This window comes from Lissotriton vulgaris, chromosome 1_2 (genome assembly GCF_964263255.1).
Source record: "Lissotriton vulgaris chromosome 1_2, aLisVul1.2, whole genome shotgun sequence".
NCBI lineage: Eukaryota > Metazoa > Chordata > Amphibia > Caudata > Salamandridae > Lissotriton > Lissotriton vulgaris.
The window spans coordinates 172,552,785-172,624,873 of record NC_141686.1 but is presented as its reverse complement, the minus strand read 5'-3'; the positions used below and the strand labels follow the sequence as shown (position 1 = coordinate 172,624,873).

Sequence of the window (72,089 nt, the reverse complement as noted above, 5' to 3'; positions counted from 1 at the left end):
AATCACAACACCGTGCGTTGCCTGTCATGTTGTGCTTTGAAATGCACAATGTGCCTTTTTACCATTGCGGCAGGCGGTGCATTCTGCACCGCCCGCCGCAATGGTAAAAATACAGGATGCACCTACCAGTGTGGCGGGCGCATCCTAATTGTCAAGGCGGGACCGCCGCTCCTATGGCGGGTGGTCCCGTTTTGCACTGGCATGGCGGGCGGACTAAGTCAGCCCGCCATCCTAATGGACCCCATAGATTGTGCAAGGCTTGATAATTGTGCGTAAGGAGCTTAAAGAGAGTGTGTTTTGGAATGGGGAGCCAGTGGAGGTCTTTGAGGTATGAGGTGATGTGTGTGAAGGGTGAGAGCCTAAGTGTGGGTCTAGCTTGTGTATTTTGCATGGGTTTCATGGGTTATAAATATATTAGAACCACCACCAGTGCAAGGGCTATATTAAACACTATATTGTACCAAAGCATCCCATATTAATTCAATTGTGATACATACAACGCAGAATTTGTCAGAGTTAATCCATGAACTGCAGGCAGCTCAGCTTGGAAACAGTGGGAAGCAATTACTGCATATTTCATCCGACTTGCGCTGTGAATCATGAAGGTGTCAGTTTTGAGGTATTAGCACAGCCTGAGTCTGCAGGAACGATAAGCTTTCCTTATTAGGCTGATTGCTCCTGGAGTAGTGCAGCATGAGTGATACCAGTGTTTGGCTTTACCAAGAACATTAATGCACACCGCAGAGAGTTCAGCTGACATTCACAATATGTGCTGTGTACAATGGACCGCCCATGAGGAAAATCTTTGTTATATGGATAGTTTTGAGCTCAGGCTGCCCTGGAATTTATCAGGTGACAGTGATGGAAGCCTCCATATTTCAAGAAGGCGGATGTTTAAAATACCTCCTTTGCCTTTTTCCCTTTTTATTGGATCCCTGATGCCAGTGTGGACTGCCTGCTCAGATGTTGCTGGGTTTTCTTGTTACCCACTATTTCCGTTGTTGTTTTGGAGTCTTAAATCTCGCAGGGCCGATTGGTGTTAATGGGCGTTGCCCTTCCAACTTAAGGGGAGAGACTCGAAAAGAAGAAAACACACAAGGAGCTTAAAATAATTTACTACTTGCTGCTGTCCTAGTTGTAATGGGCATCTCTGATGAACTTTGCAGACGTCCTGCTGCGCATGTGCCTGCCGGGCGACAAGCTACAGCAGTGACATCATGGCAGAGGATGTTCCCAGTTAGAATGCCATGGGTAAGGTTGCTTTGCGGGTGCTTATACACTAGCCCTGGGAAGAAATCACTGGCAGGGGGCACAGCAGGCTCATTGTGAGAATGGAGTTGTGGGTGGTAACAATTTAATAGCCATCAGAAGAGGGGGCAGGCTTTTCATTCCTCTCATGTTGTGTGCTTTTAGTTTTTTTTACCGTCATGTAGTTGAAGCTAAGCCCTTTCTCAAAGGTATTGGTACATATTATGTGAGCACCCCGGCTACATTCCACAAGGGCAAGTATTTTTAGGGCCCAGAAAGTTAAGCGATTTTTCAAGAATCACAACATATAGGTGCACATGCATCAGGCCTTTTCCTGTTTGTAAACGGGACGATTCGCATGGAATGCGAATGGAAAAAAGGCCTTTTCCTATGCATGTAGGTTTTGGCATCCACAATTTAGATAATCGCAATTTGCGATTCCCTAATGCCGATGCATGTAGCCTTTGAAAAATGTGACCTATGCACTCAGGGCATCTGTCTGCTTTCAATGTGCACACTTACCTTTTTTTGTGGGGTGCTTCAGGGGTGCCTTAGGCCCCCGGGCACCCTTGGATTTGGATTTGCATTCGCTATTTGTGAACACCAATTTAGTAATGGCAATTAGCGAATGCAATACCATTAGTTACATTACCTAATAGCGATTCGCAAGTTCTGAATTGTTATTAGGTAATGTTAAGGAATCACAATTTGTTGTGTGATTCCTACATGCATGACATTTTGCAATTCCCAAATAGCAATTCAGTAAAATTCGCTATTTTGAATCGCAAAATGCAGGCTTCGAATTTCAAATTAAATTTTAGGAGCAGGATGTTGGGTTTATAGGGGATAACGGAGGGTAGTGTTTTAAAATAGTTAAATTAAATTTATATACATTTTAAAATTACATTTGAAATTCATTTATAACAGTTCCAATTTCAAATTACATTTTAGGAGCTGGATGTTGCGTTTATAGGGGATAAAGGTGGGAGTGTTTTAAAAAAGTTACGTTAAACTTAATCTTTTTTAAATGAAACATGAAATTCATTTATTACATTTCTAATTTCAAGTTAAATTTTAGGAATGGGGTGTTGGGTTTATAGGGGATAAGGGTGGGGAGTGTTTTAAAAAAGTTAAAGTATATTTTTTTAATAATTACATAAGTATGAAATTCATTTTGTAAATTTCGAATTTCAAATAGAATTTTATGAATGGGATTTGGGGTTTCTAGGGGATAAGGGTGTGGAGTGTATTACACAATATTTAGATATTTTCTTTCTCATTCATTATACATTTTAATTAATTACTTTCAGGGTCCAGCACATACTCCAATTAAAGTTAGACTGGAGTTGGAATAGTAAATTAATTAGGCTCAGTGTCCAGCACCTACCCCAATTTAATTTAGTCTGGAGTTGGAATAGTACATTAATTAGGTACAGTGTCCAGAACCTACCCCAATTTAATTTAGACTGCAGTCGAAATAGTACATTAATTAGGCTCAGTGTCCAGCACCTACCTCTATTGAATTTAGATTGGAGTGTGAATAGTAAATTAATTAGGCTCAGTGTCCAGGACCTACCGCTGTTTAGTTTAGACTGGAGTGTGAATAGTAAACATATTAGGTTCAGTGTCCAGCACTTACCACAATTTAATTTAGACTGGAGTGGGAATAATAAATAAATTAGGCTCAGTGTCCAGCACCTATACCAATTACATTTAGAATGGAGTGGGGATAGTACATTAATTAGGCTCAGTGTCCAGCACCTACCCCAATTAATCTTAGAATGTAATGGTTATAGTAATTTAATTAGGTTTAGTGTCCAGCACCTACCCCAATTTTATTTAGATTGGAGTGGTAATAATACATTAATTAGGTTCAGTGTCCAGCACATACCACCGTTTGATTTAGACTTGAGTAAGAATAGTAAAATAATGAGGTTCAGTGTCCAGCACCTACCATAATTTAATTTAGACTGGAGAGGGAATAGTAAATTAAGTAGGGTCAGTGTCCAGCACCTCCCCAATTAAATGTAGAATGGAGTGGGAATAGTACATTAATTAGGCTCACTGTCCAGTACCTACCCCAATTTAATTTAGACTGGAGTGGGAATAGTAAATTAAATTGGTTCAGTGTCCAGCACCTAGCACAATTTAATTTAGACCGGAGTGGGAATAGTAAATTGATTAGGGTTGGTGTCCAGCATCTATTATAATAAAAAATAGTATTTTGTGTCTATGTTGAGTTGAGTTTTAAGTACAATTGAGATGAGTAATTTTTAAATATAGTGTAATAATATTTGTATGGTAAATATATTTGAAATCCATTTCTTTATATGTGATATAAGAAAATATTTGTTATATATATTTTATGAAATAGAAATTATATATTTTAAATATATTAATCATAAGAAAAAAAATTAAGTACATTTAAAGTGATAGCAATGACAAGGGGGGGGCCGATTCCGATCTCGGTCGGTAGGGCACCAAATCAGCTTCGGCATTAGCGGATCCGATTCAGAGGCTGAATTTCCGTCCGAGTCGTACACTGGTCCGGACGTCGAAGTACGATGTGAACAAATGCGAAATCTCCGAACGAATCGTTTCCGGCTCTGAACCCCTCTGTACGACTCAGTCACAAGCAAACCGTGGCGCACAATGGAGACACTTCACGACCTAGTAAGATGCTCGATTCGGACAGCTGGATCGAGTCGGAGCGCCCGGCTTGCAATAGCTCCCAGAGCTGGACTTCAGGGGTCAACACAGGCATGTATGGTGCGATGGCACCGATGCGTACCCACTGTAGGGGGCGCACTTGTCCGCAACAGACCCATTCAGTCAATGGGAGCCCATTTACACATCATACGAATGGCTCCCATTGACATCTATAGGAGTCTGACTAAACCGAGTCTGACAGCATACGGCCGCATTGTACTCGCCCGGTCAGACTGCAGGAGTCCGGATCGGTCAGAAAACACCCCGGATCCGGCTCGATCGGTGTGCTTTCCGACCCAGATTGGAATAGGCTCAAGGTAGTTAAAAAAATAGATATATTTTGTAAATAACACATTTTATTATATAAAACACAGAGGTGATAAGTAAATTCAAAATGTTATTTTTATTAAACAGTAGGAACATATTCACAAAATATAAGTATCAGTATGTATTTTGCAACAAGTCCATTATTGAAAAAAAAATTATATAATGAACAAACATATATTTTATAATTGTCTATATTTTGAAAATAGAGTATGATGCATTTTTATTTTTTTAATTGACATTTTGTAAATTGGTACATATTTTTTAATACCTACAACATATTGTTTTTCAATGTTAATGTTGTTCATTTATTTTTACAAAAAATGGTATTTATTCACATAATATACTGTAAATATTTTACAAAAAAGTTCAGAAAACAATAACATAGTTCAATTTTATTATACAAAGCAAATGTATTTGTAGTATTATTAATAATAAAATATTAATATTAATAATCATTACACATAACATTTTTATATTTTATTTACATTTTAATTTTTTTAAACAAATTACAAATATTAATAGAATGATTTAGTAATTGTTATTTAACATATATATATTTATAATCATAATATTAAATATTATTATGTCATAATATGTGTCATTATAATTTTACAATAGATAAAAAATATAAAATAGTTTTTAAAATATAAGTTACATTTCTGAATATTTTATTACAATGCAATCGTGTTTTTGAAATCATTATTTAACATTAAATAAATTGTTTTGTCATTTATTTTACATTTTTATAGTTGATATCTTTATTTGGGCCTTTAATTTAGTAACCGTTCGTTGTCTATTTGGGTTACTTGTGAAGAAAGAAGCTCACAGTTGGGAGCTGTTTCACGTCTGAGAAGGTAAGAGTAATTTTCTTTTATATTTAACTGTTTAAGTGTGTTTTGAAGGTAGTGTTGTTGGTATTAGGGTGTGTGGAGTTATGTTTTGGAATTTATTGTATTTGTAGTTGTTTATTTCGGTATTAATTGTTAACGCTATGTATTGAATTTGCGGCCTAGTTAGAATATTTGTTTTTGTGTTTACTGTACTTTAATATTTTGTTAATGATGATTGCAGTGGTGTTTTAAATAAACATTTTTGTACACTTTTGTAGGTGGGAATGTTTGTTTTTCATTTTTAGGTTTTTTGACGAAGTATTTTGGTATCATGGAGCCTTGCGTTTTTTTTTCAAATGAAGATTGCATTAGTTATATTAACTAACATTTATTTTACACTTCCTTCATTATTCAGGTTTCCTGGGGCAGTTTTTATAACTTTTTCGACTTTTTCTGGTTTTTTATGGGTATTGCATTGTCGATTTTTACCTGGAGGATCGAATTTAGGCACAATTGTATTTTTGCATTTTTTTGGGATCTATTTTTAAATATTATGGTTTTTGAACTAACAGGATTATTTAGGATGATGTAGATTTTTGTATTACAGAAGGTAAGTTTTTTAAATCTATTTTATTGTGGGAAGGGAACTATGCTATTTTAAATACTGTTGTTGTTTTGTTGTTTAATTATTTTGTATATATATGTTTTTATACAATAAAAATATATTAGATAAAATATTTATTCAGTTGATTTAAAAAAAAAAATTATTTCAATTATTGTTTATTGAGATTGGTTAATTTAAATAGTTTCAGTGTACGTTGCATTTTGTTTGTTTGGCAACAAAGCATATATAAATGGAATGCAAGTGTTATGAGATTGCCCATGAATACTGTACGGTTGGTAGAATGGTTTAGGGCATATGCTAAAAGTGCCATCCATCATCCATGTTTGGCTTGGTTGAAGTTAATAATCCTTTTGTCTTTATTTTTGTTATCAAAGAAAATAAAAGGTTCATCATTATGTGTTATACTAAGTTCTGGGAAAATTGTTATATCCTGAAAAGTTTTAGGTGTAGGTATTGCTAGTCTTGTAGGTGTTTTGGTTCTAGCTATTGTTCTTTAATAGAAGCTTTTGTTGGTAATTGACCTCTTGCTTCTCTAGGTACTTTACGTAACAGTTCCTTAAGTATAACACTTGTTGGAAGTTCAGAGGTGCTACTTAATTCTTAATTATTTTCAAGGGTTGATCTCACTTCAATTTCAGAGATGTTTGGCGGATGGTTATGATCACTTGTATGCAATACAGTTGTTTCCCTGGTGGAAGCACAACCATAATGTTTGTTTGAGTAATAATTTGAACATTTCCAGTTCACTTTAAGGTCTGTTTGCTTTTCTCGGGTGTAGACGTACCCCATATAACACAATAAAAATTTCCCTTTCTGAGATGTTATACATTGGGCATCTTCAGTCATTGTGAGGTTGCAAAATGTATAAAAAAATGTACATGAAAGTATATGTAAAAGAATAATATACATTTTGTATGAAATTACCCAATGCATTTTCATTATATACTTACCAACTGTTATTTAGTTGTAGTTGAATGGAGATGTTTTCTTGTTCAATAAATGCTGTTTTGTAAGCCCTCTGTGAAAGGAAAGGAAAGCATATGTTATTTTATGTTTGTAATTTATATGTGGTGGTGTTGATTTTTAGGATAGAGTATAGTTTTATTAATGTTTTACTTTTATTTTATAAGCGTTTAAAAAAAAATGAAAAGTCTATATGGGGTCGTTTTAGTGCTTAGGACATTTTAGGTGTTGAGCACTCTTTTATTGAGATTTAATACATTATTATTTAAGTGTACTTACTTTTTTAGTTAGCTGTTTTCGCAAGGGGAACATTTTGTTCACGTTTTTGGAGTAATATCTGTTGTGGAAATATAAGGAGATAAAATATATGTTAGTATTTTAGTTAGGAATTGAAATCTGGGTTACATTTTAAGTTAACAGTTTATTTAGAAATGCTAATTTTACTTACTTTTTCTTAGGTGTAATAGGCTTGATTTTAGAGAAGTCTTTGAGAGAGGTGAAAATCCAGCAGAGTTTCTCCTTCCTGAATTATTTTTGTTGAAGGTGTAATAGAAACCAGTTTTTTTGTTTATATAGTTGTTTCTAATTGGTTGTTGAAATACATTGGTCTATTTCATTTTTCTGTGTTTCTATTGGTTTATTTAATTATTTTTTTCTTCGGTAATTGTTTTACTTGTATGGAAATTGTTTTACTTGTATTGCTTTGCAGAATCCCGAGATCCGCTAGGATCACTAAACATCTTAGGGACCTGCATTGGCTCAGGGTTGAAAACCGGATTCGTTTTAAAACCCTGAACTATCTATTTAAAATCAAAGCTGGCACTGCCCCCAAATACCTACAGGACCTTGCTAAGCCCTACCTCCCCAATCGCAGCCTTCGTTCGTGCACAGCTGCAAACTTTGTGGTTCCGAGGTTTAAACGGGCCAGAATGGGCGGGAGATCTTTTTCCTATCTGGGCCCAACTTTGTGGAACACATTGCCCATTCATATACGCAAGGAGGAAAGCTATATGAAATTTAGAAAAAGCGTAAAAACCTGGTTGTTCGACAAATAAGTGCTTGGACTGTTCTCTCTCCAGATGTGTTTTGTGTTTTGCTGATCCGGCACCGGGAAACCCTTTGTGGGTAGCTGTGCGCCTTACAAGTGCTATAAAATAAATAAAATAATAATAATAATGGAAAATGCAAATCGAGAGGGAGGTTTTTTTTAGGTGAGGAAGGAGATGTTGAATTGATTATATAAAAAGACGTGTATAATATATGTTTAAAGTCTTCAATATGTTGATAATATTTGTTTGTAAATAATATTATTTGTGTAGTTATGTTATAATAAATGTATGTTGCTTTTATTTTGATAGCTATGTTTTTATATATAACTTTCATGTGATGTGTGTATTTTTGTCATTTATTATACTTGTAGTGTTGAAAGTAGTAATTTTAATGTATATTAGATTTGTCGATATTTTGTTAAAAACAGTAATATTGATGTCCATATTTTAGTTTAGGATATTTTGGACATGGTCTACATTTATTTATAATCATCGATATTTTGTATTACAATTTTTATGTGTGTGATCTTTGTGTAGTCGTAATACTTTCATTACGATAATGTTGTTTCGATATTAGTGTAATTTTGAAAATAAGTATACAATATCTATATTTTAGATGTCGATATATTTGCATCACAATATCTGCATTTAAATTTTGTGACTTTCGATATTTTGTCAGTGATTCGTGTTTAGTGCTGTATTTGCGTCATAGTAATGGTGGCTCTAATGCTCCACCCGTTCATGGACTCCTTGTTCTTGTTCAAATCATTTGTAAGATTATTAGCAGAGATGATGAAGGATTAATTCTGAGAATAAGTGAATATTAACACACACTGTGTTTATGTACATTTTTGTATTCGAAAAAGCAGGCACTGATTGCTTATGTTTTCTTTGTGAGTAAGCAGCGGCCTTTTATCGAAGGACGATGTATCTCCTGTGACCTGTTTATATGTGTTTGCTAGATGTAAGAAATGGCTGGGTCTCCACCTCTTAGTCTAAAGTTGACACTTGCATAACATTGTCTCCAGTGGAGTGGAAATCACACAGTGATGTTTCCTAACAAAGTGCAAGGTTTCTAGTCCTGGGAAGCTGAAAGTTAGCACAAGGTTTGTATTCCTTGGAAACTGAAATTGAGCACAAGGTTTCTATTCATGGGAAACTGAAAATTAGAACCACATGAAACCAAGAACCCTTGTCTGCCGCAGGGCAGAGTGAAGCGCTTATTTTTATGTACCTGCATTGTTAAAGTGAATTCATTCCTGAGCTGTCCTGGCTGCAAATAAAGCAATAACTAAAAGATATATCTGAATATCTAAATTCAGTTTGAACACTGTGTGGGATTAGCAGTGGCAGCTGTCATATACAGAGGGTGGTAGGGTGGATGGCACAGTAAAAAAAGTAATAAATAAAATAAACTACACTTACTTTCCTGCACAAGCGTGACATCCTCCTCTATTGGTATTCTTTCCTCATCTGTATTTCACCCTCTGAGGCGGAAAGCCGGAGGTTCTTACGCTCTTCTCCTGTCTTGACTGCCAGCAGCGCTACGCTTGAAGTAATAAGCATTTTTATGTTCGTTTTAAAGTAGTGGGTTAATAACCTTGTCGCTTGATTTTAATAAGCGCTTGTATTGGAAATTGTCTCCTCACCTCCCTTTGCCGCCTGGGCCACTCTCAGCTGAGTGTTGACGCTGAGAGTTGGTCCCGGGGAGGCGAGGGCAGGACAGCGGCCATATTGGGTCGGGCTGCGCCGTGACGCGCTCTAGACTTCCTTTAAAAAGGGCTCACTTCCTGGGCACAGATCTGTATTTCACGCTCTGAGGCGGAAAGCCGGAGGTTCTTACGCTCTTCTCCTGTCTTGACTGCCAGCAGCGCTACGCTTGAAGTAATAAGCATTTTTATGTTTGTTTTAAAGTAGTGGGTTAATAACCTTGTCGCTTGATTTTAATAAGCGCTTGTATTGGAAATTGTCTCCTCACCTCCCTTTGCCGCCTGGGCCACTCTCAGCTGAGTGTTGACGCTGAGAGTTGGTCCCGGGGAGGCGAGGGTAGGACAGCGGCCATATTGGGTCGGGCTGCGCCGTGACGCGCTCTAGACTTCCTTTAAAAAGGGCTCACTTCCTGGGCACAGATCTGTATTTCACCCTCTGAGGCGGAAAGCCGGAGGTTCTTACGCTCTTCTCCTGTCTTGACTGCCAGCAGCGCTACGCTTGAAGTAATAAGCATTTTTATGTTCGTTTTAAAGTAGTGGGTTAATAACCTTGTCGCTTGATTTTAATAAGCGCTTGTATTGGAAATTGTCTCCTCACCTCCCTTTGCCGCCTGGGCCACTCTCAGCTGAGTGTTGACGCTGAGAGTTGGTCCCGGGGAGGCGAGGGCAGGACAGCGGCCATATTAGGTCGGGCTGCGCCGTGACGCGCTCTAGACTTCCTTTAAAAAAGGGAAGGGCCTCTCCGCGTAGCGGACGTGTTTGAGGACGCGCCGGATGCCCGCCGAAGTCACGCCAGAGTCCAGCCCGTCTGCGTTGGGCCGGGCTCTGGGCTCTGGCATACTCTTCTTCTGGTGAGTAAATCGACCATATCCATCATGATTCTCACATATTCTTTCGAAGAGTTATATGCGCTACGTGGTGCTCCCAATAATAACTGCTCTACCTACCCTCTCCCGCCTCATAAGTTCAGCTGTACTCGGTGCAGCTTCTCATTAAAAACTCCTACCAAATGCAGATCCCTCCAACATCAAGGTAGACGAAAGAGACAGGTATGCTCCAGGACAGCTTCCACTCGCCCCCCTTTGAGATTTTGGAGCATAAATTGCAGATCTTTGCCACAACATAGATACAACATCCATGACTTTCTTGTTGAAAATCAACCTGATGCGATATTCCTGACCAAGACGTGGCTCCGGGACTGCTCAGGTCCGGATATTGCAGATGCTATTCCCTCCAATTATGCCATTCTTCGTCAGGATAGAGTTTCTGGCAGGGGTGGCGGAATTGCAATTATTTACAAGAATGCATACACTTGTAAATTGGTAGATGCCACTCAAAAAGATTGTGAATCAGCCCTATTTAAACTGTCCATTACCCCCCAATTCACGCTGTCAGGATTATTGGTATACCGTCCCCCTGGGACAGCGAGCTCATGGATAACATCATTACCGGATTTTTTAGCTCCAGTAATGCTTAAAGCGGCGAATTTTACGATCTTAGGGGACCTAAATATACACCTAGACGACCACGAGTGCCCTTATAGGAATCAGCTTCTTTCGTTCCTGGAAGCTTTTAATCTTCAACTTCAAAACACAGGTCCCACACATTGTGCTGGTCATTTATTGGACCCGATTCTGTCCAATCTGCCTTTGGACTGTTCTCGTGAAGCCCTACAAATTGCCTGGTCCGACCACTTAGCTGTCCCCTTCTCCTTAGATATATCTGAAACAGCAATAAGACCTGAGGTGGAAACTGCGAGGCCAGCTCGGAATTGGGGGAAGATCAACATGCCAGAACTCAATAAGCTGTTGATCAAAACACTCCCGTGCACTGAACTACCAGTTGCTGCACTCAATTGCGCCACTGAACTTTGGCTAACTAATGCTGTCAATTCGGCGCTACCGTTGACATCGAAGCCCGCACCTTCACACCCTCCCCCGGCTCTATGGTACTCGGAACAACTTAAAAGCCTCCGCTCACAATGTAAGACCTTGGAGCGTAAATGGAGACAAGGCTACTCCCCTTCACGCAAAGTCATATATAAAGAAGCCTTGAAAAAGTACCACAATAGCTGTAAAACAGCTAAAGCAGATTACACCAAAAAAACTGTGACTGATGCACAAAATTGCCCAAAGGTGCTATTCTCCGTTGTTAAAAAATTGACTGGTGCAAATTCTACTCCCCCCCCCCCCGGCACTTGATGCCACCCAGTGTCAGTCCTTAGCAGATTACTTTATAAATAAAGTTGACCTTATCTACGACCATTTTACTACACTCCCAGGGACCACTTCCACTGCCCCTGATATGGTCCAGGAACCGGTGAATACCGCCATTGATGCAGTAATCACTACCTGGCAGCCTTTAGATGCCACTTCCTTTGTCTCCTGCCTAAATAGTGTGCGATCAGGCTCCCTACGGGACGCTCTCCCGGCCAAAATACTAAAACAATTAGATCCCCTCACTCACCCCATCATTATCAAATTACTAAACGCTTCTCTGAGTGAGGCCCATGTCCCCCAACCATGGAAACACGCCATGGTTGTACCTTTACTGAAAAAACTGGGTGCAGATTCTCCGTTAATTTTCGCCCTATATCTTTGTTGCCTATCTTTTCGAAGATACTGGAAAGACATATGAATTCCCAGCTTTCTAAACTGGTCGAAAACACTGCTTTTCTCCATCCTTCTCAGTCGGGCTTTCGGCCTATGCACTCCACTGAGACAGCCCTCCTGGGGGTAACAGAGAGTCTTAGGCACGGTGTCGATCAGGGAAACACCATGGCGCTCATCCTGCTGGATTTGAGCGCAGCCTTCGACACCGTGTCGCATTCCATCCTCATTGACTCTCTGAAATCTCTTGGTGTGGCAGGCCAGGCCCTGGCCTGGGTGGTGTCCTTCCTTAACGACCGAACCTTTCAAGTGTTTTCTTCTAAAGCAGCTTCCACCATCTGCCCATCTACCCGCGGCGTTCCCCAAGGTTCAATCCTTAGCCCTTTATTATTTAATATATATGTTAAACCCTTGGCGACCATAGTTGAACAGGCTGGGCTAACCCTGTTCTCCTACGCAGATGACACCCAGATTGTCTTCTCCCTATCAGGGAGAGACGAGAACAATATCTCCGCACTCAAGTCAGGCCTCATTCTTGTGGCCGACTGGATGCGGAGAAAATGTCTCAAGCTGAATGGGGAGAAGACCGAGGTGGTCATTCTAGGTCGGAACAAACATCTCTGGGGTCCCCGCCATTGGCCCATCGAACTGGGAAATGCGCCAACACCATCAACTGCAGTTCGTAACCTGGGTGTCATTATTGACGACAGGCTAACTATGAGGCAACAGGCTACTAAGGTTGCAGCCATTTGCTTCTCAACGCTGCGGTGGCTTTATAAGATTCTGTGGATGCTCCCCCTCTCCTCCCGCAGAACCGTAGTCCAGGCACTTGTAACATCACGCCTGGACTATGGCAACATTCTCTACTTGGGCGCAGATAAAGCCACCATACATGTGCTTCAGGTTGTGCAAAATGCGGCCGCGCGCCTACTAAAGAACGTCCCTAGACGCACTTCAGCCACTGCCGCCTTGCGTGACCTTCACTGGCTGAGCGTCCCTGAACGTGTTAAATTCAAGGCACTCTGTTACATGTTCAAGGCCAAGCAGGGCAGCGCCCCAGCCTACATTCAAGGGCTGGTAAAACCCTACAGACCCCTGCGCTCACTAAGGTCATCGGACACTGGCAATTTCACAGTGCCAAGATGGAAGCTGACAAAAATGGGAGGCCGCTCCTTTTCTACTTTTGGCCCTAAATATTGGAACTCCCTCCCACTGGCACTAAAATCAGAGACCAACCTACTCTGCTTCCGTAAGGCTCTGAAGACTATGCTTTGTACTAAGCGTGGCCAATAGTCGGTTGTGGCCTCAAGTCAGGTGATGCACCCTCCTTTCTTCTACAGTCTATCCCTGGCGCCGGGAAACCCATTGTGGGTAGCTGTGCGCGATATAAGCTTAAATAAATAAATAAATAAATAAAGGCAGGCTCCCAAATCCCAAGTCAATTCTGGTGCTGCTCTCATGCTGTTAACCAGCATGAGAGCAGCACCAGTATTGGAGGGAGTGGCCTCTCTTGTCGCTCTTTAAAGCACAGGAGGCTGTGCTTTCTCTAACCCAGCTGTGGGTTAGAGAGGTTTAAAATAGTCATTTCCGGCTGGGTCTCTCAAGACGGCCTGCCAAAGAGACATGCACATTTTAAACTTAAGTACACAGCTCCCTGCTGCCAACCAACAGCAGTGGCCCTCCCCGTCCTGATGCTCAGTACGTGATGGGTTGGTTGCTGAAAAATAAAGGTATGTTCTTGATTATTCTCATTTGATGCATACCGTGTGAACCATTTATTTGTGTAGTAGATATATGAAATACTTTGTCTAAAGTACTAGAAAGGGGCATGCTTTTCTTCTGCTTGAGGTTCACCTTTCCCATTTCTTAGGAGGTGAATCTATGCTGCATTTTCAGTACAGCTTTACTGAGTTATTTCTGCAGCATATGATATTTGCTTGTTTAATATTGTATTGATAATCCAGCCTCTGTATTTCTGTATTAATATTTTTGAAGTAGAACTTAAGTCCTGGTCTGCCAAGCTTATTGAGAATGGTTACACCTTATCTAAATGCATACATTTTAGCAAGAAGAGACAGGTCCAATGTGATAACCTAAATCCATTAGGAACTATATCACTCCTGGAACAAGCTCTAGGTACAATTTGTAATTAAATGTTTGAACACCGACAGATATGATAGTGATACTGATTGGACCCAGCTTGACTTGGTAAATTGGATACAGAACATGCAGCATGTGATATGTAGCCACACGTTGTGAGTCCGTGTTGCTGGAGCGGACCTCTAAATTTTTCCTTGGTCTCTTCTTCTCTGGGTCTACATATGTGTCCCCAATAGCCTCCTCCAGTTAGTCAACCCCTTCCTCAGGCAGTATTGCAAACATTCACAAGTATTGTAGTTTTGAGCCCTTCTCTCATAACTCTTTTTGTTCATGTGCTGCCATAGCCAGATCTTCTCCTCTTTGTTCAAACAGTTTTCCCTCCATCAATTATATTTCAAGGCCACTTTCTTGACTCATCTATTCTCGTGGCCATCCATTCTTACCTTTTTTGCTTCTCTGTGAGCCCAAAGAACTTCCCTTAAACTGGTCCTCCAACCAGCCTAAGGCCCTTTCATACCCGATCGTCTGCCACAAATCCCCACCTGGCTGCACGTTGCCTCTCTCCCTCTCCTTTGTTCACTGAGCTCTCTGATGTCACTCACTCCACCACTTTTGTGCTTGGTGACTGTGCCTTTTTTGCCATTTATGCCAGTTTTCCTTCTCTTACTCTTATGCTCTTTTTTCACTTATGCCTAGTGCGCTTTCGTCTTTTGTGCTCACTTGTCTTCTGTGCCCATTTGTTTCTCTTTTCAGCTGTTGTGCTCTTTGTGCGATTTTGCTTTAGTGCCATTTTGTCTTTTGTACCTGCCTGACTTTTGAGGCTGCTTGTCTCTTCTGTCTGTTTCATTATTCAGTCTACTGTGTGCATTTGTATGCTCTTTTCCATTCTCTTGTGCCTGTATTGGTGCCCGTTTCTGTTCTCTTTCTGCTCCTTCTGGATTTGCTCCTCCAATCACCCTTGCTACTCCTCTTGCTTCAGAGACCCATCCTATCTTCCCAACCCCCCTCCCTCCTCTCTTTAACTTTTCTTCCAGATGCCTTTGTTGTGTAGCATTTTAGAATCCAAGCGTAATTTACCGATTCATGCCCTTATATAGGTATAATTCACGTTGCCCTTATATAGAAATAGAAATCATACCCATATTTAGACATAACCCATCTAGTCCAAATACAGGCATGGCTACTTCCACTAGTTCCAAAAAGCCACACCGATTTCTTGGAAATCTCGGCTTCAGCAGTCAGGGACATCCCCTTGTTTGAATATTTATTTGTCCTTGAAATCATGAAGTTTTCAAAGAACTACCATTCCCTTGGGGTTCATTAATGACGTTATTATGTCCGACATTACATCAAACTAGGTACCTTCAAGGTATACATATGCCTACACCTGCCCTAGCAAACACACGGTGGTTCGGAGCAGCTCGACTATCTACTTGCCCGACGCAACTCGCTACAGCAAGTCCCGAAGGAAGCCGACCCTCCAGCTGACGCACTGATCGAGAAGCTGTCCTTTCTCTTGCTGAGAATCCAGCTCCAGTGTTTCCAAGCTCCCCTCCCTGGGTGTTGGGAAATCGAGTCCCGAGACAGAGATAAAAGGCACGGAGCTGATTAGACTCTAAGAGAAATGCTGGATAGATTCTTGGCAAAGAAAACTAAACCTATACTACACACCTACTTACTCCCTCCCTCGTACTAGACTTAGGTAAAGGTACACTGGGGTAGGCGTATTTTAGAGAGCACCAGTTGAGTATTTTAGCCTTTGTATTTATATATGGCTTTCCTAAATGTTATTTCACGACTCGTTCAGATAAGCATTTTCCAATGTCACACTACATGCTTTGAATGAAAATATAGCTTTTTTAAATGTGTACAGCACAAATGGCCATTTTTTGTGTACAACAATTTCAAATGCTTGTCAAAGTGCCCAGGACGGGCTCCATTGGTCCTAGGCTGTCCTCCCCTGGGTGTCCGGACCCAAGAGCTCTGGCCAGGTGCTCCCACTCCGGGCTCTGTCAGGTTTAGAAACATAGGCCAGGGCCCTTGGTGGTCCGACGCAGGCTGGTGGAGGCCTCCCCCACACGTCCTGGCCTGGGACCGCCAGGCAGGCCCAGGGATGGGTTCAGCCCCGCCATGGGCTCGGGTCTGAGGTCTGCCGGGGACCTACATTCTCAGCCCCAGGCCTAAGGCCCAGCTGGGGTCACCAAGCCCCCCTTTGACTCAGAGCCCCCAAGCCCTGCATGGGCAGGTGGGAGTCCTCCGGCGAAGGCTCGGGGTGGGCAGATTGGCAACCTTCAGGCACCGGAGGTCTGGCACCCTGGGTCCCCTCTTTCACTCGGTGCGGCCTGCCAAGGGTCAGTCTGTCCAGGACAGGGGTCCCTGGTGCAGAGCCTCTGAGCCCTCTGAAGGGCAAGTTGGAGCCCTCCGGTGAAGGATGGAGCAGGCAGATTGGCGTCCTTCAGGCCCGGCCATCTGGTTGCGCTTTTCCCCTCGGCCCTCTGGTCGCATGCAATGCTTTACAATGGGGATGTCCCAATGATGGCTGGCCACCTCCCCTATACCAGCCAGGGCTCCAGGAGGCCAGGCCCCCTTCCCCTTGATCCCCTTTGTCACTCAGTGTGCACGGGTTACCAGAAAGAAGGGTAGCTTTCCTCTGGATTACTAGGGACAGGGTATGCCAGAACCATTGTGTGTTCTCAGCCGGAGAACAAGATGGGCAAGGCCCGGACAATACCTCCCAACTGTCTGGGGCTCCCTCCTCCGGCCCGCTGCGTGGCAAAGTGCCCAGGACGGGCTCCATCAGTTCTGGGCAGTACTCCCCCAGGCGTCCGGGCCCGAGAGCTCCTGCAAGCTTGCCGTGCCTGAGGCCCAGCTTGGGTCTCCGAGACCCGGGGACACGGGTCCCGAGCCCTGCAAGGTGGGACACCAACCCCTACCGCAAAGGCTAGGGCGGGCAGATGGGCAACCTTCGGTCCCGGCCATCTGGTGGTGCTTTACCCCTCGGCCATCTGGTTGCGCGCAATGCTATCCAATTGGGCAACCAGATAGCTGGATCTGGCTTGAAGTCTTGTCTGCCTCCCCAATCCCAGCCAGAGCTCCAGGAGGTCATGCGCCTCCGCGCCCTGGGTACCCTCCGTCACTCGGTGCCCACAGGTTACCAGAAAGAGGGGTAGCTTTCCTCCGGATTACTAGGGGCAGGATATGCTGGAACCCCTCACGGGCTGGCGATTCTCAGCTGGGGACTAGATGGGCTAGGCCCGGACAACACCTCCCCAGAGCCAGGGGCTCCATCCTCTGGCCTGCCGTGCGGCAAAGTGCCAAGGACGGGCTCCATCGGTCCTGGGCAGTCCTTCCCTGGGCATCCTGGCTTGAGAGATTTGGCCAGGTGCTTCCATCCTGAGCTCCGTCTCAAGCCCAGGGCGGGCCTTCCCCAGCTTGGCTAGGTTCAGGAGCATAGACTTGGGGCCCTTCGTGGCCTGACAAAGGCCTGCAGAGGCATTCCCGCACGGCCTGGACCGGGACCGCTGGGCGGGCCCAGGCATGGGTTAAGCCCTGCCCTGGGCCCGGGTCAGACGTCTGCCGGGGATCCACATTCTCATCCCTGGGCCTGAGGCCCAGCTGGGGTCTCCGATCCCCCTTGGATTCAGAGCCCCGGTCCCTGCATGGGGAACGGAAGCCCTCCGGCAAAGGCTTGGGCATGGAGATTGGCATACTTTAGGCCCGGCCATCTGTTCGCGCCTTCCCCCTCGGCCATCACCAAGATGGCCAGGCTGGCCAGGAAGTCCCGTTGAGGCCTCATCTACCTCCTAGATCCCAACCAGGGCTCCAGGAGGTCAGGTGCATATGCGCCCTGAGTCCCTTCCGTCACTTGGTGCTCACAGGATACCAGAAAGAGGGGTAGCTTTCCTTTGGATTACTAGGAGCAGGGTATGCCGGAACGCTGCTTGGCCTTGTGGTTCTCAGCCGGTGACCAGATGGGTTAGGCCCAGACAACACCTCCCCACCATCCGGGGCTCTGTCCTACAGCCTGCTGCTTGGCAAAGTGCCCGGGACGTTCTCCATCGGTCCTGGCCAGTCCTCCCCCAGGAATCTGGTCCCATGAGCTCTGGCTGGGTCCTCCAACACCAGGCTCCATCCCATGTGCCGGATGGGCCTTCCCTAGCTTGGCTGGGTTCAGGAGCATAGGCTTGGGGCCCTTTGTGGCCCAACGCAGGCCCGTGGAGGCTTCCACCTAGCGGTGTGGCCCAGGACAGCTGGGCGGACCCAGGGATGGGTTAAGCTCTGCCATGGGCCTTGGTTGGAGTTCTGCCGTGAACCCCCATTCTCAGCCCCGGGTTTGAGGTGCAGCTGGGGTATCTGATCCCTCTTGGGCGCAAAGCCCTTGAGCCCTGCATTGGCAAGTGGGAGCCCTCCGGCAAAGGTTCTGGGTGCACAGATTGGCGTCCTTCAGGCCCGGCCATCTGGTTGCACCTTTTCCCCTCAGCCATCTGGTCGCGCCAATGCTTTCCAATGGGGCAACCAGATGGCTGGGCCGGCCTGGAAGTCCCAATGAGGGCTCGCCCACTTCCCCGATACCAGCCAGAGCTCCAGGAGGTCGGGCCTCCGTGCCCTGGACCCCCGTCACTCAGTGCGCACGGGTTACCAGAAAGAGGGGTTGCTTTCCTCTGGATTACTAGGGGCAGGGTATGCTGGAACCCCTATTGGGCTGGTGGTTCTCAGCCGGGGACCAGATGGGCTAGGCCCGGACAACATTTTCCCACAGTCCGGGGCTCAGTCCTCCGGCCTGCTGCTCGGCAAAGTGCCAAGGACTGGCTCCATCGGTCCTGGACAGTCCTTCCCCGGACATTTGGGCCCGGTGTTCCCATCCAGGGCTCCGTCCCAAGTCCCGGGCATGGGCTTGACTTCCCCGGCTTGGCTGGGTTCAGGAGCATAGGCTTTGGTCCTTTGGTGGCCTGATGCAGGCCCATGGAGGCCTCCCCTAGCCCGAGGTCTAACCTTGATCCTGATCCGTGGGAAGGGGTCCAGCAGGCCCCGGGGAACCTTCCCCTGTGCCTCTGGGTCCAGGGGCCCTGCTGGGCCCCGGGTCAAGTGCTCCAGCCCTCGGCTCCATCCTCCAGCCTGCTGCTATGCCAAAGGCCTGAGACTGGGTACCGTTGTGCCAGGTAGCCCCCCTCGCTTGACTGGATTCGGGAGCTCCATCCGGGTGGCCGCCACAATCCAGGCTTGGCCCTCCACACCCCGGGCTCTGTCCTCCGGCCTGCCGCATGGCAGGGTACCTGGGATAGTGTTCCACAGGCCTGGGAGGCTTTCCCTGCGCCTCTGGTCCAGGATGGAGATTTGGATGAAAATTATATTGGGAATGTTTTAAATCTATCTGATAATATGACCATGAACAAACCTAAGTGTTTACTTAACATTGGTGGTGTTGAGATAAACATTTTTGCTGATTCCAGCTCGCCATACAGTATCATTAACGAAGAATTATGGAACAACAAATTGGTACACAAAGTTGGTGATAGCTTGCTTGAATCGGACAGTCATCCACAAGGGTACTATGGTGAAAAAATTGTTGTGCTAAGTTACAGTTGTTTCTCTTTTAAATTGTAAACATTTATAAATTGGTTATATGCTTTTTAGCATGTAAAGGTAAAGTTGTTTTATCAAAGGGTTGTGGGTTCAGGAGCTAACTCCACTACATAGCGGAGTCGGAATTATTGCATGAATTCCAATTTTTCAATGAAATGCAGAGTTTTCAAATCTCTGCAACCTCTGCTGGAGGAGCGGTGTTCATTGCCCACAGTTACTCTTGACTGAGTGTCCAGGGCGTCCGAAGTGTTTACCTTGAAAAAATTAGAGTGTTCAAAGCAGGCCGGACGCCTGAATACTACAGCTAGGAATAATGGCATAGGACTCTAGTTCTATTTTGATGGTTTTCGGGACTGGGGCCATGATTAAGAGGGGCATCTGGGGGCATTCATATTGTGTAAGTGTGGGCCAAAAATACGCTCCGCTCGTGGAATTTGCGGATTTTCGGCAATTTCCGCAAATCTCAAGAAATTGCCGAAAAATCCGCAAATCCGCTCGCGGGTGGAATTTTTTTTTTTTTGGGCCCACAGGAAGCACACTTAAGGCAGGTGCCCAAGTTGAATCTAACTTTGTAACCATTTTAGAATGGTGCCGGCAAAGCTGCCGTGTTGAAGTTGCTTACTTGTAAGTTGCAACTTCAATTCTGGCAGCTTGCCGGCGCCATTCTAAAATGGTTACAAAGTTAGCTTCGACTCGGGCACCTTCCTTTACTCTGTAAGTGCTTCCTTTGGGCCAAAAATTAAACCTCAAAGGAAGCACTTACAGATATAAATAAAGCAGGTGCCCGAGTTGAAGCTGAAATTCAGTAACGTTTTAGTCGACACAAAACATTAGTGAGCACGGTCGAGGCTGGGCAAGTGTGCTTGAACCTCATATCTGCCGAAAATTAGCTGTAATACTTGAGGGAGGTCTTTGAATCTCTGAGTTTTTGGAGCGCAACCCCTGTGTTGTTCCTGTGACCAGGAGGCTGCTTTCTCCTCACCTGCTGCCCTGCTCGCTCTCTGACCTTATACACAACAGGCATGCGAACACGCATAGAAGCCCTGCCCGTTTGGCCCCGCACAACACAATAGCGGTATCAAACGTCTTCCCGCCCTTTCCCATTCCCAACTATGATGGACAGCTCACTGAAGGGACCTCGGCGCCTTTTGGCGCGGTGGCAAGTTACAGACACACATGGTCAGTGGAGACAAAACTTCTGTCCCTTTACGCAGCTGCAGTGAAGGAAAAGCACTTTACATTTACCCAACGAGGTAGCACTTACTGATTAGCCAGTAGAAAGTACTCCAGTTGAATAGAGTGCAAATCGCAAAAAAATCCACGAGTTTGTGGTAAAATCCACAAATTTGTGGATTTTTTTGCCATTTCGCGCTAATTTGCGGACCGCAATCCGCAAAATGTGCCCATACTTAGTATTGTGCTGCTAGAGGTTACATTTTTGTATCGGTGCAGGATGAACCAATACCAAAGCATTTGCCAATAATGTTTTCATTAATCAAGAATGAAAGTTGGAGGTTCGATACCGTGGTAGTTCCGACCATAAACTATGCCGACTAGCGATCCGGTGGCGTTATTCCCCTGATCCGCCAAGCAGCTTCCGGGAAACCAAAGTCTTTGGGTTCCGGGGGAGTATGGTTACAAAGCTGAAACTTAAAGGAAATGACGGAAGGGCATCACCAGGAGTGGAGCCTGCAGCCTAATTTGACTCAACACAGGAAACCTCACCCTTCCACGGAAAAGATTGAAAGATTGAAAGCTCTTTCTCGATTCTGTGGGTGGTGGTGCATTGCCGTTCTTAGTTGATGTAGAGGTTTGTCTGGTTAATTCCGATAATGAAAGAGACTTCTCCATGCTAACAAGGGACATGTGGTGTTCAGGCACGCGAGATCAAGCAATAACACGTCTGTGATGCCCTTCGATTTCTGGGGCTCCACGAGCGCTACACTGAGCGGATCAGCGTGTGTCAACCCTTCGCTGACAGGTACGGGTCACCCAATGAACACTGTCCGTGATAGGGATTGGGGATTGCAATTTGTTCCGAAGAACGAGACATTCCCAGTAAGTGGGGGTCATAAGCTCGATTTGATTAAGTCCCTGCCCTTTGTACACACCGCCCATCGCTACTACCGATTGAATGGGTTAGTGAGGTCCTCGGATCATCCCCGCCGGGGTCGGCAACGGCCCTAGTGGACCGCCGAGAAGACGATCAAATTTTACTATCTAGAGGGAGTAAAAGTCATAGTAACATGGTCACGTAGGTGAGGGTGGGACTGCACCTCTGTTGGCCAGGGGGGTCTCTTCAGCAGTTCTGGACTCAGTGGATGATCAATGTCCCCAGACATCAAGGGCGACACATAATGGGTTGGTGAGAAGAATCATCGTCTCTGGAATCTAGGTTTTGACTAAGGCGGATGTGTTTTACAGTTTTCATATTTTTTATTTTTTATTGATGTGGATATGGGCTACGCATATATTGCCTAAAGATTTTTATATACATCTTATGATGGGCATGCATATTGGTTCTGAGGGGGGGGTGGAAACAAATAGGCCGCACGTTTTGTGCTGTTTAGGCTGTGTAGTGTTTCTCTTTATATAATCTGTTTTTTTGGGGGTATTCAGGCGCACTGCAAATTTGGGGGGTGGACAGTTCTGAGTCCATGTTGTAGGGAGGTAGGGTGGGGGGTGGTTCTCAGCAGTTATTTTTTTGTGTGTTTTTATTATGTTTTTTCAGCAGTCGATTTAATGTGGTCAACTTCATACTTGTGTGGGTTGCTAACGAAGAAGCCTATGATTATCCCTTGTACAATAGTATACAGTTTAGAGCATGGTCCTTATTGTGGAGAGTTTCTGATACTTCAATAGCATCACCCTGGTTTGCGGGGTTGAGGGGCCCCACCTTATCTCACTGGATGATAGCAGCCGATAATATAGACCCACCATTGGGGTGCCTTAAACCTCTCTCATGGAATGTTAATGGATTGGTTGATTGGATTAAGAGGAGAATAGTGCGGCAGTACCTTAACAGCAAGCCCCTGAACACATATCCAGGGTATATCCTACTGTGCACTTAATAGGTGGAGATATAAGCTTATTGTTCATGTAGGTTTCACACGTGGTTATAGGGGGGTCGACATCCAGGTGCACTACGCCATCCCCTTTTAAGTCCAGAAAATCATGCTGGACTGTTTGGCTAGATTTGTGATGGCCTCAGGAAGATGGCAGGGTAGATCTCTTAATATCGCATCCCTATAGATCCCCCCTAAGCTTCACTCCGTTACCTTTATGGACTTGGGTACGCATCTGTTGAGTTTGCCTGAGGGAGAAATGTTGTTGAGAGGTGACTGTAATGCGGCTCTGAATGAAGAATTGGATCGTATACCTCCTAGACTAGGCGAAACAACTGGAAAACTGCTGTTGGATTTCCTTGGGGCTATGGGCATTATAGATGTCTGGCATGTCTGCAACCCCACTACTAGGCAGTATACTTTTCACTCCAGTGTGCATGAAAGTATATCCCGCATTGAGTATTTTTTCTGTAAGGCTGTTCAGCTTCCCATGTTTGACAAGCTATCCTTCCTTCCCAGGGGCATCTCCGATTATTTACCGATCGTTGCTTTTTATGGTGGCATACCTCCAGATTATCGGGACATGGTTTTTAGTCCCTTGTACCTTAGAATCCCAGAAATAAGGACCAAGTTAAATGAGGCCACTCAAAATTACTTTGCAGAGAATGATGGTTCAGTCCAGTCAGACATGATACTTTGGGAAGCATTTAAGACCATTGTCCGTGGTTGTGGGGTGGCAGCGATAGCAGGTCACAATTAAGAAAAGTGTCAGCAACTTGAGACTGCTGAAAGAGAGATTACTACCCTTGAGCAGGAACTAGTTTCAGCGGTATGGTCGGAGGTTTCGCACAAATTGGCCATAAAGCAAAAAGAGTACAGAGATGTTGCGGAGGATTCGGCCAGGATCCAATATCGGGCCACTCAACATAGGATCTATGATATTGGCGATAAGGCCGGCAAATTCTTGGCCTGGCTCGACAAGAAAGATTTGGCCGATAGGTGGTTGGAAGAAATTATAGATGGCTGCAATGTACGCCATCACAACAGAACAGGTATCGCGGAAGCCTTTGCAACTGATTTTGTTCAAATCTATGCCCCCTTATCCTCTTTCACTCAGGAGGAGGCAGCTCAGTTGCTTTCTACTTTTCCTGTGCCACGCCTGGACTCCCAGGAAGTGGTGGAGCTGGATGAGCGCTGACCACTGAGGAGGTATCTAAGGTCATACGCTAATTTCAGTTCGGGAAAGTTATGGGTCCTAGTGGACTTCCAATTAAGCTTTATAAAACCACAATTCGGATTGTTGTCCCATATTTGGTGCATATGTATGAGGCAAGTGTGCGAGAAGGTGTTCTTACAGCAACACAACGGCTGGCCAATATAGTTGTCATCCATAAACAAGGAAAGCCTTCATATCAATGCTGTTCCTACAGGCCTATCTCTTTCCTCCACAAATTGATCCATCAGTCGGGCTTTATGCCTACCAAAAATACTGACCTTAATTGATACTTGTATAGTGCACTACTCACCCACAAGGGTCTCAAGGCGCTTGTACGAATACCGCTGTGGAACCCATCCTGGCTTTCCCTGTGAGGCGTCCACTCCTGGGCACCCCCAAGGTGGAGGCCAGGCATCCTTAGCGTTGTGGGGGCCGTTGTGGAGATTAAGCAAGCTATTGCCCAGAGTTGCAGAGTGGGACTCCATGATTGGAATAGGCACCAAGGCGAGAATTATCAGGTTCGTGGAATTTTTGAGCCCAAGACCCGCCGAGGCGGAGAATTGAACCCTGGTCCCGTGCTAGACCTCTGCATCAGGGTCTGCCGCTGCAATCATTGAGCCACACTTCTCCACCTTTTGCGCCGTTTGTTCGGGGATTCAGGGCGAGCTTCCACCATACAAGAAGATTTGGGTATTATGTCCTTGGATGCCAAAAAGGCTTTCAACATGAATAAATGGGCAGTTCTCTTTGTACGCCTAAGACATATGGTTTTGGAGAATGTTTTTTGGACTGAGTGTTCCTCCTATGTTCAAAGCCCTTGGCCAGAATTACGGTAAATGGAGGTAGGTCAGTAATTTTTTAGCTGGGGAGGGGCACAAGACAAGGTTGCCCATTATCTCCTTTGTTGTTTGCATTAGCGCTCAAGCCTTTGGCGATATGGCTCAGAGGAGATCCCTTGATTTGGGGATTGAATTGGTCAACGGAGTGGATGGACAAGGTGTCCCTCTATGCCATTGATATCTTGCTTTACTTGGCCAAGCCCTGATTCTCGATCATTAGGGTACTTCACATCTTTACCCTATTCAAAAATACTCTAGCCCATTAATTGGAACAAATCATTGGTAAGTATTGGTTCTGTATACGTGGCCATCCCCACTCCTCCCCTCAGGTTGTGGGGTAAAAATATTTACTGAAGGCTTTCAGTACCTCGGAATATATATCAAAAAAGATGCAGGATTTTTTACCAATTGAATTTGATGCCCACCTACAAAGCCTTAATGCGCTGGAGAACTAGTAGCACTGGAGAACTCTCCCCCTTATACTTCTAGGAAGAGCAGCTCTTTATAAAATGATGGTGCTCCCTCGCGTTCCATATGTGCTCCTGAACACACCCCACTTGGTCCCGCCCCAGTACTTTTGTTCAGTCGACTCAGAAGTTCATAGCTTATTATGGAACAACAGAAACCTTATATCGCTTTCGTCAAGCTTACCAAGGGCTGGTATGATGGCGGCATCGCCTTGCCGGCCATCAGGTCATACTTTTGGGCTTCCCAACTCATGGTCCTTAATCACTGGATGCATCGACCTTTCACAGACCGTGCCTACAGAATGGACAGACATAACATGCTCCCGGGAAACTACTTAAGGGTGCTATATGGAAGACCAAGACAGGAGCCCAAATACACTCCAACCTATACTACACTCTCTAACTGGCACACCGAGAATTCAGGGTGGGGCTGGAAGGGTAAGATTACACCAGCTACTCCATTCTTAGACTCCTGTCACTTTGGTATGTTTTGGAAGCAGCCTGGTTTTGGTAAGTGGGACTTAATTGGCCTGTCCAGAGTCTGCAACTTGTGGGCCGGTGGGTGGAGTGGTGCCCTTCAGTGATTTGCAATGACAGTATCAACTGCATAAGAGAGACTTTTCGTTACCTTCAAGTGAGAAGTGCACTGACTAAAGTACTGCCCAGAGGCACTGAATTGCCGGTTTCTTCCCCTCTGGAATGTGTGCTGACTAAAGTGCTGCCCAGGGGCACTGAATTGCCTGCTTCTTCCCCTCTGAAGTGCCGGTTTGTTACCCTCTGGAATGCTTTTTGACCTGGGTGTTCCTCCTATATTCAAAGCCCTTGGCCAGAATTACAGTGGGCCCTCCAGAGACAGAACCCATACTCACCCAGCACAACCCCTGGAGTGGGTGGAACCAAATAGCAGTGCTTCCCTGGCTGGGATCAACCCCACCCTAAAAAGGCCCTGCCGCCCAGGGCACTCCCGTGCCCCATCCGGGCTTCGAGCGACCAAGTAGCAGCCAATCTCGTACGGCTGGGCGGCCTGGAGGAGAAGAAGCCAAGGGCCTAAGAGGGGACCCCTTGCTGCACTCCAACCTGGGCAAGGGTGGGGTAGGCTTCCAATCAACCTACACCCAGCACTGTTCAGGCTGCCTGGTGACAGACTGCTGATGTTCAGGTAGGGCGACCATCCCTCGTTGTCAGGTACCCGTTTTGATCCGGTCCTCTGTGGTGGGCGGAGGGGTTTGAAGACTCGTGCGGTCCCTCCCAGTTATTCCGGGAGGGACCGGTGGCAGTGGGTCTGCTGTCTGGTCCTGTTGCTCTGGGAGTGGGTGGGTGGGGGAAGACTCCCGGGTCAAGCACCTGGTAAAAAATGTTTCCTCCCAACTGTGCAGTCTGACTCCCAGTGGGAACGGTGAAATCTCTCCAGATCTGATCAGGGGACAGAGGGTGTGTATGCTGTCGGTACACCATGCCCCTGCTCCGCCAGGGGTCTGGCCTCCCCCAGCGGCTCGCCCCCGATGCTTTGGCGTTTTTTCCCAACAACGACCTCAGATCAGACATGGCGTTGAATTTAAGCATATTACTAAGCGGAGGAAAAGAAACTAACAAGGATTCCCCCAGTAACGGCGGGTGAAGTGGAAAGATCCCAGCGCTCAGGAAACTCTAATGGAGATCCTTAGCAGTCCTGACGTGCAAATCGGTTGTCCGACCTGGGTATAGGGGCAAAAGACTAATCAAACCATCTAGTAGCTGGTATCCTCCGAGGTTTCACTCAGGATAGCTGGTGCTTGGAGCCCCCAGTTTTATCTGGTAAAGCGAAAGAATTGAGGTCTTGGGGCTGAAACAATCTCAACCTATTCTCAAACTTTAATTGGGTTAGATGCCCGGTTCTCAGGCTTGGAGCTGGGATTGGAATGTGAGTGCCTAGTGGACCACTTTTGGTAAGCAGAACTGGCACTTTCTCCTCACCTGCTGCCCTGCTCGCTCTCTGACCTTATACACAACAGGCATGCAAACACGCATAGAAGCCCTGCCCGTTTGGCCCCGCACAACACAATAGCGGTATCAAACGTCTTCCCGCCCTTTCCCATTCCCAACTATGATGGACAGCTCACTGAAGGGACCTCGGCGCCTTTTGGCGCGGTGGCAAGTTACAGACACACATGGTCAGTGGAGACAAAACTTCTGTCCCTTTACGCAGCTGCAGTGAAGGAAAAGCACTATACATTTACCCAACGAGGTAGCACTTACTGATTAGCCAGTAGAAAGTACTCCAGTTGAATAGAGTGCAAATCGCAAAAAAATCCGCGAATTTGTGGTAAAATCCACAAGTTTGTGGATTTTTTTGCCATTTCGCGCTAATTTGCGGACCGCAATCCGCAAAATGTGCCCATACTTAGTATTGTGCTGCTAGAGGTTACATTTTTGTATCGGTGCAAGATGAACCAATACCAAAGCATTTGCCAATAATGTTTTCATTAATCAAGAATGAAAGTTGGAGGTTCGATACCGTGGTAGTTCCGACCATAAACTATGCCGACTAGCGATCCGGTGGCGTTATTCCCCTGATCCGCCGAGCAGCTTCCGGGAAACCAAAGTCTTTGGGTTCCGGGGGAGTATGGTTACAAAGCTGAAACTTAAAGGAAATGACGGAAGGGCATCACCAGGAGTGGAGCCTGCAGCCTAATTTGACTCAACACAGGAAACCTCACCCTTCCACGGAAAAGATACATTTACATACACACATACATTGAAAGATTGAAAGCTCTTTCTCGATTCTGTGGGTGGTGGTGCATTGCCGTTCTTAGTTGATGTAGAGGTTTGTCTGGTTAATTCCGATAATGAAAGAGACTCCTCCATGCTAACAAGGGACATGTGGTGTTCAGGCACGCGAGATCAAGCAATAACACGTCTGTGATGCCCTTCGATTTCTGGGGCTGCACGAGCGCTACACTGAGCGGATCAGTGTGTGTCAACCCTTCGCTGACAGGTACGGGTCACCCAATGAACACTGTCCGTGATAGGGATTGGGGATTGCAATTTGTTCCGAAGAACGAGACATTCCCAGTAAGTGGGGGTCATAAGCTCGATTTGATTGAGTCCCTGCCCTTTGTACACACCGCCCATTGCTACTACCCATTGAATGGGTTAGTGAGGTCCTCGGATCATCCCCGCCGGGGTCGGCAACGGCCCTAGTGGACCGCCGAGAAGACGATCAAATTTTACTATCTAGAGGGAGTAAAAGTCATAGTAACATGGTCACGTAGGTGAGGGTGGGACTGCACCTCTGTTGGACAGGGGGGTCTCTTCAGCAGTTCTGGACTCAGTGGATGATCAATGTCCCCAGACATCAAGGGAGACACATAATGGGTTGGTGAGAAGAATCATCGTCTCTGGAATCTAGGTTTTGACTATGGCGGATGTGTTTTACAGTTTTTATATTTTTTATTTTTTATTGATGTAGATATGGGCTACGCATATATTGCCTAAAGATTTTTATATACATCTTATGAAGGGCATGCATATTGGTTCTGAGGGGGGGTGGTAACAAATAGGCCGCACGTTTTGTGCTGTTTAGGCTGTGTAGTGTTTCTCTTTATATAATCTGTTTTTTTGGGGGTATTCAGGCGCACTGCAAATTTGGGGGGTGGACAGTTCTGAGTCCATGTTGTAGGGAGGTAGGGTGGGGGGTGGTTCTCAGTAGTCATTTTTTTGTGTGTTTTTATTATGTTTTTTCAGCAGTCGATTTATTGTGGTCAACTTCATACTTGTGTGGGTTGCTAACGAAGAAGCCTATGATTATCCCTTGTACAATAGTATACAGTTTAGAGCATGGTCCTTATTGTGGAGAGTTTCTGATACTTCAATAGCATCACCCTGGTTCGCGGGGTTGAGGGGCCCCACCTTATCTCACTGGATGATAGCAGCCGATAATATAGACCCACCATTGGGGTGCCTTAAACCTCTCTCATGGAATGTTAATGGTTTGGTTGATTGGATTAAGAGGGGAGTAGTGCGGCAGTACCTTAACAGCAAGCCCCTGAACACATATCCAGGGTATATCCTACTGTGCACTTAATAGGTAGAGATATAAGCTTATTGTTCATGTAGGTTTCACACGTGGTTATAGGGGGGTCGACATCCAGGTGCACTACGCCATCCCCTTTTAAGTCCAGAAAATCATGCTGGACTGTTTGGCTAGATTTGTGATGGCCTCAGGAAGATGGCAGGGTAGATCTCTTAATATCGCATCCCTATAGATCCCCCCTAAGCTTCACTTTGTTACCTTTATGGACTTGGGTACGCATCGGTTGAGTTTGCCTGAGGGAGACATGTTGTTGAGAGGTGACTGTAATGCGGCTCTGAATGAAGAATTGGATCGTATGCCTCCTAGACTAGGCGAAACAACTGGAAAACTGCTGTTGGATTTCCTTGGGGCTATGGGCATTATAGATGTCTGGCATGTCTGCAACCCCACTACTAGGCAGTATACTTTTCACTCCAGTGTGCATGAAAGTATATCCCTCATTGAGTATTTTTTCTGTAAGGCTGTTCAGCTTCCCATGTTTGACAAGCTATCCTTCCTTCCCAGGAGCATCTCCGATTATTTACCGATCGTTGCTTTTTATGGTGGCATACCTCCAGATTATTGGGACATGGTTTTTAGTCCCTTGTACCTTAGAATCCCAGAAAGAAGGACCAAGTTAAATGAGGCCACTCAAAATTACTTTGCAGAGAATGATGGTTCAGTCCAGTCAGACATGATACTTTGGGAAGCATTTAAGACCATTGTCCGTGGTTGTGGAGTGGCAGCAATAGCAGGTCACAATTAAGAAAAGTGTCAGCAACTTGAGACTGCTGAAAGAGAGACTACTACCCTTGAGCAGGAACTAGTTTCAGCGGTATGGTCGGAGGTTTCGCACAAATTGGCCATAAAGCAAAAAGAGTACAGAGATGTTGCGGAGGATTCGGCCAGGATCCAATATCGGGCCACTCAACATAGGAACTATGATATTGGCGATAAGGCCAGCAAATTCTTGGCCTGGCTCGACAGGAAAGATTTGGCCGATAGGAGGGTGGCAGAAATTATAGATGGCTGCAATGTACGCCATCACAACAGAACAGGTATCGCGGAAGCCTTTGCAACTCATTTTGTTTGAATCTATGCCCCATTATCCTCTTTCACTCAGGAGGAGGCAGCTCAGTTGCTTGCTACTTTTCCTGTGCCACGCCTGGACTCCAAGGAAGTGGTGGAGCTGGATGAGCGCTGACCACTGAGGAGGTATCTAAGGTCATACGCTAATTTCAGTTCGGGAAAGTTATGGGTCCTAGTGGACTTCCAATTAAGCTTTATAAAACCACAATTCGGATTGTTGTCCCATATTTGGTGCATATGTATGAGGCAAGTGTGCGAGAAGGTGTTATTACAGCAACACAACGGCTGGCCAATATAGTTGTCATCCATAAACAAGGAAAGCCTTCATATCAATGCTATTCCTACAGGCCTATCTCTTTCCTCCACAAATTGATCCATCAGTCGGGCTTTATGCCTACCAAAAATACTGACCTTAATTGATACTTGTATAGTGCACTACTCACCCACAAGGGTCTCAAGGCGCTTGTACGAATACCGCTGTGGAACTCATCCTGGCTTTCCCTGTGAGGCGTCCACTCCTGGGCACCCCCAAGGTGGAGGCCAGGCATCCTTAGCGTTGTGGGGGCCGTTGTGGAGATTAAGCAAGCTATTGCCCAGAGTTGCAGAGTGGGACTCCATGATTGGAATAGGCACCGAGGCGAGAATTATCAGGTTCGTGGAATTTTTGAGCCCAAGACCCGCCGAGGCGGAGAATTGAACCCTGGTCCTAGACCTCTGCATCAGGGTCTGCCGCTCCAATCATTGAGCCACACTTCTCCACCTTTTGCGCCGTTTGTTCGGGGATTCAGGGCGAGCTTCCACCATACAAGAAGATTTGGTTATTATGTCCTTGGATGCCAAAATGGCTTTCAACATGAATAAATGGGCAGTTCTCTTTGTACGCCTAAGACATATGGTTTTGGAGAATGTTTTTTGACCTGAGTGTTCCTCCTATGTTCAAAGCCCTTGGCCAGAATTACGGTAAATGGAGGTAGGTCAGTAATTTTTTAGCTGGGGCGGGGTACAAGACAAGGTTTCCCATTATCTCCTTTGTTGTTTGCATTAGCGCTCAAGCCTTTGGCGATATGGCTCAGAGGAGATCCCTTGATTTGGGGATTGAATTGGTCAACGGAGTGGATGGACAAGGTGTCCCTCTATGCCATTGATATCTTGCTTTACTTGGCCAAGCCCTGATTCTCGATCATTAGGGTACTTCACATCTTTACCCTATTCAAAAATACTCTGGCCCATTAATTGGAAAAAATCATTGGTAAGTATTGTTTCTGTATACGTGGCCATCCCCCACTCCTCCCCTCAGGTTGTGGGGTAAAAATATTTACTGAAGGCTTTCAGTACCTCGGAATATATATCAAAAAAGATGCAGGATTTTTTACCAATTGAATTTGATGCCCACCTACAAAGCCTTAGGGCGCTGGAGAACTAGTAGCACTGGACAACTCTCCCCCTTATACTTCTAGGAAGAGCAGCTCTTTATAAAATGATGGTGCTCCCTCGCGTTCCATATGTGCTCCTGAACACACCCCGCTTGGTCCCGCCCCAGTACTTTTGTTCAGTCGACTCAGAAGTTCATAGCTTATTATGGAACAACAGAAACCTTGTATCGCTTTCGTCAAGCTTACCAAGGGCTGGTATGATGGCGGCATCGCCTTGCCGGCCATCAGGTCATACTGTTGGGCTTCCCAACTCATGGTCCTTAATCACTGGATGCATCGACCTTTCACAGACCGTGCCTACAGAATGGACAGACATAACATGCTCCCGGGAAACTACTTAAGGGTGCTATATGGAAGACCAAGACAGGAGCCCAAATACACTCCAACCTCTACAACACTCTCTAACTGGCACACTGCGAATTCAGGGTGGGGCTGGAAGGGTAAGATTACACCAGCTACTCCATTCTTAGACTCCTGTCACTTTGGTATGTTTTGGAAGCAGCCTGGTTTTGGTAAGTGGGACTTAATTGGCCTGTCCAGAGTCGGCAACTTGTGGGCCGGTGGGTGGAGTGGTGCCCTTCAGTGATTTGCAATGACAGTATCAACTGCATAAGAGAGACTTTTCGTTACCTTCAAGTGAGAAGTGCACTGACTAAAGTACTGCCCAGAGGCACTGAATTGCCGGTTTCTTCCCCTCTGGAATGTGTGCTGACTAAAGTGCTGCCCAGGGGCACTGAATTGCCTGTTTCTTCCCCTCTGGAGTGCCGGTTTGTTACCCTCTGGAATGCTTTTTGACCTGGGTGTTCCTCCTATATTCAAAGCCCTTGGCCAGAATTACAGTGGGCCCTCCAGAGACAGAACCCATACTCACCCAGCACAACCCCTGGAGTGGGTGGAACCAAATAGCAGTGCTTCCCTGGCTGGGATCAACCCCACCCTAAAAAGGACCTGCCACCCAGGGCACTCCCGTGCCCCATCCGGGCTTCGAGCGACCAAGTAGCAGCCAATCTCGTACGGCTGGGCGGCCTGGAGGAGAAGAAGCCAAGGGCCTAAGAGGGGACCCCTTGCTGCACTCCAACCTGGGCAAGGGTGGGGTAGGCTTCCAATCAACCTACACCCAGCACTGTTCAGGCTGCCTGGTGACAGACTGCTGATGTTCAGGTAGGGCGACCATCCCTCGTTGTCAGGTACCCGTTTTGATCCGGTCCTCTGTGGTGGGCGGAGGGGTTTGAAGACTCGTGCGGTCCCTCCCAGTTATTCCGGGAGGGACCGGTGGCAGTGGGTCTGCTGTCTGGTCCTGTTGCTCTGGGAGTGGGTGGGTGAGGGAAGACTCCCGGGTCAAGCACCTGGTAAAAAATGTTTCCTCCCAACTGTGCAGTCTGACTCCCAGTGGGAACGGCGTCTCCTTCCTCCCACCTCTCCTGCGTCCACGGGTGGGTGAACATTTTCAAAAAGTTGCCTGTGACTGTTGTCGGTGTATCACTCGGCTTCCGCGCCGATGAAGAACACAGCTAGCTGCAAGAATTAGTGTGAATTGCAGGTCACATTGATCATCGACACTTCAAACGCACCTTGCGGCACAAGTTCCTCCCGGGGCTATGCCTGTCTGAGTGTCGCTCGATTGTCAATCGCCCTGCGGCTTTTCCGGGATGGAGCTGTGGCTGTTGCAGGGTTAGCTTTGCTTCCCTTTGTCCCTCCACAAGGTCAGACCCCCCGATCGCCCGTGGTAGGGTCCATCAATGGGTTTGGCCATGGAGGTACACTGCTGGTGCGCCTAGCTTTGCTTCCCCGCCTTGGTGGGGTTAGGGGATCCGGTGACTGGTCCACCCCGGGCCCATCATGGGGCGCCTGGCTGGATGCCATGCATGGCTGTCTGTAGTCCCTTGTGCGCCTACCTCTGCGGCCTACTTCCCGGGAAGGGTGAAATCTCTCCAGATCTGATCAGGGGACAGAGGATGTGTATGCTGTCGGTACACCATGCCCCTGCTCCGCCAGGGGTCTGGCCTCCCCCAGCGGCTCGCCCCCGATGCTTTGGCGTTTTTTCCCAACAACGACCTCAGATCAGACATGGCGTTGAATTTAAGCATATTACTAAGCGGAGGAAAAGAAACTAACAAGGATTCCCCCAGTAACGGAGGGTGAAGTGGAAAGATCCCAGCGCTCAGGAAACTCTGGTGGAGGTCCTTAGCAGTCCTGACGTGCAAATCGGTCGTCCGACCTGGGTATAGGGGCAAAAGACTAATCAAATCATCTAGTAGCTGGTATCCTCCGAGGTTTCACTCAGGATAGCTGGTGCTTTGAGCCCCCAGTTTTATCTGGTAAAGCGAAAGAATTGAGGTCTTGGGGCTGAAACAATCTCAACCTATTCTCAAACTTTAATTGGGTAAGATGCCCGGTTCTCAGGCTTGGAGCTGGGATTGGAATGTGAGTGCTTAGTGGACCACTTTCGGTAAGCAGAACTGGCACTTCGGGATGAACTAACGCCGGTTTAAGGCGCCTAATGCCGACGGTTCTTCAGACCCCAGAAAAGGTGTTCGTTGATTTAGACAGCCGGACGTGACCTTTGAATCGGAATCCGCTAAGGAGTGTGTAACAACTCACCTGCCCAATCAACTACCCCTGAAAATGGGTGACGCTGGAGCATCAGGTCCATATCGCCGGCGCTGAGAGAGCAGCAGTGGCTAAGCTGCGATGAGTAGGAGTGCCGCTGCGGTGTGCACGGAAGCCTGGGCGGGGTAGAGCTGCCACAGGTGCAGTTCTTGGTGGTAGTAGCAAATATTCAAAGGAGAACTTTGAAGGCCGAAGTGGCGAAGGGTTCCATGTGAACAGCAGTTCAACAGGGGTCAGTCAGTTCTAAGAGATGGATGAGTGGCATTCGGAAGGGATGGGCGATGGCCTCCCTTGCCGTCTGTTGATTGAAAGCAAGTCAGGTTCAGATCTCCGAACCCGGAGTGGCGGAGACGGGCGCCCTTGCGACGTCCAGTGCGATAACACAAACGATCCCGGAGATTCGGGGAGAGTTCTCTTTTCTTTGTGAAGAGCAGGGCATTCTGGAATGGGTTTGCCCCGAGAGAGGGGCATGAGCGCGGAAAGCATTGCGGTTCCCGCAGCTCTCGCTGGTCCTTGAAAATCTGGGGGAGATGGTGTAAATCTCACACCGGGCCGTAGCCATATCCGCAGTTGGTCTCCAAGGTGAACAGCCTCTAGCATGTTGGAACATTATAGGTAAGGGAAGTCGGCAAGTCCGATCCGTAACTTCAGGATAAGGATTGGACTTAAGGGCTGGGTCGGTCAGGCTGTGGCGCTAAGTGGGGCTGGGAGAGTGCCGCATCTGGACAAGGCACCTTTCTACGAGGCGGCGGCGACTCTGTAAGTGAGCTGGGCCATTCCAGTGGATCGCCCCAGCTGCAGTGGTTGCCTCTCCCCATTCCCCCTCCCCAGGGGCGTGGGGCTGGCGTTTTGCCTCAGCCAGCACCTAGCAGCTGACTTACAACTAGTGTGGACCAGGGGAATCCAACTGTTTAATTAAAACAAACCATTGTGAAGGCCTGAGGCGGGTGTTGACGCAATGTGATTTCTGCCCTGTGTTCAGAATGTCAAAGTGAAGAAATTCAATTAAATCTGGGTAAATGGCGTGAGTAACTATGACTCTCTTAACATATTCTCAGTTGTAGTGGCCTTTACCTCCCAGTGGTCCTGCCAGTAACTGCCTCTATAGTGCTAGACTCTGCATAGGCAAGTCTACGGAGACAGGCCAAACAAGGTTCTATCATGGCTGTGAGCGTGATACTGAGAAACGGCAAAGCAAACAAACACAATTCCAAATGGGGTTGTTCCTGGAGAATAAAAACCCCATTAAGGATTAAGGAGGTGCTGTCTTTTCCAGAAATCATTAATCTTCTCATCGAATTTGACAAATCAGCACCCACTTCAAACAATGCAACAAGCAACAACGATTCACATCGCGGTATAAGCCCTAATTCACCCTCCATAGCAGAACAAGACACAACAGTAGAACTCAGCGAAACAATTGAATTTGTGGACTCCTCAGCCAAGAATGACATTGTTACAACCAACATTGAAAATATACCTGATGTGTACGACGTCAGTAAAGAATTAATAATAAAGAAAACTAACTACACAAAAAAAGGCACATATTGGAAATACCAAACGAAAAAAAAGAATGTTACTTGTGTTGAGACATATTCGGAAATTTTAAAGAACTGGGAAAACATCTCCAACAAGCATAAAGGCTTCTATCTCAAAACGTATTGCTCAAAATGTGACAAAGAAGGCTAATAACACAATATTGCATGCCATTATGCCAAATGTAAAGGAAGACCTCAAAAAGGAGAGCTGCCATTCCTGTGCAGCTCCTGTGACCTCAGATTTGGAACAAAGATTGGAGTTTCACAACATGCTCGGTATGCGTATCAAAGAGCGCAAAATGAAGCTGAACTAGCAGCTCTAGCAATCAGCAAACCATCAAAAATATGGTCACAGGAAGAAATACTGCTATTAGCAGAATTGGAAAAAAGTGTATGAGAACAAGAGAAATATCAATGCACTGATGGTTCCACATTTTGACAATAAAAGCAGAAAACAAATTGCAGAAAAAAGAAGAGATAAAAGTAAAAAAACTGGCAAAAGATGTACTGCAAGCATCAAGTATGTCTGAAAACGACTCTTGCGATGCACCAAAGGTTACAGTGGAAGTAAGAACAGAAAAGCGCAGAGACTTTATCAATCACAAACGTGGGCAAAAAATCAAGAACTTTGATGGGCTGGAGGATAGACTCACAGAAGTCGAGAAGTACACCCAAAATATAGAGCAAAAGGATACTGCTATGGATCTGATAGATGAGGTAGTGATTTATATCTCAGAAAACACCACTGATATAAGTCCTGTACCAGCAAATCATTGAGAACCAGCAAGAAAACTCAATAAGGAGCCTATGAACTCTGCTCAAGATGAGCACCAGAGTGCCCCAGTAGAAAATAAGATCACAAAGAAAGACAAGAAAAACGGAAGGCTTAATGGGACACACAAATAAATTATGCAAAAGCAAAGGGCAGCTATAAAGAATACCAGGCAATGTTTAAATGAGACAAAAAGATAATTGCTGTGATTATCACTGATGGGGAAGAAGATGCACTTGCCAAATCAGTGGTGATGAATTTTCCAATACTAAAAAGTCATGATTGAAAACGAAAAACACAAAATTCATACTGATTGATTGGATACCGGATGAATGGGAAATTAGAAATGTATGTAATGAAATTACACTGCTTGAAATAACTAATGCCTTCAATGACACAGATTTAAAGAAAGCAATAGGGCCTGATAAGATTGGTCTGAATGACTTGAATAAAGTACATAAGAGGCAAACAAGACTGCTACCCAGAATGCTATTGTCTTGGTTATCGATCAGAAGAGTACCAGAAAGTATCAAAAAGAACCGGTTGATATTGATACCTAAGAATGTACCAATTAGCGAAGTTAAAATCAGTAATTGGCATCCAATTACCATCAGTACTGCATTCGTGAAGTTATTCACAAAAATACGAAATAAGAGACTCTCAGTTTTTGTTGAATTGAATATGAGACAAAAAGGCTTCATGAAGGTGAGGGTTGTTTTGAGAATGTGACTCTTATGCAAAATATAATAAAAACAGTCACTCATTAGCAGTAGTGTTCATAGTTATCTCAAAAGCCTTTGACTATGTCAGCCATGATCACATTCTACAGAGTCTCCCAAGGCACAGAGGGGCATATTATCAAGCCTGTTCGCTAAATTATCGCCGCTTTATCGGCCGAAAACGGCCGATAAAGCGGCGATAACGGGCTTGATAATATGCTCTATGGAATTCCAATCGAAGCACATGTTAGATGTGAAGACATCTAACATGGGCTTCGATTGGAATTCCACAGAGCATATTATCAAGCCCATTATCGCCGCTTTATTGGCCGTTTTCGGCCGATAAAGCGGCGATAATTTTAGCGCACAGGCTTGATAATATGCCCCAGAGTTCCATCACACATCAGAGACATAATAAAAGACTTATACACTGACTCAACAGTGTCTTTCAAAGGAAAGAACAACAAAGCAACTCCTGAAATATGTTTTGATTTGAGTTTTTTAGCAACATGTGATTGGAGAAAAGAAGAATTTGAGAAATGGGCAAATCTCCCTGTCCAAGGTGATGGTATAAAATACTTAGCAAGTAATCCAACCTCAAATTTCTGGATCAGCAAGCATAACAAAATGAAAGAAAATTAATATATAGTTGCACTGATGTTAAGAGCGAATTACTTATATACTAGAGAAACCATCACTAGGGGAAGAAATCCTACATTTGCTACATATAGATACTGTAAAGATGTTTGCGAAACAATTTCACATATCTCAGGTGCACTTCCCAAAACCAAGTACATTAGGATTAAAAGACTTAAGGAATTTCTGGAATTGCTCATTGACAGAGCAAAAAGGTGTGGTTGGATGGGATATAGGGAACCTCATGTTAAGAATAATAAATTTGAACTAAGAAAACCAGATGTACTGTTTACCAAAAATGGTACAGCTGTAGTAATTGATGTTACAATTCATTATGAAAACTCACAGAATTCCCTTGAATTCACGTTTAAGAGGTAAATTAATTACTATCAGGATCTGTCAAAATGTTTGCCTTACTACTTTAATGAACACCCTTAAAATGTGCCAAGTATTCATGGACAAATAAATATAAAGCTTATGTTGAGATGTACACTTTCTTGCAGCACACATCACCCTTAAAAAAGCATATTGTTTGAAACTGTTACACACAATTTAGTATAGGTGTGAATTTTATAGATGTGATTTTCTAGGATTTTATAGATGTGCATTTTCTAGTTAGATGTGCAATTTATAGATATGTATTTTTATAGATGTGTGCTTATAACAATTTAGATACAAATGTGTACATCATGATTATTGAAGTGTCTTGAATGATGAATAGGTCTTAAATAATTACATACACATAATCACCACAGACCACATATTGATTATTGATGTCCTGCTAATCATACTTTAACTGTTTGTAGACAATTTTAAATTGTTGGAACAGTACTGCAGGTCGTACTATCTCTGGGCTCGAGCTCCACCCAGAGGGCCACGGGGTGCGTGAGCCCCCCAACCTGCAAGTCAGCCCAGGGTTTGGGTGCTGAGGACGGGGATCCACTGGGGCCCAGGGAGGCTCTCCCCAGCCTGGCTAGGGTTTGGAAGCTGTGATCAGGCCCAGAGCTTGATCTCCGCCCAGCGTGCCCTGGTATGCGGGATTCCCCCGTTCTGCAAGCCAGCCAAGGGTCTGGTGCTGGGGACAGGGCTCCACCGGGGCCCGGGGAGACTCTCACCAGCTTAGCTAGGGTTTGGAAGCTGGGACAGGGCCCGAAGCTTCAGCGCTGTCCAGCGGGCGCTGGGGTGTGGGATCTCCTGTCCTGCAAGCCAGCCAAATGTCCAGGTCCTGGGGATGAGGTCCACCGGGGCCTGAGGAGGCTGTCCCCAGCCTAGCTAAGGTTCATAAACTGGGACCAGGCCTGGGGCTCAAGCTCCACCCAGAGGGCCCCGGGGTTCGGGAGCCCCCTGTCCTGCAAGCCAACCAAGCGTTTGGGTGCTGGGGATGGGGATCCACCGGGGCCTGGGGAGGCTCTCCCCTGCCTGGCTAGGGCTAGGAAGCTGAGACTGGGCCAAGGGCTTGAGCTCCATCCAGTGGGCCCTGGGGTTTTGAGCCCCCCATCCTGCACGGCAGCCAAGGGTCTGGGCGCTGGGGACGGGGTTCCGTCAGGGCCTGGAGAGGCTTTCCCGGGCCTAGCTGCATTCAGAAGCAAGGACCGGGCCAGGGTGTGGGGGTGGCTAGCTAACTCCTCTCCACTGGTGGGGCAGAGTTCTCTGTCCACCCCTAGTATTCTCTGTATATTTCTCTGAGACTAAGTGAGCACGAGTGACTGAGCAAAAGATTCTGTACTGTTTTCGCAATCCCTGAGTAATCAGGGTTGTCATGTTCAGTGGTTGCCAGAAACTGTTAATTTCCTGATAGATTAAGGGGGCTTACAGTGGCGCTGTGAGCTAGCTGGTCTAAAGTACGATATATCCTGTGGGGGTGTCCGGAATCAGTCTTGACACCAAGCCCTTAGTTTATGTTGTCCAAACAATGTGCAGAGCCTGTGGAGTAGTAGGACTTACATGACACAAACCACTGTAGAGTACATCATCACGTAACCCTGTCCACCACCAGCAGCATCAACCTTCTTATAAAACAGAGCCCCTTACCACAGATGACAGTGACAGAATCACGCAGACCATCCATTCTGGGTGCCCCACAGAACCCTGCCCCCACTACCTGTACATCCTGGGAAGCACATTGTTCAGTGCCAACCTCATCATCATCATTAACTCATCCATCCTCTGTGGAAACTTCACGGACAGCTGGAAACATGCAGAGGTCACAGCACTCCTGAAGAAACCCTTGGCCAACCAAAAAGATCTCAGCAACTAAAGCCACATCTTGCTGCAGCCTTTCCCGGCAAAACTCCGGGAGAAAGAGATCAAAAAGCATCTCTCTGACAATCTTGAACAGCTGGGTCTGAATTGAGGTGGCAAAGTGAGCTAAAGAATGATGATGGATTCAACCCAGATCTGTGACTGGGGGCGAGTGTCTGAAAAGTTTCAGCACTCCGTCAATCATCTCCTTGTGTTTGCTTTGTTCACCATGAGTTGGCAGGGTATGCCTATATGTGGGTTCCTTGCTCACTTTGCAACTGGATTCAAACTATCCTGGCTGATCAAGGGTGTTACCCAGAAATAGGTACCAGGATGCGTGTTTCCGGTTCAGGCTGGACTGTTCCCAAGAGGCACAGTGCCAAGACTGATTTGCATATAGCTGGTTCTGAACTGAGGTGGTGAATTGAGCTAAAGAATGATGATGGCTTCTGTGACTGGGGGTGAGTGTCTGACAAGTTTCAGCACTCTGTCCATCATCTCCTTGTGTTTATCGTGTTCATTTTGAACTGCACCACCTACAGTCAATGTGCTGCAGCAATCAAAGCACAGAAACCGCACGCCTGGCAGCAACAGATAACAAATGATCCATCATGGACAGAGGACAAACTAAACATCCCATCCTACTCAACCTCTCAGCAGCGTTCAACACTGTTTCTCATGGCACCTTCATCACCAGACTCCAGAGATCAGGAATCCAAAGGTCCACCCGGATCTGGATTGCCTCCTTCCTCTCCCTCAGAACACAATGAGTCAGATGCTCCACTTTCACCTCTGAACACAACAAGCCCACCTGCAGAGTCCCCCAAAGCTCCTCCCTTAGCCCAAGCCTGTTCAACGTGTACATGGCACATCTCTCCTGCTTCATCCCAACCCATGGCATTAACATTGCCTCCTAAATCAGTGACACTCCATTCCTACTCGTCCAACATGAGCAGCACCTGCATGTCCAACGTGGCCAACTGGATGCCAGAGAACTGCCACAAACTAAACAAGGACATGACCGAGATCATGATCTTCAGAGTTAAGAGCACCTCCTGGGACTCCTGCTGGTGGCCACCTGACCTGAGTCCCACGCCCACTCCCAGACACCACACCAGAAACCTCGGCATCCTCAGAATGCTTTGCAAGATTTTGAAATGACTCCCCATGCACACAAGAGACATGGACACCCGTTCCTCAAAACCAGCAGACTAGACTACGGCAACTTACTCTGCAACAGCATCTTCAAGTAACTTTCACAAAGACCACAGACCATAAAAACACCACTGCCAGCCTCTTCCTAGAGGTCCCCAGAAGCGTCCACATCACTTCAAAGCTCGTTGTTCTACACTGGCTACCCATCCAGAAATGCTGCAAATTCAAGCTGCTCATCCATGCCTACAGAGCGCCCCTCGAACCAGGACCAGCATACCTCAATGACTGACTCCAACTCTACCAAACCTCCAGAGAACTTCGCTCCATCCCTCTCTCCTTTGCACAAATCCCCCACATCCGCAGAAGCAAGAATGCGTGCTTTCACATTCATCACTGCCGAAAGCTGGAACGAACTTCCTCAAAGTCTCAGGACCGCCACCCCTCTTTTCAACCTCCGCAAGGAAATGAAGTCAAGGCTGTTCAATTAGGAGCACCACTGGTCCTCACTCCTCCTCTATCACATGGATACCCTCATGGGTGATAAGTGCACCATTCAAATCTAAATACCATACAATAACAATAGATGAAAGCCTCAATATATCTATCCAATTCACCTTTCCTCAGTCTGCCACATGCTTACTGTTCATGCCACCTCTCCCCAAACTCTGCGTACTTGAATTTCGCTTTATTAGCCCTCTGTAACATGCATTTACCTCCACTGTGTTCTTACTTTGCTGACCTGTATCTCTCTTCTTCACTTCCAAAATACTGCTTATGTTGTTAATAACCAATTTGTCAACCGTTTCCGTTATCATAATCCTTCCTGCCCAAACCATATACTTAATCTATCTGCTTAGAATCTCTTCTTTCTCCTTCACCTCCCCATCTGGTATTCCCATGACTACATGCCCACACCACAGCGCACCTCAAACAGTTATCATTCTTTTTATTACAGTGTCTCTTACTTGGTTTTGCAACCTCACTGCACAGCTTGAACAGTCTCTAACCTGTGGCGTTTCCATTATTTTAGTGAACAGCTTCTTCCTAACATAATTCCGATTTCCAAACATCCCTCCCTGTTGTACACACATACTTTTTGCCTTTTGTGATTTGTCTTAGTGCCCCCGCCCTTGGAGAGGGAGTACTACCAGAGCATCCACCGGGATTGCGACAAAAAAATACATGAGAAGCAGGGCTAGATATCCAACCAGTGAAAAATCAGACAAACAAAACTTAAAGGTGTTTTTGAATCACAAAACAAATGTGTGTGAAGAATTACTAAAAATAATTATCGACAACCATATAGCTTTGTTTTCAGACGTTCATTTATTTTATGATTTTTTGTTTGCCATATTTATCTTTACATAGTGCAATTGTGGTTATACAATGATGGACAACATTTTCAGAAATCACATATATATTCAACATTATTTTCAAAACGTATTGATAGATCACATATAGACCTTACTACGCAAGACATTTCTAATCACAAAACAAAAATAAGACATTATTAACTAATTAAGACCACAATTTCGGAACAATGTATCCGTAATGGTTATAGTATTACATTAATGGTATTTAATCCACATGCAAGGTAGCCTTGAGAGAAAACAACTAACTCTCTTTTGTGTCATCCTATTTGTTTTAATCAGCATGAACAATTCTAAATATTTATCTCTGTTGGCTCCTTTCGATCAAAAAAGAGTTGACCCGTTTCTACCTGTATGGTTTGAAAGGCTTCATCAGGACCAGTAGTTGATAGCTGACTGTAATTCTTAAAGCAAAAATATTGTACCTAATACATATATTTACATTTTCTTTTATTTCTAGTTACTTTACGATAGAACACTAGCGTAAGTAAACCGACATTATCAGTGGAAAGTAGGAAAATTGGAGCGCTGGTATACATGCGCATTGATAGATGCCTAAAAAAACGTGGCTATATGTAGCACCTTGAGCTGCTTATGGTGAATATCTAGCCAACAAGAGGAGCTATCTGAGAGCCTGCATGCCCAAACCTAAATACCAATCTGGGAATTGCTTAGTAAATCTCAGAAGCCCTTTATATACAGATTGCGGAGCAAATATGCAAGCGACCCATCATGCATAAGGAAAAGTGAGTGCCAAGAGTGCTGTGCATCCATATGTGTGTGCCTGAACCTTAGCCCATAGTGATTCATGATAAGAATCGATGATTTAAGTATGCAAACATTACCTTGATATGGTGCTTTGTTTAGCACACCCTGTGTTTTAAAGAGTATACTAAACTTATCAGAGCACAGTACTAAACATTGTGTATATATAGATTTACAAATCACACCTTAGGAAATTACACAACATGCAATACGTCCTCCCAGAGCAGTAGAGGTTCAAAATTTCCATTGTCTCAGTACAACTGATTTGTCCTCAGAACTTCAGTGTGAAATAATTAGATTTTCCACAAGTGTAAATGTATTGATTGCATCCCCTTGTAGGATATGATTCGTGCTACAGAGCGTTCAATTGCAAGCATTGTAATCTACCTCCTACAGCCCATTAATATTTAAGTAAATAAATAATGTCTGGATGCTTTATGTTGTATCTGTGGGTCCCATTTATAAAAGAACCTGCACATGTACTCACATTGGATTAAGCTGATATAGTGCTTGCATTTCTGATTTTTTTGACAATTTTCAAAGAATTCCAAGAGTACTTCTGGTAACCTGTGACTGTCGCAGATTCATGCAAGTTTTCACATGGGTAAACCTTTTCACATACCGATATGTAATACTGAAATAATCCACTTTTACTTATTTATTCGTGTTTGTACACAGGGAAAGGAATTTTCCTGTGAAGATGAGACATGATTTCTTGTACACGCCCACCAATGTTGGGGTGTCCCTCACTTTCCACCCTACACACCTATTCACTCCTGTCCTCAATATTCAGAGAGGGAAATTACCAGTAGAACACGTGTAAAAGGATTATTAATAGCAGAAGACCATACGTTTGTGGCTGTTAACCATCCTATGCAGCTGTGTCCCAACAGAGTAGCCCACAAATGTACCCTTATAAGCGGATTTGCTCGTACAGAAATCTCATCACACTGAATAGCTGGTAGAGATTTCTGTATTAGCAAATCTATTTATTAGTGCAAAATCACAAACTGTGAACCTATAACGAAGATTTGCACTCATAAATTAATCTGTTAGCGCACCAATTTACAACTTAGGTGCACAAACACATTGTGTATTGGGTCATGTGCTATTAGCTCACACTAGATCATCTTCTCAATCAGGCCTATATTCATTGATCCGGTATTTCAGAAAACATTTGTTCTGCTCTATTTATCCAAGGTTTTGTTTTTTTTGTCCTAGAAAGTTTACATAACTGACTTTAATGACTGCATCTTCTCTACTTTGCGGTTTCTACAAAATATCACTTCTTTTCTAGGTCTCTTGAAGGAATTGTGAGAGGTCCCTGGCCTCTTCTGTCCTGCCTTCTCGCTCAAACATACGAATTATTTTTGACAACTCATTTTTACATTTATTTCCACTCTTTGTTTCACTAGACATTTTGAAGCCCTTTGCAAATACGTTGACTGCATCCTTTCGCAAATGTTTCGTATAAAGTAGAAATCGCCCAAAGCTGACATAAAAAGCTTGTTGACATTTCTCACTGGTATTAGGGAGTTCCCTCTCTAGATTATCATATATCTCTTGCTGGTAGGCCTCTTGGTTAATCGCTCCATACATTTCTGCTAAGCCAATTTTTGCAAAGATACAAAGTGGATCCAATTCAATGGCACGTTTGTAAGCCTGGACCCCTGCTGCCATAGCATTTTCTGAAGGCAAAATCTTTTCCTTTATGTTCTTTAGACATTGTCTCCGGTAGAAAAAGCCCAGGTCTCTATAAAGAAGAGAATGTTCTCCATCCATGGATATGGCTTTCTCTAGAATGTCACGGATTCTTTCTTCGTTTTGTGGTATGAAGATGTGTGTCATTTTCCTCAGGACCTCAGGATCGCGACTGTTCTGCACCACATTTTCTGCAAGCTCTTGCGCTTGATCGTAGTCTGAATCCTTAAGCAGCAGAGCCAGGTAGGCCCTACACTCATAATTGATAGGCTCTTGGTTGATGATTTCTTTAAGTTTGGAAATAGCTTCTTCTTTCAGTTCTCTGGCTGCACCGTTGCTTTGGGCCACTGCATAACGTGCCATAGCCAGCCCAGCACTGAATTCCACGTTTTTGGGGTTTCCTGACAATGCTGCCTGGAAATAGCTTGCTGCCAGCTCACCGCATCGAAAACCAATCGCCATTAGGGACCAACCAATCATTCCACTAATCTCAGGAGTAGTTGGTGTAGAATGAGGAAGGAGAAGACGAATTGTGTCAGATATGTCGAGGTAGTGCCCTACCATCTCATAGTTGCACAAGTGATAGTAGATCCAGGCGTAGTTTCCAGAGATGACCAACTTAGGCCCTATCAAGCTGGCTTGTTGACCTTCTCCCAAACACTCTTCAGCTGTCCTAAGACTTTCAAGGGCCTCCTGGTATCTTCCTTCCCGCTGGTGCATATAGGCCTGGAGTGTGTAAAAGGTGGAACGGTTGTTGTAAGGCGTGTGTTGAAGTCTGTTGTTCAAAGCTTTTTTCACGTGTCCTATATCAATTTTGTCATGTTCCTCAAGACTCCAGGTGAAGTGACACTGAAGTTTCTCCAGTCTCTCCTTCAAAGGCATGTTTCTGCAATGAAAAGAGGGTCAGGGAGAACATGTTATAAATCTCTCTCTTCTTGGGAACAGTCAGCTGGACTTGTCAGCTTTGCAGGCATTTATTTCTTTTCCACAACGTGTGTGCATCATTCGTTTTGCCTTCAAGTATGTGTATATGATTGTATATATGAGAGTTACTGTTAAGAAGAAGGCTGGGTTCAGTTGCTTGGGGCAGTGGCAGGTGGTGAAGGTTAAAACAGTTGGGGGGGGGGGGGCAAAACCTGGCACAATTGTATGGGGTCAATGAGGGATAAGACTTAAAGGGAATCTGGGGGACGGAGGCAAGGGGTCACTCTGGCTGAGAAAATGTTTTTAAAAAAATGGAGAGCCAAATTGTGCATTTTACTTTACAGCTACACAAAAAATGGATTAACAATCAATGCGTTTTCCAGGCATTTATAATTGGACATTAATGGGGTATTCCAAAACATCAAGCAGACTCACCTCTATCTAGGGGTGTGTGGAGGTTCCCCTCCATGGGAGAGAAAAACATGGGGCCCAGTCAGTGCCTTTCACTGCATGATATCTCAAAGACAGAGACTAAAACACAATTTGCTCACATAATCTGGTTTGACAATTCATAAAAGATATGAATAATAAATGAATGAATGAATGAAATGGCATTTATATTCAGCACATACAGAAAACAACTACTTCTGGAATGAAGTGTTTTTGTACTAAGCATCTGGAAGGACCTTGCAACCTCATACATCCTTTTTTCCCCTACCCTGACTATTCTTGAACAGCACCAGTCACATAGGTAAGTACTATTGCTCTCTGTTGAGGGTGTTAAAATTAAGTCATAAGGTGGTAATTGTTTGTGAAACAACTATAGGCTGGAGTCAAGGATGCGATGATGAGGGGAAATAACAGTTCTGTAGTGGTGACATTTGGTAAAAGGGGGAGATTAGTTCAAGTGATCCCCAGTTTCCTCCACAGCAGGCATACATGCTTCCTGTCTTTGCTTAAGGCTTTGTTTTCATGCAGATTGCAGGCAAGCAACAGGCGTTAATGTCAGCATTCGAAGACATCTAATTAGCTAAGGACTTTCAACGTGTGCTAATATGAATGATAATCTACTTGTAAGGGGAATGTTGAAAAAATGAAATTACACAGACTGCTCAATGACAGGTTTTAAACGTCAGTTTATCCCTCAGGTTAGACAGTTCTTACAGGCTCAAGCACTTACTATTCAGAAAGCAAATAAATAACATTTGTAAACGGCTTCCATTTGTATACATGCTGTGACAGCAATTGTATTCACTAATTTCACAATTTGTAAAAGTTTGATTACTGACAAGTCACATGTATACCAACGAGCTCATTACCCCTAAATACTTCCAAAGCCCAAACGTTTGACGGGTCATAAAAGGGTGTCACTGGTGTTTTGATACATTTCGCAATACACATTTTTTGGGTACCAAGTGAAAATAGTTGTGCACACCCAACATAAATTGACACAGAAATAAGGAATTTGTAAGAGTGCAAATAAGAATATTTGTTTAAATGGGTGCTCAGTTTATTGGGTATGCAGCTACCCCAGTGGTCTCCAAGTTGATGCACTAAAGTTCGATAGCATATCTAAATATTTGCTTGCACACCAAATCTAGTAGTGCAGTTTGATAAAAGCTGATTCAAAGCAAGTCCACAAAGAAGCTTAAGCAGTTTTCTTTTATTTCAGACTTTCAGCCAATATATGAACTCCATGTGTTTCGTCTACGGGGTATGTTCCCAATGACTTCTTCAGGGCTACAAAAGCCATATCTAAATATTTTTGACCTACATAATCACATGTTCTAGTTTGACTATTTGTAGAGCGCACATCTCACTCTAGAGGGTATCCAGGCATGATATGAGAGTGCACTGGGCTGGGCAGGTCTGAGGTCTAGGTAAAGCCTCACTCTTCAGTTTCTGGTAGAATCCAGGGACTGGAGAGGTGGCTCTGATGTGCAGGGAAAGGTTGTTCCAGGCTATTGTTTGGGTGTGAGTGATGAAAAGGTGTAACCGCCGGCTCTGACTCTGTGGATGCAGAGTATGTCAATAAGCTGAAGGCTGTCTGAACATAACTATATCAACATAAACCTATCTTTTACCTCTGACTTAGTATCGGTCTCTTCTGTTAGCCCTCTGCCCTCTTCTGCAGCCTTCTCTTTTTTCTGCCAGTTAGTGCTGGCACGCCCTCTTTGCTTGGGCAGCTATGCGCTTTGTAAAACTCAGTAACATAACATAACATAACATAACATAGGTTTGTGGTCGGGGATTGGAAATTGATGCATCTGTTACGGTAAGATAGAACAACATTGTGCAAGGCTTTTTATCTGTGTCTGGGGAGCAAGAAGAGAGTGTGTTTATGAACATGGAGCCAGTTGAGCCCTTTGAGGTCTGATGTGATGTGTGTGCAGGGTAGGAGCCTTCGTGTGAGTCTGGCTGTTGTGTTTTGTATGCATTCTATGTGTGACAAATATATTAGAACCACCACCAGTGCAAGAGCCATATGAAATACTCTATTGTACCAAAGCATCCCAGATTCATTCAACTGTGATACGTATAACGTGGAGTCTGTCAGAGCTCATCTATGAACGGAAGGCAGCACAGCTGGGAAACAGCAGGAGGCAATCACTGCTCACTTCTTCTGACTTGAGAAGTGTATCATGAAGGAAGGTGTTAGTTGGGAGGTATAAGCGCAGCCTGAGTCTGCATGAGAGATAACCTTTCCTTATTAAACTGATTGCTCCTGGAGGAGTGTAGCGTGATTGACGCCAATGTTCTAGTTTATTAAGAACATTAATGCAAATTGCATATGGTGCGGCTGACATTCAGACACAGGGAGACGCAGGAAAGTGCTGTGTACCGTGGACCTTGCATGAGGAAAAACTGTTAGATTTTTTTTTAGTTCACCCTGCCCTGAAGTTAAACAGGTGACCGTGATGGAAGCCTCCATATTTCAACAAAGGTGGATGTTTAAAATACCACCTTTGCTTCCTTGCAGTTTAATCCTTTCAATAAAGCCCTTGGCTGTGTTCTTAGATCTTGCCAGATTTTAAAGTTCCCACCTATTCCCGTTCTTATTCTGGAGTCCTTAAACTAGATGCAGTATCACATTTGAATAGGGTCCAAAAGCAAGCAAGAAAAATCAAAATAACATTATCTAAAAAATGAACTTTTGAAGCTTACCTCTCTTTGCAACTCCTTGCAGCCACTTTTTGTCTTTACAGAATGTAGATGTAGTGCCTGTGACCTGTTTATATATATTTGCTGAAGGTGTAGGAATGGCTCAGACTCCTCCCATTGGTTGAAAGTTCGCCCTTGCCTGCAATTCTCTCAATTGTAGTACAAATCACACAGTGACTTTCTTAAACTGAATTCATGTTTTCTATGCCAGGGAAACTGAAAGTTGGCATCCTCAGACCCCAGCTCGTTCTGGTGGCATAGGGGACCAATGCCTCCACTGCAGGGGTCTGTGCTTGACCTGATGGTCACAGGTTCAAATTCCTGCATGTCTTTCATCCCTCTGAGGTTCATAAAAAGAGTACCATTGAGTTAGATAACAATAAACATCTGTTGTTCAGCGCCAAGATACCTGTTGCAGTGAACATGAGATTTACAAATACATATTATCTAATGAAGCCAAGGGCCTGTATCTGCCACTATTTCTGAGCTGTACTAGCTGCAAATCAAGCAATAACTTGGTGGGCCACCAGAGCTCATCATAAGATTGCTCCAGACATTCCCCTGCACTGTAAGCTAGTAATGGCTATCTACCCCACTGCTTGGTAAATAGTGAATTTTCCCTCCTATTAACTTGACCCTAGTTAAATAGCAAACATTATTAACTATTTGGCCAGCAACCTTGGGAATAACAGACAAGAATTACTATTTACCCTGCTGCTACCTAAAAGTAGAGATTCTGCACTGTTTGGCTGAGAGCCGTGCAAATAACAAGGACATTTCAATGTTTACCTGGCCACTGGCTAAATAGCAGAGGTTTTGTATTATTTGGCAAAAAATCGACTCATTACTCAGCTGCTTGCAAAGTAGCAGAAATGTAGGTATGTAACTGTTGCCACGCATCTTTTAACACGAAATACTGTTACAACAAAACTATTACCACGCAGGACCCTTTACAACGAATACCTTTACAACGCATTACACTACAACCCAGATACTATTACAACGCATACCATTACAACGTAAGTATAGGTAAGTTTATCTTTTTTTAAAAACATTTATTAGGGGTATTGGGTTTGGGTTTTGGGGTACAGGGGTATTTTTAGGTTTCAGGGTTGGGTTTGGGTTTTGGGGTACAGGGGTATTTTTAGGTTTCAGGGCTGGGATTGGGTTTTAGGGTACAGGGGTATTTTTAGGTTTCAGGGCTGGGTTTGGGTTTTGGGGTACAGGGGTATTTTTAGGTTTCAGGGTTGGGTTTGGGTTTTGGGGTACAGGGCTATTTATAGGTTTCAGGGTTGGGTTTGGGTTTTGGGGTACAGGGGTATTTTTAGGGTTCAGGGCTGAGTTTGGGTTTTGGGGTGAAGGGGTACTTTTAGGGTTCAGGGCTGGGTTTGGGTTTTGGGGTACAGGGGTATTTTTAGGGTTGAGGGCTGGGTTTGGGTTTTGGGGTACAGGGGTATTTTTAGGGTTCAGGGATGGGTTTGGGTTTTGGGGTACAGGGGTATTTTTAGGGTTCAGGGCTGGGTTTGGGTTTTGGGGTACAGGGGTATTTTTAGGGTTCTGGGCTGGGTTTGGGTTTTGGGGTACAGGGGTATTTTTAACATATATATTTACAAATTATTAAACAAAAATTAATATAATTAATTAAAATATGTAATAATAAAATATTTAATAATTAATTAAAATATTTAAATAATTATTAATTACATTATTTAAAAATATTATATACTTACCTATACTTACGTTGTAATGGTATGCATTGTAATAGTATCTGCGTTGTAGTGTAATGCGTTGTAAAGGTATTCGTTGTAATAGGTCCTGCGTTGTAAAAAATGTGTGGTAATGGTATGCGTGCTAAAAGTATGCGTGCTAACATCATATATCCAGAAATGTACAATTAGGCCAGCAGCCATGCAAATAGCAAACTTCATTAATGGCAGAAAGTAACTATTATTTGACCATTAGTCTTGCAAGTACCAAAGACATTTCAATATGACCAGGTAGCTGGATAAGTAGTAGAAATGATGTAATGTTTTGCAGGTGGCCTTGCAAATTACTTGAAAATAACCGTCATGTTTCTCCTGGTGGCTCTCTAAGTAGTAGAGAATATGCACAACTTGGCCAATATCCATGCAAATAGCAGAAGAACCTCACTATTTATCCGACTGCTTCTAAACAGCTTAATTTTGTTTCTTATGCTTTATGCAGATTTCAATAAGGACTTACACCAGATAGAATTGCAAACAAGGAGTGAACACAGTTGGCATCCATTTTATGAACGTTTCTGACGTAGACCTATTCATTAGGCAGGTGCCAATTTGCAAGCTTCAGCTGTAAGCACAGGGATGCTGGCCTGTACGGGACAGCGAACCACCAACTCTATTACTGATTTCCAAAATGGAAAACATTTTTTTTACAGCAACCCATGTTCTTTAAAGGAAATAGTGTTGGCTTAATTTATTTTTGGTTTTGGGAAACGTCTTCCCCCCGGTGCTGCCAACATGATTGCAAAAGGAAAAAGAGTCCTAAGAAGACTCTTTCTCCTTTGCAAATTAGTTACCACCTCAACTAGAGGGTTGTCAGCTCATCAATTGTTTTCTAAACCTATTGCAGTCAACAAACTTTCAAAATATTCCTTTACAAATTAGGAATCTCCTATTTTCAAGTTGAATAAAATCACCTACGTTCCTTTACTAATCAAAATCGTTTTTCAAACCGCATAAAGGGTTTTGTACATAATGATTAGCACATTTGTGTTCCTGAACCCTGTGATTTTGTGACATGAGGCCCTTAGTTCTAAAAGTGGCTTAGGTACAGGCACTAAGTTATTGGTCTAAATGACTCAAATTCTTCAAAGTGCTTTAACAGATTTGCTATAGAATGCAACTCCATTACACCATTAGACAAGACATAGCGACTTGGAAGGCCCTTTATGGCGTTGTCTTGCTCTCCACAAATGCTCCTATTGCTTTATCTTTACCTGTGACTAATGATAAAGATGTTTAGAACCTTTGCAAAACTAGTTAAGGCTGTTTACTCCTCCAATGCTATTTACTCACTCTCACTCACGATGCCATGGGAATGTACCTGGGCCAGATATAGGATTATCAAAAAGCTCCATGTTATCAGGGCACCTTTTTCTGCAGCGAATTAGTGCATTCAGGAATTATTCATTCTGGTTTAGTCTAATTAAACAAATAGGACTACTGCACCTAAAAATAGTGATTTGGAAAAGAAAATACAAGAAATGGAAATGTTGTATTCCAGTAACATAGTGACATATAATACTTAGGGTGATTTTATCAAACTACAACCAATTGCATAGGACCCCTTATTATGTGACCAACACAATTTAAATGAAATTCTGTATTCCAATCGCATGATAGAGAGAAATAAAACTATGGTCCAGATTTAGAGTATCGAGGATGGAGTTAACTCTGGCAGGATGGCAGAGAGCAATACCTCTGCCATCCTAAGGGACCTTCCCCCCAACAAAATTAGAGCTGTCCGCAGGTCCTGTGAACAACTCTCTACATTGATAGGAACTCTTGTAATGGCAGTTCCTGTTTATGTATAAAAAGTTTGAAGGACAGAATGATCCGACATGATGGCTGGCCAGCAAACCTTTCAAAAAGGAGTTTGTTTTGAAAAAAAAAAATGTAATTGTCCCTTACTCTAGGGGCCAGATGTAGGAGCCCAAATACCGGTCGGTAACGGCCGAATTCGGCCGTTACCTACCGGTATTTGGTGATTGGGATGTAGGGGCATCACTTTACAGATTCGGTAAATTTACCGAATCGGTAAATTTACCGATTCTGTAAAATACCGAATCAGCAATTTTACCGATTCGGTAAAACCCAGACGTAGGAGGGACTCTTCTGAGTCCCAAAGGCCTTTCAGGTTCGGTATTTTACCACCCAATCCAATTGGGTGGTAAAATACCGAATCCTGGTGTGCATGCACATGTGTGCATGCACACCTGTGCAATGTGACACACAAGTCCGGAATTGGGGTGCAAGAGGGTGTCAAAGTGACACCCCCTGCACCCTTGCAGGATTCGGTATTTACCGATTCGGTAAATACCAAATCGGTATTGCCCATTGATTCCTATGGGCTTCATGGCCCATAGGAATCAATGGGCAATACCGATTCGGTATTTACCGAATCGGTAAATACCGAAACCTACCGATTTGGTAATTCTCAATTTGGATTTACCTACATCTCCCTCCTTCATATTTACCGACTCTTAAATACCGAATCGGTAAAATTCGGTATTTAAGAGTCGGTAATTATGAATTACCTACATCTGGCCCTAGGTGTTTTCTTCCTGGTTGACAGAGTAATTATTCATTTTCCTATCCATAATAGCCAAGTGTTACTTTAAATATGGTAGATGGTATAAACTCCTTTCATCAATGGCTCCTACTCTGTCAATCAAAGGAAGTATTCAGTTGAGGAGCCACAAGTAAAGGAATGGGACTATATTTAATTGAACTGAATGTCATTGGAATATGAATGAATATTCCCAGTAAATTAGAGAAAGGCATATAAGACATATAAGCATAAAAAATACAGAAGAAGCAAAACGTACAGAATATTTTATTCTTTGACTTTATTACAAATACTGAAACCTAAAAAACACTGAATATACAGTGACATGTGGTTATCCCTAATCTTATGACGTACGGATCAATCTTTTCACAGTTCCACTTTTAATACTAATTTTCCAGAAATGGAGTGTAGATCCACTATGGAGGGTTCAGAACAGATATGGGGTGATTCTCTTTCCTGGATGTAGCTCAGATACAACCTTTGTGCTAGGTGATGGTTCTAGCAGCAATAGCAATAGTGCTGGCGCCAAGCAGGAGTATCCAAAACAAGGTCACAATGAAGCCTATGATCTAGGCACCTGGCTGTCATCAGCCTTTCTGAGCAGTCATCAAGCACAGACAAAAGAGCAGCCCAGCTTAGAAACGTTGTCATCATTAACAAGAGAAATCTCGGACTTACCCCTCACTTCAAACATATACCCTATATCGTCACTCAGAAAGAAATAATCTGCAGCCCTTTGCTAAAAAGGAGCTCACCTAATTTATTTGAGTAACCTTTTCTCCATTCTCCCTCACTTTAGTTCCAGTTCCCCACCCTCAAACCACAAGGAGGCAGTCAATACACGGCTACTGTAGGGAAGCTTTGTCTACTCTCCTTCACGTCATGCAAAATGCATTGCACTAGTCCATGCACTTAGACTTTCACCACACAAGGAGTCTTAACCTGCACACTTCCTACATATTCACCATACAAATACACACATGGAAAGTTACTGCAAATATCTGGGGGTCACACAGAAACCCTCTTTAGGCTATCTCTGATGATTTAGATGAAGCCTCCATCACCCCCTCTTTCCAAATAAGAACCTTCTTATTATCTTGAAGTCCCCTTTGCTGACTTCCAGAGCCCTTTGACCTCTTTGTTATCCATTAAACCATTTCCTGACTTCTGCCACCTTATCTTCCTTGCTTAGACAGGCCCTGGGTCTGGTCCTGATCCTCCTCACAGTGTTCTTCTTGCTCCTTGTCCACATTCTGCCACACAAATTCATCATAGTCCTTTTGTTCTTCCACAGATTCAGAAAGTGTTCTGAAGTGGGTACCCCAGAGCCACATTTATGCCTGGTACTAGCTAGTGGGTGGTGTTGACTCCTGACCCCTCCCTATTCATTAGGCTAAAGGTTACCAGGAGTAGCCGTACCAACTCTTGCAGATGTTCCTATGTGCCCTACTGTAAACACTCCCATGGCACCCTACACACATTTACACCCACCCACCTTTAAAATCGGATGCCAAGTTGCAGTTCCTATGCCTTCAGATCCACCCTGGGACTACTGTGCCAGCATCTGACAAAGTTCAGAGTGTAACAGTCCTGGCTTTTTATTCAGTTTGCATGCTCTGGTTTTTAGCAAATACTTACCAGTTCTACACATGGGCTAAAGATGCTGGGGTTTGTAAGGGCTGGCAGTATACAAAGCATGAAGTCCTTATTTTCTAAGTTGTTTTGGTCCTCCTGATCCTCATTCAGGCCCTGGTCTAACTGAGTTCTGGTCACCCAGGTACAGGTTTCCTGAATCTGGTTCTCCTTGTTGTAGTCCTTTGTTTCCCTGGGCTTGTTGGCTCTGGACTTCCTGGTCCTTCTGCTTATTCATCCTTATATACTCGCCATTCCCGGGTTTTCTGATCTTTGTAATATTGATTCTTATCCTTATTCTGCCGGTCTGCTTGGACCGTATCAATGTAGCCCTGTTATCCTGTTTTTTCAAGTGTTGCACTCCTAGTCTTCTGTCATGCTGAATCTATTTGCCCTGGTCCCTGTGATCCACCTGGTACTATATCCACTGGTCCTGGTACTCTTTATTAGGTCTTGGGCTGGGCCAGGTTATTTTGTTCATATTGGTCTTGTGGCTTTGGTTGTCCTGGTTCCGCTGATTCTAAAAAACCTTGCCCTTCTACCCCAGTTTGTAGTTCCTGCTCTAGTTGGCCCAGCATTATTTGTTTCCTGGTTCTCACCTCTCTGGTCCCCCTAGCCATGGACCTGGTCCAGCTTATTCGTATACTTCTAGTCCACCTAATCCTCCCCTATCTAGTTGATGGTCTTAAAGGCCCTAGTCCAACCACTCCTGACCTGACTACTTTTCTGTGTCCTCCTCCAACATGTCATGATACGTTTGACCTTGGTTCTTTTGCACGTTGTCAACCTGGACTAACTTGTCAACTTTGTCCTGATCTTAGTCACCTGGCTTGAATCATTAAACCTCCTGTCATTTCCTGCTCATCCTTTTCCTCCTTGTCCCATTATGCCAAGTCCCAATATCCTGGGCCTCTGTGGCTTGAGCTTGCTTTTCCCCTTGGTTGTGGTCCTACTGCTTCTCCTTGTCCTCTTAGTTCTTTTTCTGCTGCCTCTGGTTGCATGACCATTTCCTCTTGATTCTTCAGACCATGTTCTCCTAGTCTTCCCCACCCTCTGTCTGGTTTGCCTAGCTATGGTTCTTCCTGCACTTAGAAGTCACAGTCCGTGCTCCCTTCCTTGGAAGACTTGATCATTTTGTTTCTGGTCCTCTTTGTTTGAACCTTTGTATGCCTAATCTACTTGGCCCTGGTCGTCCTGGCCATCCTGGTGCTTTCAGCACCCCCTTGTCCTATCTCTTCCTTTTCTTTCCTTTTCTTCTAGACCATCGTCCATTTGACCTGGTCCTTCTGATTCTTGGGATACTTCTCAACCTACTCAACTGATTCCTAGTACATCAGTTCCTGGTTCTGGTTCCTGGTTCTCTTGGTTCTGCTGGTAACCTAAGTCTAGCTGTCCTCTTGTGTCCTTGCCTCCTTAGATAATGCCCTCTTACCCTTGTCTTCCTGGTTTGGATCAGTAATGCCCTCTTTATTATGTGCCTTGTCCCCATGTCCTTCTGGCATTTCATCCAATGGTTTGGGCACTTACACTCCTGGTGCTGGTTCTTCTGAGCCTCATCGTTTAGTCCTGCTCCTTCTGGACATCCAGCTCCAGTCCCCTTAGTCTTCCTGGCTCTGACTGTTCTATTCCTCCTAATCTTCATCACCTTGATCCTTCTACCCTCAGGTTCTGGTGTTGTATTTCTATCTAGGACCCTAATTCGATATATTCCCGATTCATGCCCTTATGTGGTTATAACAAATAATATCCTTATAAAGGCATAAGCATCATATCCATATTTAGTAATATCCCATGCAGTCCAAAACAAAGCAAGGCTACTCCCATAGACTCCTAGAAAGCACAATGCGTTCTTTAAACAAACCAAGCCTCCAGCAGCCCGGGAAAACCCCCTGCTTTTGTTTTGATTTGCACAAGAACTCCTAGAGTCCAGAAAGAACTGTTAGTTCTTATGTCCAACCTTACGTCAAACCCGGCACCTTTCAGGTATAAATATACCAACGTTGCCTTAAGCAAACACACGGTGGTTGGGAGCAGAGCGACGTTCTACTTGACCGGGAGCACAGCTGTTATGAGAGCCGAAGGAAACCGCCCTCCCCTTGACGCACTGAAAGAGACGCTGTCTTTTTCTCCAGCCGAGAAAATCCAGCTCCGGTGTTCCCAAGTTACCCTTGCGGGTTGCTGGGAGATCGAGTCCTGAGAAGCAAGATACAAGACCTCCTTCATTCTGTAACCAAGGTACGAAGCTGATTAAAACCTTAGAGAGAATTCTTGATTCGATACTTGGCAAAAACTTAACTTAACTTAAAACTGCTACTTACTTACTCCTTCCCACGTATTAGGCTTAGGTCAGGTACACTGGGGAAGGCATATTTTAGAAGCACCAGTTGAGTTCGTTAGTCAATGTTTTTATGTATGTATATATTTTATCCATTTTAAAGTATCATATGGCTAAGAAACCATATCAATGCTTTTACAGTATTATTTCATAATACTACTTTTACTGTACGCACTTTACTTTATAATAAATATTGCAATTGTGGCAATTCATTTCTCTTGCATGAGAAAGAAGACTGCTCAATAAAATAACACCTTTTATTGAAAACACCCGTCTCTCTATTTCTCTGCACTCTGGTGGAACTAAGCATGCACGATTGACTGAGTGAAATAGCTGTCTATTGTTGTACACGACTCTAGAGATACACTCTTTTTTCTGGGGGAGCAAAGTTGTCATGTAATATGGTTGTCAGAAGCTAATCCCTTTTTGTCTAAATCAGGACGGGTAAACCTTTCCTGAACATTCAAGAAAGTTTCTAGTGACCTCTGAGCTAGCTGGCAAAACTAATTAAGTCTAACATAGTCAGTGGAGACCTAGATGACCTCAGTCCTACGTCTACACTGCTGTTTATGTTATTCCAATGCGCAGAGCCTATTGGGAATATAGGAACTACACTACACTGGTCTTTCTGCTCGACTTGGTACTTTGGGCCTTGGTCCTATGGCCATGGTACCCCTGGCACTCCTAGGCCTGTTTCTGGTCCTCTTGGTGCTGATCCTTTTAATCCTTCTTGCTCTAGTCCTGATTCTAATGGATCTAGTCCTCCTAGTATACCTGCTACTGACCACCTTATCTTCCTTGCTTAGACAGGCCCCCTAGTTCTATTGGCTTAGATCTGGTTTACCTGGGTCTGGTCCTGATCCTCTTTCGCACTGGTCTTCCTGCACCTTTTTTCCTCATTCCACCACACAAACTCATCATAGTCCTTTTGTTCTTTCACAGTTTCAGAAAGTGTTCTGAAGTGGGTACCTCAGAGCCACATTTATGCCTGGCACTAGCTAATGGGTGGTGTTGACTCCTGACCCCTCCCTATCCAATAGGGTAAAGGTTACCGGGAGTAGCTGTACCAACCTTTGCAGATGTTCTTATGTGCCGTACTGTAAACACTCCCATGGCGCCCTTCATGCTCAAAATTCAAGATGTGGAAACACTTTTCCCTCTTAAGTAGAGCTTATGTTCACACCCAGAGGTGTGGCCAGGGCAATGAGCAGTCCCCCATTCTGTTGTGACTCAAAGCCAATTCACCAAACCCTGTGGGAGGAGAGGGCAGCTCTCCCCCACACTGGGTTTGGAACCTGCCTCACTGGGAGGACAAAGGTTGTGACTTTCCAGATCTCACTTAAAATCTAAAATTTGCTTGTGACTGAGCAGGCCAATTTGCAGTAAATGTAGCTGCTGGCTCCACTCTACCTAGACTACCTGCCAAAGTAATAAAACACCTCCCCACACCCAAGCCTTTGTCAATCAATCAATCAATCAAGCAATCAATCATTTGTAAAGCGCACTACATACCAGCGAGGGTCTCGAGGCACGGGGGAGAGCTACTGATCAAACAGCCAGGTCTTGAGTATCCTCCTGAAGGTCAGCAAGTCTTGGGTCTGTCGTAGGCTCTGTGGGAGGGTGTTCCATGTCTTGGCGGAAAGGTGGGAGAAGGATCTCCCACTGATTGTTGATCTTCTGATTTGTGGGACAGTGGCGAGTGGGAGGTTGGCTTAGCGTAGCTGGCGGTTGGGGATGTAGAAGGAGAGCCGTCTGTTGAGATAGGCTGGGCCGGTCTTGTACAGTGCATTGTGTGCGTAAGTGAGGAGCTTGAGGATATCCTCTTGTTGACGGGGAGCTAGTGCAGGTTTCTCAGGTGGGGGGTGATGTGTCCGTGGCATGGTATGTCGAGGATCAGTCGTGCTGAGGCATTTTGGATGCATTGTTGCTGTTTGATGAGCTTGGTCGGGGCTCCTGCGTAGAGGGCGTTTCCGTAGTCGAGTCTGCTGCGGATGAGGGCCTGGGTGACTGTCATTCTTGTATCTGTCGGGATCCATCTGTAGATTTTGCGGAGCATGCGGAGGGTGTTAAAGCAGGAGGAGGATACAGCATTGACTTGCTTGGTCATTGAGAGCGTTGAGTCGAGGATGATTCCCAATTTGCATGCATGGTCAGTGGGTGTCGGCTGCGCCCAGTGCGGTCGGCCACCAGGAGTCGTCTCAGGCTGAAGAATTGGAGCAGAGGTTGAGGACCTCTGTCGGAGTTCAGCTTCAGACGGCTGGTCTTCATCCACTCGGCGACGGCCTTTATTCCTTATTGGAGGTTGGCTTTGGCGGTGATGGGGTCCTTGGTGAGGGAGAGGATCAGCTGAGTGTCATCATCGTAGGAGATTATGTTGAGGTCGTGCTGTCAGGCTACGTGTGCGAGCAGGGCGATGTATCCCTGGGGTACGCCGCAGATGATCTCGGAGGCTTTGGAACAGAATGGGGGAGGCGGACGCTCTGGGTTCTGCCGGAGAGGAAGGAGGTGGTCCAATCCAGAGCCTTGTCTCAGATCCCTGCAGCATGGAGGCATGCCCGTAGTGTGCGGTGGCAGACGGTGTCGAAGGCCGCAGAGAAGTCTAGGAGGATGAGTGGATGAGTGCTGCGGTCTCGCCGTTATCCAGCAGGGTCCTGATGTCATCGGTGGCGGTGATGAGGGCAGTCTTGGTGCTGTGGTTTCTGCAGAACCCTGACTGGGAAGGGTCCAGGATTCTGTTTTCTTCAAGGTATCGGGTTAGCTGTCTGTTGGCGGTTTTCTCGATGACCTTGGCCAGGAAGGGTAGCAGAGAGATGGGCCGGAAGTTCTTGAGGTCTCTTGGGTCTGCCTTAGGTTTTTGAGTAGGGCGTTGATCTTGGAAGGTTGCGGTCTCGAGGGAGAGATTGATGACGTTGTGCAGGTGGGGTGCGATGGAACTGCTTGCTCTGTTGAAGACGTGGTGCGGGAATGGGTCAGACGGAGAGCCGGAGTGGATTGTGCGCATGGTCTTGATGGTGTCATCGAGGTCACGCTGGCCCAGGCTAGCAGGGGCTAGTGGTCGCTGGTGTTAGGAGGGTCTGTCGTGTTGCTGTCTGTGGTGCTGTCTGGGTGTTGAAGCTGTCGTGGATGTCTGCTATCTTGCGGTGGAAGAAGGTGGCAAGGGAGTCGCACAGGGCTTGCGATGGGGGGATGTCATTGGTGTTGGAGCTGAGTGAGTGAGTGAGTGCTGGTATTTGTAAAGCGCACTAATGCCGAGGCATCTTGGCACTGTGCAGGGTAACATACTGAAGTACTTGCCACTATCCTATCTAGTGAAGAGCCATGTTTTAATTTCCTTCCTGAACCGCAGATGATTGGACATTTGCCTTAGCTGTGGAGGTAATGCATTCCAAAGCTTCGAGGCCAGATGGGAGAAGCTCTTTCCTCCCCAACGTTGTCTGTTAATCTTAGACACCAAAGCCAGCCCGCGAGAGGCGGACCTCAGCGGACGGGTTGGCGTGTACCTTGAAAATAGATGTCGGAGATCGGAGGCCCCCCTCCCGCCAGTGCTTTGTGCACTAAGACAGCGCTTCGAAGTCAATCCTACTCTGGACTCGGAGCCAGTGTAGCTGCCTGATGGCCTGTGAAGTGGAATGATATTTGGGCAGACTGAGTAGCAATCTGGTAGAGGCGTTCTGAATGGACTGCAATTTGGCCAGTTGTGCACACCCTGCTCCCAAATAAAGGGCATTGCCATAATCTATTCTTGAAAAGATAGTGGCGATTATAACCGTTTTCCTAAGATGGTAAGGGATAAATGGCAAGATCTTTCTCAGCCCTTTAAGCACAAAGAAACATGCAGACACTACCTGGTTCACCTGTGACTTCCAAGCCAGATCTTTGTAAAAAATGAACCCAAGGTTCCTTGCTTTCACCAATGGCACCGGACAGGCTGCCACCGTTGTAGGCCACCAGTTGTGGTTCCAGATGGATACTTTCTGTCCAAATTCTAGGACTTCTGTCTTCTCTGTATTCAGTTTCAAAAAGTTAGAGTTCATCCACTGCATGACAGCTGACATACAGCCGGCAAAATCAGTGGGCTTGACGTCTACAGAGTGGGACATAGAGACAATCAGCTGGGTGTCATCAGCGTATGACACCAGCTTAAAGCCCAGGTTCTTTATTATCTTGGCCAGAGGGGAGACGTAAATATTAAACAAGGTAGGAGATAACGCAGAGCCCTGAGGAACTCCTTTCGGCCGGGTAAAGTTGTCTGACTGATGGCCATTCCAGGAGACAACTTGCTCCCTGTCCGACAGAAAGGAGGAGAGGAGATTTAACGCTAGTCCCTTGACACCGATATCCTGCAGCCGTTGGATAAGTACCTCATGGTTTACGGTGTCAAAGGCCGCCGTTAGAGCCAGTAAAATCAACGTGACCCTGCCTCACTCATCCATTCCCATCCGGATTTCTTCTGCTGCCATCAGCAGGGCAGTTTCCGTGGAATGATTTGCCCTGAAGCTGTGTTGAGTGCTATCAAGAATATGCCATGTCTCTAGATAGGAGGATAATTCCACGTTCATGGCTTTTTCCACTAGCTTGGCTGGCAGTGGCAAGCAGGAAATGGGACAGTAGCTCTTCTCATCTGAGGGGTCTAGCTTGGGCTTCTTTAACAGAGGCCGAATACAGGCCTTTTTCCAGGTGAGTGGAAAAATTCCTGAGCTCAGGACCTGATTCAAAACCGGCAGTAGTAGAACACTTAATTCTGCCGGTGCCAAGTGAAGCACAAAAGTGGACAGGGATCCATTGGAGATCCTGACTTGGTGTTCAGCAGTGAATCAGCCAGCATGTTAACATCCAACGGGGAAAACGATGTGAAAGCACCTTGTGCTTTACATACACCATCACCCCTGCTTTGCTCTGGCAGTATCCTATCCTGATGTGAAAAGATCATTATAAACAGCTAGCACCTTATTCTGGAAGTAGGTCGCTATTTTATCAATGAATGCCTTATCGGGTTGAAAACTCTCACTTCGGGGGCAGCTCAATAAAGTATTAACTGTGGAGAATAGCTCTCTACTTGAATGGGTGGCGTCCTGTATCTTCCTGGAATAGTAGGAGGATTTTGCCTGTATAATTAATCTCTTATAGTCCTCTAGTGCAGCGCAATCATTTTTTCTATGAACTGGATCATAGTTCAATCTCCAGATCCGCTCTTTCTGCCTGCAGATAATTTTAGCGGATTTTAACTCTGGTGAGCACCAAGGCGCGGACACCCGTTTTTGCCGCACTTTAAGTGATTTCTCCGGTGCTACCAGGTTGGCGGTCTTGAGAAGGCTGGCATGGAGAGCTGGGGCCACCTGGTTAACATCTGGGCAAGCCACTTCTCTTTCCCCGAGGGCACCTAGTAAGTCAGACCTTGTGACTGACTTCCAAGCTCTGTATTTCCTGATGGGGGACCTGAGTCGTCTTCTATGGGGTTGGAGAGTTCCTTCACGATGTTGAAGAGCTCCTTGCTGTTGTGTGCTTTGTTGTCGAGGCGGTCTTTAAATGAGGTCCTCCTGGCCGCCCTGATGAGGTGGTGGTGGTTGCGGATGGCGTCTTTGTGTGCTGCGTGGCTGTCTGGAGTTTGTTCACTGTGTCATTTCTTCTCTAGTTTCAGGCAGGCTTGCTTGGAGGCTAGGAGTTCTGGGGTGAACCAGCAGGCCCTTTTACTGGTGTCTTGGTGGGGTGGTTTCTTCAGCGGGGCGAGGGTGTTGGCGCATTCCTTGATCCAGCATCTGAGACTGTGGGCAGCGTCATCGGTTTTGGAGGGTTCGGTGGGTGGGCTGAGAGCGAGATTTGTGTGTAGTGGGTCTTCGGTGATTTTGCTCTAGCAGCGGCGGGGGATCTGTTGGGTGGTGTGGTGTGTTGTGGGTGTCTGGAAGGCGAAGTGGAAGAAGCGGTAGTCGGTCCTGAGGAGTTCGCTGGCGTGTCTGACGGAGACGTGCAGGCTTGGGGTCGAGCGTGTGGCCGGCAGAGTGGGTGTAAATGTAAATGTAAATGTATTGGCATTTATATAGCGCACTACTTACCCGTAGGGTCCCAAGGCGCTTCGACCGCTGCGAAACCCTTCCTGGCTTCCCTGAGAGATGGTCCCTTAATGGGTATCTCCAGGGTGAGACCAGGCATCCCCGGCGGTCTGGTAGGGCCGTTAGTGAAGATGAGGCAAGCTGATGCCCAGAGTTGCCGAGTGTGATCGCTGATCAGAGTGGGCACCGAGGCGAGAGAATTATCGAGTCCGCTGACCCTGGTCCAGAAACCTGCCGCGCCGGGAATCGAACCCTGGTCCCAGGCCGTCCTCTGCTCTCGGGTCTGCCGCCTCTAACCAGTGAGCCACACTACTTCACTGGGCGTTGTGACGAGTTGCTTCAGTCCGAGGTTGGCAAGGTTATCGATCAGTGTTGTGGAGTTTTTGTTGTTGTTGTTCTCAAGGTGAAAGTTCAGGTCTCCGAGGAGGATGTAGTCGGTGGAGGTCAGGGCGTGCGTGCTGATCAAGTCAGAAATGGAGTCGCTGAACTGGGGGCGGGGTCCGGGGGTCGGTAGACGAGGGTGCCTCTGAGGGTGGAGTTAGGGTCTGTGTGGATCTGGAAATGCATGTGTTTGGCGGTGCTGAGCTCGTCATCGGTGCTAGTCAAGACCCTGATGCTATTCTTGTGGACGATGGTGATTCCTCCTTCGACTCCGTTGGTGCGGTCTCTGCAGGTGATCTTGTAGCCTTCTGGGATGGCTATGGCGATGTCGGGTGCGGAGGAGTCGTTAAACCAGGTCTCTATCAGAAAGGCGACGTCCGGGGATGTTGTGCCGAGCAGGTCCCAGAGCTCGAAGGCATGCTTGCATACAGAGCGGGTGTTCAGTAGTATGCATCGGAGGTGGTTGGGGTCTTTCTTGGCAGTTGGTACGTCGGCTCTGAGGCTGGTGTAGCTGCAGTTCTGGCAGGTAAAGGAGCCATTGTGCATTTTGTGGCGGCCTTCAAGCAGGTGTGGCTCCGTCCGGAGTTGAGAGCATGCAGAGTGCTGGCATCGTAGTGGCGGAGGTCGTCGTGGTGGGTGCAGGGGCCAGGGGTTCTGGCGCTGGGCACAGTCCAGGAGCTAACGGCCACAGACAGGCTTGCCTTAGGTGCGCTATCGGCGCACCAGCAGCGCGCCCACTGCATGGCTGGCATATATGGGGAGGCGGGAGCAGCGAATGGGCAGTGGACAGTCAGGGGGACGGGGCCGCTGGGGACGCAGCAGGGAGGGCGGTGTGGGGCAACGAAGGCAACAGAAGTAAAAAGGGGCACAGAAACGAGAGAAAATCGAGTGGCACAGAGGGCAGAAGGGCACAAAAAGAGGGAAAAACAAGTGGCACACAGGGCAGAAGGGCTCAAAAAAACGAGTGGAGCAGAGGGCAGAAGGGCACAACAAACGAGTGGAACAGAAGGCAAAAGGGGCACAAAAGCAAGGGAAAAACGAGTGGCACAGAAGGCAGAAAGGGCACAGAAATACCGGAAAATCAAGTGGCACAGAGGCAAAATACAGAATACAGAAATACAGGGGCAGCTGAGAACAGAATGCAGAACGGCACAGGGGCAGGGAGGGGAACAGAAGTGAAAACCGGGCAGGGACACTGGGCAGTGAGGGGTACAGAAGGAAAGACTGGGCAGAAAGAGAACGGGGACAGCGAGGGGAACAGAGGGAAGACAAAGGGGCAAGGACCATGTACAGGCAGCGGGAGAAGACGGATAACAGCAGTCACAGACACAGCAAAGAAAATACAGGCAAATAAATAAAAGCAATAAAGCTGAGGATGAACAAACCTACCTAAGGCCTACCACTTGCCACCAGGAATGAGGAGCAGGTGCCTGCGGGGGGTGGAGGGCCTCGAACCTCCTCAGCAGCGGCATCTGGGGCAGGGAGACACAGGCGGTGCTGTGCGGAGGGGGAGCGACCTACCTGGTAGGGTCATGGGTCGCTCTGGGAGCAGTTTCCAGACCTCATAAGGGCTAATTACTCACTGAGTTACTGCTGGAGAGCTAATACAATATACCCATCAGGAGCTTCGGACTAGAAAAGTGTATCTATCTAAAAGTCCATTTTCTTCTGTTGCACATACACAAAACTATGCACAGGAATACGGGACCTCGGTGCATAGGGGCTAAGCCTTCCTAACGTCTCAGTACCCACATTCCCAGGACCGACTAGCTATAGTGTCTCACTCGCTCTCCTAAGAAATCACGAAGATGCAAATGATCAGACATCCCCGAACACTCCCATCTCTCTCAGGAATCGCAGTAACAAGATATTCTCTTTCGCTCACTCACTCGTACTTGTCCACAATAAGAATTGACAGAGACACTGTTATAGTTTAAAATGTTTATTTGAACTATTGTGCTCCATAGTGCAGTGTACGAGCCACTATCAGTGGCAAAATACATAAACCTAAAACAGTTAGCATTGTAGCAAGTCCATATATTATAAAGGGAGATGTCATTTTATAAAGACAGTGGATAAATCAATAGAATTTCGGCTAGGCCTGGACCTGCTTTGGATTGATGACTCCTCAGTAATCTTTGATATACATGAGGTCGAAAAAAAAGATGCAGTTGTGCATGAGGTTAAATATACTCGGAGGAACTGGAAACTTATTACTCCAGCACATGCAATATAATTCTAACCTACACCCTTACCCACTTCTTTCCTGCTGAAACATTGCTTATCAAAACTAAGGGGCATATTTATGAGCCCCTTTCCATCGTTCTTGCACCACGCAATATGGTGCATGAGTGGTGCAATTTAAAAAAGAGATTTATGAAGCCACGCAAGGCCACCTTGCATTTCCCTGAGTGGCTTCATAATGTCTAATAATGCAACTCAGAGCAAATCGCTGCGTTTGCATTACTCTGCACCTGGCCATCGGTTCCATGGGTGTTGTGTGGATGTTCCCATGCAACATCCATGTATTTTGATGCATTCCAAAATTTACTAGAATTGGTAGACATGGGACTGCACCAAAAACCTATGCCTGCCCAGGTGAGGTGTAACGAGGAGAATTATCTGTATTTCTCCTTGTTTTTTCCTCTTTCCATATGTACTGCATTCCACAGCACACATAGCAAGAGGTAAAAAACCTCAGGGGATTGTTTTTGTGCAGACAGGTACCCCTTCCGCACAAAAACAATACTCCTTACAACACAGGCACCCTTGCACCTAGGTCCCAGTGCAGGGGAAAGGGCAGGAATGCTCCTTATTGACTTAAATATTGATATGATATGAATTGGCTTTTATAGAGCGCAACTTACACTCCATGGAGCATCTTGGCGCTAGTCATCACGTGTCACAGCTGAGAAAAGGGAGAGCTACCTAATCAGACCAGGGGAGGGGGGAGAGGGGTGAGAGTCGGATGTAAAGGGTGAAATTAAATTAACGCTAGGCAGAGTGTGTCAGTGGCCTTAAAGATCCATGTTTTGAGGGCTTTTCGAAACAGGTTCTCTGAATGGATCAGACGCATCTGGGGTGGGAGCTTGTTCCAGGCTCTGGCTCCTAGCACTCCGATGGATTTTCCACCTTTTGTGGTTAGTCTGAATTTGGGGACTGTCAATAGGTTTAGGTTCGATGATCTGAGTGACCGGGAGGGAATATATCTTTCAAACCTTTGAGACAGGTATGTGGGGCCCGACTGGTGGAAAGCTCTGAAAGTGATGAGCAGGATTTTAAATAGCACTCTCTTGTGGATGGGTAACCAATGCAGGGTTTTGAGTGCTGTTGAGGCAGATGATTTCCTGGGTAGTCTTAGCACTAGGCGGGCGGCAGCGTTCTGAACCATCTGCAGTTTGTGCAGAACAGCTTTGTTGGAACCTGCATAGATGCTGTTGCAGTAATCTAGACGGGATGTGATGAGGGCCACTGCTACCGTCTTTCTGGCTGTCAGGGGGAGAAAGTCAAAGAACCTTCTGAGGCCTTTGATGATGTTGAAGCAGGACCCTGCCACAGTGCCTGCTTGTTGTTTGAAGGATAGGGCTTCATCAAACCTTATCCCGAGGTTGCGGGCCGACGTGATGGTGCTGGGTGGGACTTCGACGTCTTGGGGCCACCATGTATTAGGGGAAAAAGGTTGTTTTGGCCAAAAGGGAGGATTTCAGTTTTGCCTGAATTGCATTTAAGGTGGTGAGTTCTCATCCATTTAAAGGTTGCAGTGAGACAGTCTCTCAGATTTTCTTCTGCTTTAGTTGAGTTGTTGTCCAATATAAGGATGAGCTGGGTGTCATCCGCGTAGGATATCGTACTGATGTTGAAGGATGTGATGAGTTCAATCAAAGGGGTCATATAAAGGTTAAAGAGAACCGGGCTCAAGCTTGAGCCTTATGGTACTCCTGTTTTTAGTGTTTTTTCATCTGAGCAGTGGCTTCCTAATATGGTGACTTGTTTCCTGTTGCTTAGGAAGTTTTTCAGCCATTTGAAGGCGGTTCCTGCTAGCCCCGATTCTGCCAGGCGGCCAATTAATACGGGGTGTGAGACCGTATCAAAGGCCGCTGACAGATCGAGCAGGATCAGGACGGCCTTTTTTCCTTGATCCAGTGCCATCTTAAGTGTCTCTACTGTATGTAGAAGGGCCGACTCCGTGGAGTGTTTAGCCCTGAAACCTGCCTGATTGGGGTGTAGGAGGTTGTTTTCCTCCAGATGTTTAGTCAGCTGTTTGTTTACTGCTGCTTCAGTAAGTTTGAACAGCAGTGGAAGCAGCGAAATAGGGCGAAGGTTGGAGAGCGTGGTGGGGATCAGCTAGGGGCTTTTTCTGCAGTGGTTTTACAGCAGCAAGCTTCCATTCAGATGGGATGGCGGCAGTGGCCAGAGAGGAGTTTATGATGGAATTTATAGTTGGATTGACCGTGTCTACCAAAGTGTGGTACAGCAGTGGGGGGCATGGGTCAAAAGGGGAGCCTGATTTGCTGGAGAGAATGGCTTGTCGAGTTTCGTCGAGGCTGATGGGGGTAAAGTTTTTTAGCTGAGGTTTACTGTTGGTTAGTCCTAAATTATCATACGGGGGGGGTTCTGGAGAGTCTGGGAAGTCTTTGGTGAGGTTCAGTATTTTCTGTTCAAAGTAGTTTGCTATGGAGTTACAGAGTGCCAGTGAAGGAGGTATCTCTTGCCTGAGGATTCTGGGGTTCATGAACTCATCAACTATTTTGAAGATTTCTTTCTGTTTGTTGTTGGACTGATTGATGACTTCTAGGAAATGGTCTTTTTTGGCGCTTTTTATCATAGAATGATATTGTTTCCTAGCGGTTTTATAGGCAAGAACTTCCGTTGTATCATAGTCATGGCGCCATTTCTTTTCAAGGGTTCTGACTTCTGTACGTTTGTTTTTTAGAGTGGGGGAGAACCAGGGTGCCGACTTTTTATTCTGTTTTTTCCTTACTTTTTCTGAGTTAGCAGGACCACAGAAGTCAGTGACCCATTTACAGAAGTTGTTATAGTCAGTTTCAGTACACCCGGTCAGGGACGGTTTAGATTCCTCTGCGATGAGGTGCAGATTGGGTGAGTTGGCAAGTTTTTTCCAGTCTTTCTGTATCGAAACATCGATTTTTAGGTTGGCAGTATTAGGTCTTTTCTTTTTGGTGGTTAGTTTGAAGGGGATTAACCAATGGTCGGTCCAGGTTTGGATCAGGGGAGTTTCGACGGTTAGAGTTTTGATGTTGGTACAGATGCAGTCTAATATATGGCCTGCTTTGTGTGTGGGCATTTTAGTCAGTATTTCCAGCCCCAGGATATCAGTTAAGTCGTTAAGCCATATTGCATTGGGGTCGTTTGGTTTATCTAGATGGAAATTTAGGTTGCCTAAAACTGTAAAATTAGCGTATTTCAGGGTTAGAGTGCTGAGTGCATCTTCGAAGCTTTCGAAGAAGCCGTTCTGAGGTCCTGGGGGACGATAGATTAGGGCTCCCGCAAAGGTATTCTCCTCATTTATCTGAAAGCAGAAACCCATGCTTTCTGCCCCTTTTACGTCCGAGAGTTCGAATGTCGAGCATTGCAGAGAGTCTCGGTGGATAATGGCTAAGCCACCTCCTCTCAGTTCCTGTCTATCGGTCCTCTGAATGAGGTAGCCTTGGGGGACGATTTGGGCTATGATCGGGTTGCACCATGATTTTAGCCAAGTTTCCGTTATAAATAGCAAGTCAATGTCATTCTCTGTGATAAGGTCATGAATATGCTCCCCATTCTTACATATTGACCTAGCATTGATCAAAGCTCCTCGGAGAGAGGTCGCGCTTTCCATCATGGCTGACTGTTTTTCCGGGGTGAGGAGTGTTCTGCAGATGTAGCAGCATGCAGGTCCTAACCACTTCTCAGCGTCGATCATGTTGTGACAGTGATTTTTGTCATGATTTAGGGCAAGTATCTTATCTCTGGTATAGGTAGGTATTTGATTTGTACATACCGTGGATTGGACAGCATGACAGGCCCTGGGCCCGGCCGAGGCACGGACGGGCACAGACGGGCTTGCCTTAGGCGCGCAAACGGCGCGCCCGCTGCGCTCATCCGCTGCGCGTCCGGTGGAGACACATTTTTGTAGGGACAGGAAAGCGAGGAACGGGGGGCGTGGCCTCGTCAAGGAGGCGTGTCCGTGCTTCGCAGCGGTGACGGCGGGGGAAGCCTCTCTGTGGTTTGGAAGTCCGAGTCAGCGCTAATATCCGCTGCGCGGGTGCTTCTTAAACGTGGATGGAGGTAGGCGAGTGAAAAGTAAGTAGCAAAAGGTACAATTCAAAGTGACTCTCAAATTTTTAAAAAGTAGCTGGCCTAGCTCCCGGCTTCCGCCTCAGGAGACACGAAATGGTTCTGGGGTCGCTTGTAATCAGCGGCGCTTTTGTAGCGCGTTTGTTGTGGGCGTGGCCTCGTCAAGGGGGCGTGTCCGTGCTTCGCGCCGGTGACGGCGGGGGAAGCCTCTCTGTGGTTTGGAAGTCCGAGTCAGCGCTAATATCCGCTGCGCGGGTGCTTCTTAAACGTGGATGGAGGTAGGCGAGTGAAAAGTAAGTAGCAAAAGGTACAATTCAAAGTGACTCTCAAATTTTTAAAAAGTAGCTGGCCTAGCTCCCGGCTTCCGCCTCAGGAGACACAAAATGGTTCTGGGGTCGCTTGTAATCAGCGGCGCTTTTGTAGCGCGTTTGTTGTGGGCGTGGCCTCGAAGGGGGCGTGTCCGTGCTTCGCGCCGGTGACGGCGGGGGAAGCCTCTCTGTGGTTTGGAAGTCCGAGTCAGCGCTAATATCCGCTGCGTGGGTGCTTCTTAAACGTGGATGGAGGTAGGCGAGTGAAAAGTAAGTAGCAAAAGGTACAATTCAAAGTGACTCTCAAATTTTTAAAAAGTAGCTGGCCTAGCTCCCGGCTTCCGCCTCAGGAGACACGAAATGGTTCTGGGGTCGCTTGTAATCAGCGGCGCTTTTGTAGCGCGTTTGTTGTGGGCGTGGCCTCGTCAAGGGGGCGTGTCCGTGCTTCGCGCCGGTGACGGCGGGGGAAGCCTCTCTGTGGTTTGGAAGTCCGAGTCAGCGCTAATATCCGCTGCGCGGGTGCTTCTTAAACGTGGATGGAGGTAGGCGAGTGAAAAGTAAGTAGCAAAAGGTACAATTCAAAGTGACTCTCAAATTTTTAAAAAGTAGCTGGCCTAGCTCCCGGCTTCCGCCTCAGGAGACACAAAATGGTTCTGGGGTCGCTTGTAATCAGCGGCGCTTTTGTAGCGAGTTTGTTGTGGGCGTGGCCTCGTCAAGGGGGCGTGTCCGTGCTTCGCGCCGGTGACGGCGGGGGAAGCCTCTCTGTGATTTGGAAGTCCGAGTCAGCGGTAATATCCGCTGCGCGGGTGCTTCTTAAACGTGGATGGAGGTAGGCGAGTGAAAAGTAAGTAGCAAAAGGTACAATTCAAAGTGACTCTCAAATTTTTAAAAAGTAGCTGGCCTAGCTCCCGGCTTCCGCCTCAGGAGACACGAAATGGTTCTGGGGTCGCTTGTAATCAGCGGCGCTTTTGTAGCGCGTTTGTTGTGGGCGTGGCCTCGTCAAGGGGGCGTGTCCGTGCTTCGTGCCGGTGACGGCGGGGGAAGCCTCTCTGTGGTTTGGAAGTCCGAGTCAGCGCTAATATCCGCTGCGCGGGTGCTTCTTAAACGTGGATGGAGGTAGGCGAGTGAAAAGTAAGTAGCAAAAGGTACAATTCAAAGTGACTCTCAAAATGTTTAAAAAGTAGCTGGCCTAGCTCCCAGCTTCCGATCAGGAGACGCAAAATGGTTCTGGGGTCGCTTGTAATCAGCGGCGCTT

The 72,089-nt window shown here is 45.8% G+C and overlaps 1 protein-coding gene and 3 pseudogenes across 1 annotated transcript; 3 read left to right on the top strand and 1 right to left on the bottom strand.

The window, feature by feature from the left end:
• The first annotated feature begins 19,683 nt into the window (after positions 1-19,683).
• On the top strand, positions 19,684-22,028 carry LOC147734786 (18S ribosomal RNA; annotated as a pseudogene).
• Positions 22,029-33,375: 11,347 nt separating this feature from the next.
• LOC147734785 (5.8S ribosomal RNA) lies at positions 33,376-33,528 on the top strand (annotated as a pseudogene).
• A 453-nt stretch (positions 33,529-33,981) lies between these two features.
• LOC147734784 (28S ribosomal RNA) lies at positions 33,982-35,121 on the top strand (annotated as a pseudogene).
• Positions 35,122-42,918: 7,797 nt separating this feature from the next.
• LOC147734783 (interferon-induced protein with tetratricopeptide repeats 5-like) lies at positions 42,919-49,538 on the bottom strand. The gene is made up of 2 exons (XM_086953061.1): positions 49,509-49,538; positions 42,919-46,305 (listed from the first exon to the last, which is right to left on the bottom strand). The coding sequence occupies exon 2, from the start codon at positions 46,299-46,301 to the stop codon at positions 45,012-45,014; it is 1,290 nt and encodes a 429-aa protein (XP_086809187.1). The 5' UTR covers positions 46,302-46,305; positions 49,509-49,538; the 3' UTR covers positions 42,919-45,011.
• Between the last annotated feature and the right edge of the window lie 22,551 nt (positions 49,539-72,089).

Excerpts from the sequence above, each read along its gene's own strand:
- LOC147734783 (XM_086953061.1), bottom strand. The coding sequence starts at position 46,301 with ATGCCTTTGAAGGAGAGACTGGAGAAACTTCAGTGTCACTTCACCTGG.